The sequence below is a fragment of the Phocoena phocoena genome, chromosome 4 (genome assembly GCF_963924675.1).
Source record: "Phocoena phocoena chromosome 4, mPhoPho1.1, whole genome shotgun sequence".
Classification (NCBI taxonomy): domain Eukaryota; kingdom Metazoa; phylum Chordata; class Mammalia; order Artiodactyla; family Phocoenidae; genus Phocoena; species Phocoena phocoena.
In genome coordinates, this window is record NC_089222.1 from 85,690,470 (window position 1) to 85,762,558 (window position 72,089).

Sequence of the window (72,089 nt, forward strand, 5' to 3'; positions counted from 1 at the left end):
TGTGGTGTAGTTATACTAAAAGAGTATTCATTGGTTATCTGAAATTTAGATTTAATCTGGTGCCATGTATTTTTTTTGCTGTTTGTTTTTTTTTGTTTTTTTTTTTTTGTGGTACATGGCCTCTCACTGTTGTGGCCTCTCCCGCTGTGGGACACAGGTTCCGGACACGCAGGCTCAGCGGCCATGGCTCATGGGCCCAGCCGCTCCGTGGCATGTGAGATCTTCCCGGACTGGGGCACGAACCCGTGTCCCCTGCATCGGCAGGCAGACTCTCAACCACTGCGCCACCAGGGAAGCCCCGTATTTTTTGTTTTTTTTTGTTTTTTTGTGTACACGGGCCTCTCACTGTTGTGGCCTCTCCCGTTGCGGAGCACAGGCTCCGGACGCGCAGGCTCAGCAGCCATGGCTCACTGGCCCAGCCGCTCCGCGACATGCAGGATCCTCCCGGACCGGGGCACGAACCCGTGTCCCCTGCATCGGCAAGCAGACTCTCAACCACTGCGCCACCAGGGAAGCCCTGGTGCCATGTATTTTATCTGGCAGTGCTCTTCAGACAGAACTTTCTTTTAAGACCCAATCTTAGGACTTTTGCTTTAAAATCCATAGATGAATACAGGCATATGTAGTTGCTTAACAAATATTTGTAGAGTGAGTGAATGAATGGTCACTCAGTTTCCAGGAGAAAATATGTGAGCATGCTTTCCAGGAGAATTTAATTCAGGGGACTTATATATAAATGCATTATTTTCTCAGCAAGACTTAGATTTCTTTTTCTTTTATTCTTTTTCTATACACAAAGACTATGTGTTCCCACTTGTGTTTTCTTCACCAACAAATGGTAGACATTTGGGCCTTTTCTGAATCATAGTATCAACAGCCCACCCGATAGTCACTAATGCCCATTAGTGTCCTCTGGACGATTAATTATTTTCTTTGTTACTTTAAGAAGCTCAGCTATTTTGGCCATGAATTTTATATAAGTAGATATAGTGATGATAGTCACATAACAATGTCATCCATATAGTAATAATAGTGAGATCAAGATCGTGATGTGATCCTCCTCATATAGAGCTTGGGCTGTTAATTGTATCAAGCCAGTGAAGTAATGAACAAGTATAAGGTTTGAAGTGAGAAAGCCTTGATTTTACCACTTTCTGACCTAGTGACTTTAGGTAAATTCTGTAGTCAATCTGAGCCTCAGTTTTTTGTCACATAGGTACAGATTTTAATAGTACTTAGTTTACATGGTTGCTCTGAGAATCAAATAGCATAATTTATGTGAAAGCACTTACCTGTAGCACCTTAAAGTTACCCAAGCCATTTAGGAACTTACATGTCGTGTTTTATAGCAGCATCATACATTTTGCAGCATAATCTAGAGAGCAGGAAATTGTTAACTGGAGAAGGAGGGGATATCTGGCTCAGCTGGTGTCATACTCTCAGCTATTACTGACTTGTAGAGGGACCTGCAGGATGTTATTCTACCACTCTAATGGAGAGAACATCTTCTGGGGATGTTAACATCTACCCCCTCATAAACTTGTAAGAAAAGTCAAGTCATGTGGGTGAAGGTCCCTGAGAGCTTTAAAATTTTTAGTTGTTGCTAAAGCCACAGAGGTTCTGTGAATGCAGTGTGTCCCCAGTAGGCAGTCCCCCCTAGACAGCCTCACAGTCCAAGGTGGCACCAGGACTGCATCCCTGGAACTGGAGAGAAAGGCTGGCAGGTGGTCGTGAAGGCCCAGCTCCAACTCGACTTCTCTGGGTGGAGAGCAGACTCTCCAGCCAGTGAAGGCTCTGCATGACCCGAGCTGAGCACCTTCCATTCTTGTCACGGAACCTTTCCCATTTTCTGTTCCAGTCTTGAGTTTCCCCTTTCAGAGGACTTACAATTTCCAGGACCCCTTCTGCTTTCCTTGGCAGTAGCCACCTTCCCCTGCCCCTGCTCGCCCCTTCCTTCCCTGCTGTCTGCCCTCTCACCAAGCACCCAGGCTTGGTTTTCTGACCCCCTCCTCCACCACCACTCTACTCACCTGAAGGAAGGTGTATGCTAGAGCAGATGATGGAGAGGCCGAGAGATTGCGAGAGACAGGTGGGAACCGTGTTTCAAACAAGTGTCCTGGTAACAGCATCCACTGTCCTCTTTGCAGCCTAGAAGAAGCCTGGTTAGAATAAAAAAAGATTCAGCAGAATAAATGGGTTCTTGCTGAGCCCCCAATACAGAGGTCACTATTCAGAATTGGGGTGGCTCAGCCCCAAACTTTGGGCAGACCCTCTGCATCTACTAACCTAACAGTATCTTTCTTCCTCTTTTTTTTTTTTTTCTCACTGTCAGTCATGGTAGAGTGTCAGTGCTGGTCCACAAGAAGGAGCTGAAAAGTTGATGCTTTAGAGAGCAGGCATCCAAAAATGGAGACAAATATATGCATTCACTATTCCCCAACCCATGGGATTGTAAAGGACACTGCCGCCTCTTCTGTTCCTCCACTTGCTGTCTGGTTTTTCAGCCTCCAGAGTTCAGTTGCTGCCTGCTAAGAAATCCTCTGTCTATGCTATTCGCTGACATTTTATTCATGGTGCCACTTCTTTCCGTTAGCATTTGTAGCCGAGACTAGACCCTTAACTCTGAATTGCATACCTGCAGTATAATCACTTGCTTTATTGATTACCTGAAACAACTTTTTCACAATCTTGTGTTGGCTTCCCCATGCCATGGAAGTCATTTTTCAGTTGATTTCATTTATCACCACTTCCTTTGTGCTGAAGGGACCGGTGGAATTTTTCTTGAAATGATCACATACTCTGTGCAAAGTGCTTTATCGCTTTAATTTTCAAAATACCTTCACAAGACAGGTGCTTAATTGTATTATTCTCAAGTTACAGATAAGGAAACTGAGGCTTAAAGAGGTGAAGTAACATGCCCAGGTCATTCAGCCAAGGAAATGGAGTTCATATCTGACTCCTGCATCTGTATGGCCCCAAAATGGATCATTTTAAAGTACAGGGGCTTATACGAGCTTCCCCGTCCTGTGTCTAATTCTACTGTCTGCTTAGCCCTTTGTGTCCCTTTCTAACGAATCAGACTTACCATTCCTGGCCATAGGCTCAGACCTGGAAAGCCATCCACTACCACTCGTCTTAACTTCACTCCTCCATACTGAGAGCAATAATCAACAGACCACATCCATTTCATGTATAATGTTGAAAGTCCTTTGGGGATCACTATAAGTAATATGCAGGAAAATAAAAGGAAAGAATCACTCATTTCTAGTGAGTGATATAGTTTCACATCCATACATAAAGAAATGAGTTGTTCATACCTGACTAATCCGAAAATGCACCCTGTTTAGTAAGACAGTTCCTGGAATGCCTATGCTCCACCAGCACAGCACCTGAATAATTTTAGAGCACTTTCCTTTATGGAGCTCCCAAGTGCTTTGCAAACATTTTTACTCATTAACTATCACACCATTTTTCTGTGGCAGGATACTTTGTCCTATTTAAAATGTGGGACTGCTGATGCATTGAGTGATTTAAGCAAGTTGCCCTCAGGTCATGTGTTGACAAGACCTGGACCAGAGTCCTCTGGGGCATGGCCCATGGTGGGCAGAAGGCCACTAAATCTGCAAAGGGACATGGCAAGTGCTTGGTCCAACTCCTCACTTAGAGAAGGGGAAACAAACCCAGAGAGATGAAAACACTTAGAAAACCCAGGGTCACATGGATAATTAATGGCTGAACCAATACTAGGTACATACAAACAACATATCAAGACATATATATGCTATAGAGGGAAAGATGACGACTGTGAAGTATCAACTTATAGTCAGATTAGAAGGGTGTGAAAGTAAAAAGCCATCCTCACTGACCTTGCCTAGAGGAAAAATACACTATAAGAAGGTGAAAGTTTCAAACAGCAGGAGAATTTTTAACACAAAGTTTTAACTTCCTAGCAGCCAAAATACCATCTGGAATTAAGAAGGCACACTTCCCGTTAGAGGTGACAGGTGAACATATTTTAAAAGATAGTCGGCCGGCCTAGCATATAGCCTCTAGAAAGTGTACTGAAAGCACAAGGATGGTAAAGACCAGCTTGAGTTCCAAGCATGTTTACAGCTGACAGAAATGTTCCAACTAAAAATAACATGCATGACTGTCTCTCTTAGGGAATCTCTCATTTCAAAAAAATGTACCTACATAAACACCATGCAGAGACTGAACTCTTCATTTAGGAATGAGGCTTCCCTAAATTTCCCCATTTTAGTGTAAAAGTGAAACTCTTCTAACTCGTCAATCCTATGGCTCATGCTTTTTCATCAGTGAGGATGAAGGGAAAGGAGACTGGAAGACGGCAGAGGGGAGAGGGAGCTAGGCCAAAACGTTTGTGAATAACTAAAGGAAAAAGTTCAAAGATCAAGGAAATTGGTTTAGAAATTTGTGGAGTCATTCCTGAACCAAATAGCCATTTCTTAGGATTGTGTGCTTCAAAATATATCTTTTTATGTTTATAAACACAATGAAAAAGCTTTCTGTTGAGGTAAAGTTTCATAAAGCAGATCACGAGCCGTGAGCCCGGCACACAGTAAGCACAGAATACGTGGTGGTGGTTTTCATTGCCATCATCCCCATGACACATCAAACCTCTTCTGTTTCATGATGGAAAAAATGGAAACACAGTCAAGGCACATATTTTCAATGGATGTTAACTCAAATTCAAGAACTAGATTTCCTACCCTGATGCCTCGTCCAGAGGTTGAAATATTACCACAGAGAGTTTCAGAGGCTTGGGGCTTTGGGCTGAGTTATGGAAGAGTACATGGACAGCCTTTCCTCTCTGAGGTGGGTGCCTGCATTGGGCAACCAGCGGTGAGTTGGGAAAGATGGAAACACCGTAATGTAGTTCATCTCACCCGCCAAGAGCAGAGCCTAGAACAAACAGCACCAACAAAAACAAGTCTCTCTTCATCCAAAGAGATGTTACAGGCCCGTGGACGTTACTTATAGAAGAATATTTCATGTGGTCATTCGGTGACAATATTCTTACTTACGTTACAGTTTTTAGCAAGCTTGATCATTTGGTCTCTAAGCCCACAGCAAACCAAAGCAGTAAACTGAGGAGATAGAAGGGTTTCAGCCAACACACTGAGAGCAAAGAAAGAGAAAACTATTTTAAAAACTGACCCCAGAGTTCAGAAAAGGCGTATGGAAGCATTTAATGGGGGAAGGGGGCGTTGGTGGATAGTCTTGTAATAAGAACACCAGGCAAGTATTCCCACACCACTCTTGGTGGTCTGCAAAGTGATTTCGTATGTATTTTATGTCAACACCAGCACAGTGAGGTACGCAGAACTGTACACCTCAGAGGCATTTGCAGATTTGTCAGAGTGGCAGGCCATCCGTCGGTGCCTGGATTTGAACAGGACCATTTGACTCTGAGATCACTGTGTTGTCTACCACCTACTCAACCTCCACACCAGACAAGGCCAATCTGCAGCTCAGGGCAGTCCAGACAGAATAGCCAATTAACTCTCTCAAGTTACATTTTAGGAAGATTGCTGTCTAAAATAGATAAAAATCAAAGGTATAGCTCTTCAGAATGACTTATTCCTATCATGGGCAATATTTTCCAGACCTATCATCAAAGCACGAGTGCATTTACTAGACAAAATACCAGAAATGGAGACTGTCCCCAAAGAGCCAAGCTGTGTGACCACCAACCTTAGTTCCCAAAGATTCTAGAGACCCCATGTCTCCAAAGAACTTTTCTCTCTTTCATTTCTTATATTTGTTTGATAATGCAAATGGCAAACACACAGTTAAATCCCCGAATGATGGCACTGAAAATGACCCCTATAAAGTAGCACTCCCTTCTCTCCACAGAATGACCTTGGAAGACTTTTACTGGGGAATGTCGAGTAGCTTTCCAAGAGAGACATTTTCTGGCATGGGGACATGGAAAACTCTAGACTGTCCTGGCAGCACCTTAAAGCAAGTTTTCTCAGAACATGAGAGGCCAGGAAGGACTGGATCTTTCCAATCAGGGGTGATCCGTTAACCAATCAGATTTTTTTTTTTAATGTTTTTGTTTTTGTTTTCTGTTGTCTTGTTTTTCTGTCTCTCATTCTCCCTCCCTCGCTGTGTCTCGCTCTGTCCCACTTGCTGTCTCTTCCCACGTGAACAGGTGAGAAGCCCCACCAATGCAGCATCTGTTGGCGCTCCTTCTCCTTAAAGGATTACCTTATCAAGCACATGGTGACACACACGGGAGTGAGGGCGTACCAGTGTAGTATCTGCAACAAGCGCTTCACCCAGAAGAGTTCCCTCAACGTGCACATGCGCCTCCACCGGGGCGAGAAGTCCTATGAGTGCTACATCTGCAAAAAGAAGTTCTCCCACAAGACCCTCCTGGAGCGACACGTGGCCCTGCACAGTGCCAGCAATGGGACCCCTCCCGCAGGCACACCCCCAGGGGCCCGAGCTGGCCCCCCAGGGGTGGTGGCCTGCACGGAGGGGACCACCTACGTCTGCTCCGTCTGTCCAGCAAAGTTTGACCAAATCGAGCAGTTCAACGACCACATGAGGATGCATGTGTCTGACGGATAAGTAGTATCTTTCTCTCTTTCTTATGAACAAAACAAAACAACAAAAAAGAAACAAACGAAAAAAAGCTATGGCACTAGAATTTAAGAAATGTTTTGGTTTCGTTTTTACTTTCTGTTTTTGTTTTTGTTTCGTTTCATTTTGTACTACATGAAGAACTGTTTTTGCCTGCTGGTACATTACATTTCGGAGGCTCAGGGGAATAATAGTTCTCCCAGTCTCCCTCGGATGGTGGCCTTAAGGCCTGGTAGTGCTTCAGGAGGTCCACTGGTTGGATCTCTAGCTACTGGCCTCTAAATACAACCCTTCTTTACAAAAAAATCTTTAAAAAAAAAAGTAAAAAAAAAAAATTTTCTTTTTTCACTTGTGAAGAGCACTACAAAAATATATAACAAAATCTAAAAGGCCTACTGTCTTTAAGTACACCGCTTGCAGTGTTTCAGTGGACATTTTCACAATTCTGGCCGCTTGGACTTCACAGTAACCAGTTAAAACTGTGGAATATCACTTTCTGGTTGAAAACCCAGAGGGAAAGGCCCTGCTGTTTTCCACCCCCAACGTTGTCTGATTTCATGCAAGGGCTGTGGGTGTGGGAAGGGGAGTGGGTTTGGTGGTGTGGGAAAGGCAGACGGCAGGCTTCTCCCCCAGATTCTGCTCGGTCCACACACCCTGGCCCACCTTCTCCATGCCCCCCCCTTTCAGCAGAAGCCAGGAAGACTTGGACAAGCATCAAGCAACAGTGGCTATCGTATTTATTCAGTGTCTTCGCTGAGCCCCAGACTCAGCACAATCAAGAGGGACTTTCATGAAAGGCAGGAATGCAGATAAAACAAAGATATCAGAGGTTTGCACCTACGTTTCTAGGTACAAGAGAAGGATTATTTCCAACAATCTTTGCAAAAAACAAAAACAAACAAAAAAAAGTGTCAGGATATATTCTTGTGGAAGAGAAAAAGAAAGAGAAATGGAGGGGGGGGGAATAATAAAAAGTTCTTGAGGCTTTTTTAATTCAAAATTTTATAGAGGGGCAAAAGTGACGTTTACCAGATAGAATGCTGATTTTTTTAATATATTTACAACAGTATTTGTGTAAAAAAAAAAACAAAAAAAGTGAGATTGTTAAAAGTAATTTTTTTTTTCATTTTGGTTTTGCATACACTGCCACCAATCCCTTCTCTTTTATTTTATTTCACACACATATATATATTTTTTGGTAAGTCAAGACTGTTAAGGTTAGCGATACTGCTTCCAGATAGAAAGAATAAAAGGCAATTAAAGTTATATTTGAAAGAGAGGAAGGATATTTTCTTCATATTTTTTTAAATTTTTCTTAATTTTTATTATTTTAAGTATTGCCTGGGTTGATGAGGGCCTCTGGCCAGCCCATCCCTGCTGTAATTTGAACTGCTGCTTTGTATTTTGATATGTAGTCTTTCGACTTTTAGCAAGCTTATGTTGCTCCACTGAATATTTTTTTCAACTGATTCATCTAGAATTCTGTTCTTTTTCATGGGAGGGACTTTATCTTTCAGAAACAGATTTCTTGCTTCTCTGAAAGTTCATTGAGATCTTATGATTCTAGAATTTCTATTGACTTTACCTTTTTTTTCTTTGATGAAACACTAGTAGTCTAGAGGTCTTGACAAAAGTGTTCTTTCCTTTTGTGGTCAGCCGGGAGGAGCAGTTCACAAAACTCTACTGTCCCTCCTCACCCTTCACAGCTACAGAGAGCGGCGTTATCAGAAGCCTGTTGCAGGTCAGAATGCCTCGATGCCGAAATTACTTTCTTCCTTTCAAAGATCACCTTCTATTTCCACCATGGTCGAGAGGGCTAAATAAGATGATTATTCTTTAGATGATTTATTAACCCTTGCTTGTTGGTAAGGCTTTAAAGAAACTAACAAAAATCTCCCAGATGCCAACGTCCACCATTCAAAAGGCCACCAATTCACTGCGTCATCTTAGATGCCACTCTCTCTTCCTAGTTTGGATTTCTCTCCTCGGTCCTGATCAAGGTATCAGAATAGAGATTTTTCCATTATAGACAGTGTCCTAAAGGGATTCCAACTCAAATATCGGAATTTTTAAACCTAATGAAAACTCCAAAGGTGATCTCATTGCTGGGCATATTTTAACACACTTAAGGGGAAAGGTAAATCTTTAAACAAAACAGAAACACTAAACTACAGTTTAAAAAGAAAAAAAGAAGGAAAGAAAGTATTTCAGTTTCAAAATCACTTTGCATTTTAATTTAATTTTCCTATCAGCAACTTATTTACAAAAACTGTGTGACAAATGAGGAGAAATCTTCCAAGGAAAGCAACTGTATAATAACTAAAGTGGTTTTACTCATACATTTTAGGATTGGTTAACTTGTATCTTTTCCATAAGTTCTTGGTGATGTTTCGTAGGGTTAGTGCGACTGGACTGGCGTATATGTGAGTTTCATTTGGTCCTGTGGTCCTTCATTCAGTAAATATTTTGCTAGTAGTTTTAATGTAGACTTGGATGATTAATTGACCTTTAAGTATCACCCATCGTGATTTCTAAGAGGAGTCCTACTAAAAACTATCTGTCCAAAATTGACCTGTTTTAAAAGCTAGTGGGAAACAGCTTCAGAAACAAGAAATAGTCCATTTTCTCTTGCTTTTTGAAATAGCTATCTTAAGTAAGACTCCAGTATTTCCACTTACTACCAACAGAGGGAGCATTAGTTAATTAACCATGGCCTAGAATTTTGATATTTTGAAAAACAAGTCATTCAACCCATGATGTAAAACAGAAGAAATTGACATTAAAAAAAATATCTTTTTAATCTAGAGGAAAATGACATGAAATCACTCAGCATATGTTACACATGGAAGAAGGCCAAAAGCCACTTTAAAGTATTTTGAATTATTGGACAGTAGCTCGTTTAAAATAGTGGCCTTACACAAACCTTAGCAAAGTAGACAGATGTTATAGGACCTCCGGAAACGTGATCTTGGGTGGCAGTATGGGCCACATTTAGCTATCTGCTTGTCAAATCTGAGGGAGAGTCATTTGCCTTAGTGCTGATTTGCCATGTAAAAAACTAAGCAATTGGGTTAAAATTTACCTTTTGTTATAGAACACGTGGGGAAAAAAATACCAGATGGGTTTAAACCCTAATATTCATCCTTTCCCTTCAAATGAAGTATCTCTTTTTTTGTAAATGTTAGAGGACTCCCAAAGAATTCCTGGTGAGGTGATGTAATCATTATAACAATATGGACTATCTAAGTCTGCATAGCAGTAGACTTTTTCTTACTGTGTCTGTTCCTCCCAAATATCTCATAGTCCAAAATAGTCGACAGACTGTTCTCTGGAGAAAGGAAGCAGCTAGATTGGAGTGGAAGATCTAAGCTGGGGAGCAGTGAACTTGCTGTGGGACCTTACTCCATGTTCTGGCCTCTGAAAGGGCTGCTTCCAAACTGACCTACATTTTAGGAAATAAACTAGTCCGTGCCTATTTCAAAAGGATAGAGTTGCTTTTAGTTTGTCTATCCTTCTTTTCAAATTAAATAATCACCAACATCTTAGGAAAGGGGAAACATTTTGCTTCAAGAATAGAAGATGAGCATAGATTCTTTTATTCTTTTAGTTTCAAATTCAACAATCTTCTTACATTTGGAACTTTATGCTAGGATGCTATGAGTGCTTAAAAAAAAAAAAAACTTCAGTAGCCAGGAAAAAAAAAAAATAGATGAAATGGAAGCAAGTGTTCCAGATTTAAGACCTCTTAGGATGAGTACAGGGAACAAGAACTGGTATGGAAAAGTACTTTTTTTTTTTTTTTTTTTAGCAATTTATGACTTAAAACTGGATTAGCTGGACAAAGGAAAGGAAAAAGTCAAAGGGGAACGTTTATCTCTAGACAGTTAGATACAGTTTATGAAAAATAAAATTTTCTAGCACTAAAACATCAGTAGCATCTTAGCGGAGTGGGCAAGTTTTCCCCTATTGATATAATAAATGCCAAAATTTGTACCCCCCCCAAAGCCCCAAATGTGTAAAATAGAGCCCAAAAGAAGGAAGGAATTGAGACATATGGATCTGATACAAATCTACACATGGGAAAAGACTGAGAAACAAGCCAGGCCAAAAAAGACTCTGAAACGAAAGTCTCTATATCAAAATATTTCTTATTATACAGTTTGAGTTGTAAACTTTAGCTTCTACTAACAGTTTTATAGACTTTTTCTTCCCCAAATTCCTAACGCTCTGAATCTGTTTGTGCCGTGAGTAAGTGTGGTGAATACTTTCCTGCTGTTGTTCAGGCTGAAGCCCATTCCTTCTTCCTAGGCATCTCGGGGGTCACAGTAGCTCCTGGCCTTAGAAGGAAAGACTTGAATTTGCCGTGTTTAAAAGTCACAGGGATTTTATTTTGTATCAGCTCAACATTCTGTAAGGACCAAGAAAACTTCTTCCAACTCATGAACAGTTAGAATTTGTGCACTGTGATATGAAAAGAGAAAAGGTTTCCTCTGGGCGTGTTAAGTTTCATGTTAGTCCTAAAGCCTTCACCTACCTGTACCCCATCATATAAGCACACCAAGAGTATGTGCCCAGCCCAGGCCTCTAATCAGTGTTATCCCTCAGCACAGAAGTTGAAAGTGAGGTGTGCTTCGTATAAAACCCCTCAGAGCCCCGAGAGAACATAATAAGGGTCACGTCGCATCCTCGGTGTGGCTCCTCCAGAATGTTCCCAATACCTGCTGCCCTGAGGACAGGGGGCAGTGAGGTAGATCTGGCCAGGATTCCCACTAGCTATGCCCATTTTGGAGCCTTCCTCTATTGTTCTAGAAGATGTCATTTAATCAGTCGGGGCTGGGAGCAGAGTATGTGTGACTGCAGCAAAGGTATCAGATAACCACATCAGGTCTGCATCTGCTACAGCCAGTGCGCTGCCACAGCAAAAAAGAGGCAAAACGAAGGCTCAAGGGAGGAGTCGGCACCACCTGAGATGCCCCTGGGATGTAGGAGAAGGGAGAGTGCCCTTTCTGTTGTGACCTGACTCTTAAAAGAAATCTTCTGAAAGAATAATCTAGTCATGAGTTGAAGTCCAGGGTAGTGGGAGCCCTGGCGAAGGGAACAGGACTGCGAAACGTATTCAGCACCAATAATGCGAAGCCAGAAAGCATCCAGTCGCGACACTAGGAGGTTTGGCAAGAGGCATTTAGAGAAAACTCTGGGTTTTTCCGTGGGTAGGGTCGACAGACTTTTCAGTGATTTCTGGCTCTGAGAAACCTCTTTACTAACTATAAAAGAACTTTATTTAAATGGCCAATTTTGTCCCCCAGAGAGAGAAATTTTATAAAGAGAAAAATAGGACACTAAAGACAGAACCATGGGACTTGGTGTCGAACAAAAGGAAGGGTGCACTAGAATTTCAATCGACTCCCTGATTCCACAGAAGTGCCGGGCAACCCAGTGCCCCATGGCGTGCGGTGTGCGAGGAGGGTGCCTGAGCTGAGCCAGGCTCCCCGAGGCTAGACGCGCCCTCACGGTGGTCCGGTAGCAGCTGCTTTCGCTTCTGTGTTCTCGTGAAAAAAGGGGCCGTTCTCTTAGGTGCCCGGGAAATAGATGACATGGGGCAAACTTTCAAAAGCAATCTCTACCCCGGGGCTCAGGCCACATGTGGAGACAGAAAAGGGGCACAGAGGGGCTCTTGCTCCAGAGAGAATATTTTCAGATCCACAACAGCTGTTTGTGTAGGGTTGCCATTTCTAATACTGCTTAAACCTCCCCAAGTAGGAAAGCTGTGGTGACTCAGTGTTCCTGTAAACGCAGAGCCTGGAAATTACTAACCCAAAGCATCATTTCTAACGCTAGGTGCTAAGATGATTAGCCTGACCAAAACACCCCAGAGAACTTGGTAAGTCTCTGAATATTTTTTCTCCTGGGACACCAAATCCATAGTGGTCAGTGGTGCGTGTTAACAGATCCCAGAAAATGGCATGGAACACTAGGGTTCCTCTGGATTCTTTTTAGGGTGAAGAGGTAGAAGATGAGGACTGCAGTGTGCGTTCTTTTTCAGAACTATGTATTTCACTGAACGAGGGGTAGAAATGCCTTGGGTTGAAACAAGAAACATCATTTTCCACACCGCTGACCAAAAATGCTTGGTTTCCGGTGATTCTTCAGGCCCAGCCTGTTGCTCCAAAAATTGAATAATTTCAGACTAAATCTTATCTGAAGCGACCTCAGTTAAGGTATTTTCACAGGAAGCCACTTATAGTAAAGAGTTACTGCCTTAAGTCAGAAAGCCCAGGGAAGAGAACAGAAGATAGATGGGACGGGTGCGAAGACGTGGACACTTCTTGCTTTTTTACGGTTGCATTATTACAAAAATGAGCCCTATTCATGACTGAAGACTATGGAAACAGTGACTTTAGGGGGAGTCACCAAACTTGTCAGGAACTGGCTGCCCTCAGGAAGTGGCTGCTATTTCCTATCCTATTTCAGTGACATAGGTCTGGGCTGGATGTAAAATAGACATCCTATTAGCTAGAGCGAGTCCCATAAGACACGATCACAGGTGCCTAAACTGCGAGGTTGAATCATTTCCTTAACAGGGAGCTTTCTTTTCCTGTACAGTGTGTACCTCTAAACTTTTTTTTTCTCAATTCCAGTGAGCATCTGGGTTATCTGGTGGTTCTTTGTTTAAATGCAAACTCACAACTTTCAAGTCTTCAATGATGCAGATCATAGGGAAAATCTAGCCGCAGTTATTGGAGTCCTGGCTTTTGAGATACCTGATTAGGGTATAAAAAGTCCCTGACTAGCCCGCTTTCAAATTCAGAGGTTTCCTTGATTCAAAATGCTTCAATGGGGTTCTAACCCAAGGAAGGAAAAAAAAAAAAAAAATTAACCCCATAGGAGACATCTGTTCCTACTACCGTTGCAACAGAAGTTTGTTGTTGCCCAGCAGAATCACTGCAATTTATATGTAGATTCTAGTAATGAAAGGGAGTTAACCCATCCAGTATGTCACAGCTGCTGTCCAAAATGTCTGTAAACGAGTCTACATTATGCATGTACACACGCAGTGTGAGGTGCTCTCAGTACGAAACTGTTCCACATTCGTATTCCCTAGTGACAACAAGATAAAGTCTGGAATTTATAGTTAGTCAAAGGTCTCAGATATCTCATGTATCTGCTTCTGCTCTGTTGCCTTAGTTGGGTGCATTAGTGCTGTCCACTATCTGTGATGAGGCTTTAGGGCATTCTGAAGGAGCCCAACCATCAGTAATTTATATGTACCGCTTTCATGAGAAACTTGAATATGCTTGTGTGGAGTAGAGTACACTTAACGAACTGCACTCCTATTGGATTTCCTGACGTGTGTGTGGACATGCGTGTTTGCATGTGTACTTGCTGTGGTCTGGGAGTATGTTTGCATCTCAAACAAAGCACACACAGGCATAGGTCCTGGTGCGTAGATACTGTTGCCTCTTCCCGCCATTGTGCTCAAGACTGGTGGCTCCCTTCCCAGGAAGCAGTCACCTGCCCACTCTGTTGCTTTTTGTAGCATTTCAGAGTTGGGAGACACAAAGGCAGCTTGTTGGATCCACAGCAAACCCACAGTGACAGGCTGCTTTCCTCCAGAAGAAGGTAAAACAGATGGACTCAACTGGCAAGTAGGTAAGACGGAGCAGCAATGTAGGGCACCCCTTCTACCCAGGTTTCCTGTGCAGGAGCGGGCACCAAGGCCAGGCAGGCAAGGCCCATGCAAACTTTTGCCTGAGCCCTTCCATGGCTTAAAAGCCTCCATTCCTTTCCTCTATGCAACCCAGTGTGTGCACACAAACACCCACCCACTTGTAAGTTTGACTCCCAAACTAAAGCTTCCTAATCCTGCCTGCATCTGCATCATCAATCACAAACTGTGTCTCCTGAAACCAATGTGGCCTTTGCTGAAGTCTTTCCAGGAGTGGGTTGTTTACCATGTCTAGCAAACCAATAGACTCTCAGAAGAATCGTTTTTGGTAATCTCTAAGAATTGATGGCTCTTGCCCATCTCAAACATTAAAGTAGAATGCGCTCTAGTGGACTATTCTGAACAAACGGACCTGGCTCTCATAGCTGACTTTGAAGGGTGGCCTGGAAACAGTCGGATTCAGTTTTCTCACTCCCACGCCCTTCTTTTACTAGACGGTTTCTTATTTTTTATGACATGTGGATTATTTCTGCTCACTTACAGAATTCAGAGGATGTTTTCTTTCCTCTTCTATTTTGGTGACTTTTCCCCTCCCCAATTAAGTAAGGCTACTTACAGTTGCAATCTTTTTGTTGTTACTATTGTTTTAAATGTATATTGTCTTTCTATATCCAAAAGAAGTCTGTGACTGTAACCATAGGTATTTCTTTTTACTGGAAAAAAATGAGTTTTTTTTTTTTTTTTTTTTTAGTTAACAGTACTAGCGACTTTGTGGAAGAATATGAGTTACTGTTTAGGTATGCTTACTTAAGTACAGTACACTACATTGCAGTATTTCTGAAAGCTAGAACATACACATTATATATAACAACTCTATATTGAAATATATATTACATTATATTCATTTTAACTTTTGAATCTGCCTATGATCATGAGTTGATTGAAATACTATTTCTTTGCATTTATCACCCATCACCAACCTGCTGCAGTTAATCTGGTGCATTTAATAATAATCATTACTGCTCTAGTTTGCTTTTTATATGATCAGCTTCAGTATTGTCTTTACAGGATTTTAGAATTTTTTTTAAGCTCAGACTTAGCAAATGTAGGAAAGTGAAAACTTCTTTTAAGAAAACATTTTTTTTTTGGTGTGGCCGACACAAAGAGGTTCATAGTCAAAGTGATCTTGTTTAGCTGACCCTCTCAATATCTGAAGAACAAAAGAAGTGCATATGAATGTATCTGTGATTTTCCCCTCTAGGACTGTCACTGTCTATATTTGCTTTTAAAATTATGACCAAGGGGCCTCTTAACCTCCATATGATCTGACCAGCAATTACAGGCTGCATTTCAAAGGGCTGCTCATCTGAGAAGCAGAAAGCAGTTAAAGGCCTAGTTGTCCCAACTGTATTTTCAAATATTGATTTTTAATACTAGTTCTTTACTGACTACTTTCTGTTTTCAGTATGCTTACAGCTGTTTTAACTAGTCTTCAGTGCTTCCCCGGAGACAGCTTAGCAATATAATGTTCATTTTCCTAGGAGAGTCTTTTTCATAAAATCAGAATTTAGGAACTTTTTCACGACAGAGGCTGATCGAACTAGAACCCAGAAAATTATAGTTCATTTTTTAGTCTGCAGAATCCATAAAATAGTGGTTCTTGGGTATCTAGCCCTCAATATCTACATTTGTCTGTTAAGGTGGGAACTTGGTGCCTTTCTTCTCTACCCAGGCCATCACGGAAACGTCAGAAATCAGGCATCCTGTCTTCCTCTCAAGAAATTTTTTCAAATAGTATTTTTAGATAAAGAGCTCCTTCAGCTTCCCTCAGCTACTCAACCCAATGCCTGGAAAACCCCGCTGATGGATAAACTTTACATTCGTCCTGGGTGCCTGAGACCAGTTCTACATTCAGGACAGGATGAAAACAGCTGTTCGTCATAATCAGCGTGAGAACCCTTCCCACACTGAACCACCGTTAAGGCTTCTCAGTGTGAATAACACCAATTCCTTCCTTTCATCTTTTCCAGTCGATTTTTGTTTTCAAATCCCACCCCAGTCTGCTGTGCCCCTCCAACAAGCCCTCCCCCCTCCCCTTATCCAACTCCCCTCATCCAACTCCCCTCCTTGCCCTCTACTTGCGGTACTCATTAAGGAACTACCTGCTCTAATCTGCATGGAAGGGGCTAGTATTGAGTCTAAAAGCAAAAATATCCATCTGTTTCTCCAAAGTTTTCAACTAAATATATTTCTACTAGACCAACACCATAGTGAATTGAGGGTGAGGTGAGCTGTTCCTTTTCCAGTGATCACTTAATACCCAAATTGTATCAACTCCACTATTTTCCTCTTTCCTTCTCCTCACCCATTCTCTTTATTTCTTGTTTCTCTCTAAGACTTTAAATTACCTCTTCCTCTCCTCACTCACTGCCTTAAGAACTCTAATCGTCATGACACCTGAGGGCTCATTTCCCTCTCTTCCCCCAACCCCGTTGTGAATGTCCTTCTTTGAGCTTTATGTGGTGAAAGAGCACTGACAGGAGTGAGTTCATCGGCATGAGACCCGTAGGCAGAGTGAAGCATGTCTTCACTGTACCTTCAGGTTTTAAAAGTTATCAATATTCTTTTGAGAGTGGGAGGACCTGAGTCACAGTTTTAAATGTCAGCCGTACTAGCTGAGGTCACAAATTCTTTTCACCTTTACATTTGGCCAAAGACAAAGGGAAAAATATTTTCTGTTTTTTTTTTTTTTTTCTCTTTTTTAAAATACCACAGTGTTCAAATTCCTGATATGAGTAGACCATTTCTGAGGGAGAAAAAAAATCATCAGTGATGACTCAACTCCTGCTAATATTTAGCCAAATGACACACAGGTACTTGACTTAGAGAAATTTAATGAAAGGAGTAACATTTCAGAATAATTTTCATACCTGCTCAAGCCCCAGTGAGCTCTTCTGAAACAGGTAAATCCACTTCTACTCAAAGGCATCACAGGAGATAATTAGGAAGAATTTTTTTCATGTCATGTTTTTGAAAAAAATTGATTGGTTTAGAACTTTAAGCAGTAATTTACTAAGGGATGAAAAGAGCCATAAAGTTTCTAAAGTGTCTATTTTGCAACCACATATTTTTAAACATAAACTTAATATGTGCTTAAATAAAATAATAATAGGGCAGAACAGATATTTGAAGAGCCCAGTAACTAAGCATTCACCATGTAATTTGGTCATCATGCTAGATCTCACTTCAGTGAGTTACAACTGTCTGGTTGCCAGAGCATTGTCCAAAAGACTCATACATTTCTGGGTCTCCCCCTTTACAGGGTGCTTACGATGCAATCTGAACAACTCTGTAACACAGTCTTTCCTGACTCCCAGTCCAGCACTCTTACTGTGATACTGCTTTGGCTCTCGGCTCTTGGGTGGACCATTCTGTGGCATCTAGAGCACTACCTGATTTTGAGCACACAGGGGTATGCTTTCATTTCTTGCTTTACCCATTGACAAACAGAAGGAACATTAATGTCAGAAATGTAGTCTTAATTTGATTTGAGGCTTGACGCGGGTTTTACCTTAATCAAACCAATTTTTAACATCTCACACCATAGAGAGCAATGAAATAAAGAAGAGGTTCAAAAACCTCCCTGAGTCCCACATCTAGTAGGAAACCAACACTTCTTAAAGTCAGTGTGTATGTTGCTTAGGACTGTCATCTTCACTTAGCATGTTCTCCCCATCATTCTTATCTCCTTCTCTTTCTTTGTCCATTCTGACTCCCTCTTTTTTTTTTTTAAAGTACTCTTCATCTAAAGTATTCTTCTCCTCAGGCATTGACTTCTGAAAGAACAAAAGACTCTCTTTTAAATCCTAAATGCCATCATTTAAAGTATAATGTGGAGGAGGAGTGGATCTGGTTCTGGAAGGTCCCATTTGGTCCAGTTTATCACAAAGATTCCTCCAGGATGCCTTCTTGACCTCGTTCCTTCTAGTGCTCCAAGAAGAGCTCTAACCCTGAGACCCCAGATTTCTCACCACAGCCTCTGCATTAGTCTAGATGAATGTTGAAATCCTGTTTAATATTCTGGAGAGTCCAGGATGTGAATTTCTTGTTACTTTCGAGCCTCCTGCTTTTCTAAGCTAACATCGGTAGCCCTAACGGTAAGTAATGCAGCAATATAACGGTCAGAAACATTGCAGTATACATTTGGGAGGACAGGAAGGGATTTTTTTCTTTGCCTCCATAAAAAGCTTGCTTCCTACCCCGGCCCCACCCCCACAATGCATTTCAGAAGCTCTGCATCTCATTTTACAGATATATAGTTTTAGGATTTGCAGATAGAGCTTAGGAAATATTCTGAGATTGAGGCTGGTAGCAAACCAGTTTATTTTCTGCACTGGACTTTAGGACAAGTGTGCACGGATACAATTCCTTCAAAGAAAGTGAAACTGACATAGTAAAGCAAAGGGATAATACTTTTACACATTAAAACAGTTGTTTGCTATCTGTAAACCTTGATTTAAGCATAATTATTACTTTTTAGAAACCTGAAGCTGGAGGAATGTGTATTTTAGTGAAGTTTGTTTGTTGATTTGTTTGTTTCCCTTTATCTCTTTCTTCTCAAGGCAGTAAAAAATTTTGATTCTTTAATTTGATACTGTCCATGGCCATAGGCCTCAGTCAAATCACTGCCCACCCTTACCTTACTCCTTTCCCTCTTACAATGAAAAGCCTTCCATTCTATCATTAAGGAGTCTATTCTCCATGAAAATCTTATCTTCCTTTTCGAGTAGAATGTGAGAGCTTTGAGGAGAAAGAGTCTCTCTGCACTTTGAGGGTAGAATAGTTAAAATAAAAGCTATTCCTTGAAAAAGAAACCCCATTTACCTAAACTTTACAGGTATGAGGCCTAAGGATGGGAACTGACTGCGGATGAAGTTCATGAAATTTCACACTACAAATCCTTATTGTCTCCTCAAATGTTTGAAATAAGGCTGAGGATAGACTAATGCAATGAAAATCCTCTTTGGATGTTTCTTATTGATATAGGACAGAATCACCAGAAAAGAAAAAGAAAGGTTACTACTAAAATGCCAGAATCAGTTGATCTGTGGATTTCTATAATTGTTCAGATTTCTGTTCTCTGCATTTCAAAACTGCATGTGTTCATGAGGTCTTAAATGGTGAAACACTGCTCCTCCATTGCCTGTCATCTCCCCAACCTGGCACTGGAGGTGACAGTCACAGAGGGAGATTGGCATTGCCAGTACTTCACCCATCCATACTCTCACCACCACAAAAGAAAGAAAAACCAAATTAGAAACTTAAAAAAAAAGAGGAAATTGTAGTGCTTCATTTGAAAGCATACTGTTTTCAACTCCATTCAATTTACAGATAGCCTGACAACCTTTTTATAACCTGTTTTTTATGCTATAATTTGCATTCTTAGCTGAATCTTTAAAATAACTGCAATTTCAATTAAGTGAACAGAGGAAAAGCAAAGAGGGGAAACAGGACAATGTGATGGGACTAAATTTGATACAGTTCTGGATTCCTAAAGCCAGTTCTCAGAGTTAGCAGGGAAAGTCAGCACCACGCGCCCTTTGCCATTTTTGCCCATTCTCACTATTATAGGCCTAAGAATTAGTAAAATAACCTCACTTCTTTGTGATTTAAAACTTCTCTTTTTTTCATTTATTTTTTGGCTATGTTGGGTCTTCATTTCTGTGCGAGGGCTTTCTCTAGTTGTGGCAAGCGGGGGCCACTCTTCATCGTGGTGCGTGGGCCCGTCACTATCGCGGCCTCTCTTGTTGCGGAGCACAGGCTCCAGACGCGCAGGCTCAGTAGTTGTGGCTCACGGGCCTAGTTGCTCCACGGCATGTGGGATCTTCCCGGACCGGGGCTCGAACCCGTGTCCCCTGCATTGGCAGGCAGACCCCCAACCACTGTGCCACCAGGGGAGCCCAAGACTTCTCTTAATGCTATCAAAACCATATAGAGAAATTATAGAAACCCTTGACTGCTCCCATTACTAACCTGTTCTCCGGGGCTTATGCAGAGAGATAACGGACAATAAAATAATGGTTCAAATTTAATACAAGCTTTAGACATAGACTGAAGTGATTAGTGTATGTTCACTTCCAGAGGGTTCTTTGAGAAATAAGGTGAGTTACTCTGCTTCTGCTCTCCTTGGCACAGACTTTGATTTGGAACCATCTATATGTAGATTTGTAAGAGAGGATTATCAAAAGCTTTGTCAGCAATTAAACTCCTTCTTTAGTCCCAGTGATTACGTTTTCCCGAGGGGCCTACTGAGATATAAATTAAGGGTAACTTCATATATCTAAATTTGGTTTTTTGCACTACCGTTAAAAGAACTGTGGTTTTCAGAGTAAATGAAAGCAGAGTCTCTTGGTAATCCTCATCGTGGCAAACAAAGGCAAGAAGTTGATAGAATCAAGAAACTCTGTGATAACGTAGTGTTCCAAAGGAATTTGAGTGTGCTGACCCCACTAATGTTTCTATAATCTATTCTAAACTACATATTGAGACTTCCAGCATGCACGTGGTATGTGCATACAAGCAGATTTACACTTGGAGGGTGGGGACCCAGGCAAACTGGAGAGAATGATTCTGGAGGATGATCAAATGCAAGGCATCTCTCCAAAATCACTCAGTACTGCCATATCCCAAACTAAGTCCAGATTAATCTTAAGCAAAAAGTAAGCTCCATGAGACATCCTGCTATGAATGTTTTTTTCTTACAGAATAATACAAGAAGAGGTACAATGCAGACCCTTAATTTTGGTGTAATAATTCACTTTTATATTTAATAATTGTACTTTTTGTGTGTGTGTCATTGAGCTATTTGTACCAATTTTCAATCTATCATCCTGAGAGGGGCCTTGAGAATTTCTGTGTATGTGTATGTAGATCTGTATTTATGTGTAGTCAGAAAAAATGGATAGGAGAGGAATGAGGCAAGAGAGAAGGTCAATGTGAAAAAGGGCGTGCTCTTAGTGTCCCTCTTTATGTTAGGTAAGGTGGCTGCTGCCCAAAGCCCTCGAGGAATAGCTGATTGCACTATTCAAAACTAAGAACCCAGCACTGTTAAATTTAGGACCGTGTTTTGGGAAACAGGAAAGCTTTATCTTTTTCTGTACCCATTCCCTTTAGCATCAGAGCCATTTGACATGATGAAAAGCATTCAGTAAAAACCACTACTGATCTTTGCATTAAATAGCTATTTTCCTCTTCTAAATACTACCCTTGGTTTCAAGTCAACTCCTTCCCTTTATTTTCTGCCTATTGGCTTAACATTTTACAGAATAATGCCTAGGCGTATGCTAGCTGTTTCCTTCCTTTGAGCTGAACCAAACAGGGACAACGAAAGAGATGACTCACAGAAGTGTGAGGTAAGGACTGAATTTCCCACTTTTGTGGCACTGGTAACTTTTAGTAAGAGCTGTTTAGGGTTGAGCTTGGGGCTGTAATAGGGCTTTTTTTTTTTTTTTTTTTTTTTTGCACTAAATAAATATGACTGCACTGCATTGCACTACTGAAATGTATTTACTTGTGCCGGGAGAGAGTGTGTGAGGTATGGGAAAGAAAGAGGCAAGTTTTGAAACTAGAAGCACCACAAAAATGGAGGGTTATTTCCGTCATGCTTGGTCTTAGCAGAGTTGGTAAAAATCTGTGGAATCTGCCAACTCTTGATCAGGCCTAGAAACTGCCATGCTGATAGGATCTGTTTTCTTATTATAAAGAAGCTGAGTTAGTACTGTAAATTGAAGACGTTTAAGGAGAAGTTTGCCCGATGTTGTCTCCAACTAAGCTTTCAGTAAGAGTTGCGATGGTGAGGAAGCCAACCGAGGTGACCGGAAAGTCTTCGCCTTGGCCCGAGGTAGGGCCTCCTTTCAGAAAAACCTCACCTTGTCCATATTGGAGGTATCCTTTCAGCCTGAGCATGCTTTTTCATCGCTGGGTGAAACCTAGATCAGGCTAACCAAAGAGGAAGGCCATGCATGTGGTAAAATCCTTTAAGATAACAGTAAGGGAACAGTGCAATAAACATTGAAAACCAGTGAGGTGAAAGGTTTATCTGAAACAAGCTAGGCCAACTTTGAAATTGGAGGAAGGGTTGGAGGATTAATCAGAACCTACTTACTAGCTGCTCCATCAGAGACTATCCTTTATAAAGCAGAAGACCTTAACAGTGCCTAAAAGCCTAGTCTTGAAGTTGTTGCTTTTTCTTTCACTTTTTCTTTATTGGATTTATTTTTATTGCCTTTTTAAATCTTAGAAGTAATTAGAATTTGACAGCTCTTTAGTGAGTATTAATAAAAGAATCTTTCACCACAGGAAAAGCAATAGATTGTGTAGGGAATAATAACAGGAGAGTGAATATGCCGAAGGTCTCGTCCAGAATCCAAGGTGACAGCTTTGAAGATTCTGGTTCAGTAAGAAAGGGTCACAACCCGTATCAATGGGTAATATGGAATTTCTCTGATCACTGTCACATGTTGGGGCATCAATTTGGAAAACTCTCGGTTGCGGCCTTTCTTAAGATTACATTGATACCTATCTCTTTCTCTCTCCTCCTTAGCATCCATCCAAGTCTACTTTTCCAAGTTAAAAAATTTGTAAGGAAGCTGTCAGCCTTGCTAGGCAGAAAAACTCCATTTAGAGCTCTCAGAACTAATGTAAGCCGTCCCTTAAGCACTCAAAGTATTATCTCCCTTTCAAATAAGAAACTCTAAATTCAGAGCTCTTTACAGGTACTTAGAGATGTGTATTGGGTAAGCACTGAGAAGATACCGACTGCACCAAACCAAAGTTACAGAAAGAAATAATTGACCTTTTAAAATATCTTCACATTAACTGCCCTAGGATACTTCTCTCGAGGCTTTTGGAAAATAACTTCTTCCTTGAAACTTGCATACCCACTCCAGTTCTGTCACCAAAGATTTTCCTTTCCAGAGCCCCACCTCCTCTCTTGCAGACAAAAGTGATACAATAGGCTCAAGGGATATGCTTTGGTGGTCAAGGGATGATACTTTGGTTTTCATTCTGTTCACAGTGATATTTACAGGAGACTTCTTGTTAAAGGAGCTACTGAATTGTCTTTAAGACTTAGGGTTTGGTTAGAGGTTTAAAAAACTAGGAACAAATAGATAAGCGCTAGTACTTGACACTGTAAACTGTCTTTATAATAGAGTCATGACCTGGAGACTGATGGAGAGAAAGAAACTTCCATGGAAGAGAGTGAGCTAAATCATTTAGAACCAAACAAGGATCACTGGTGAAATGTGGGGCAGCATGGACACAGAGCCGGTCAGTGCTCTGCACGGCCGGGGCCAACAGCAATGGCCAGTGGGAGAGTCAGATAACTGGCCAGTGAGTTCAAGTACTGGAAAAGCCACAGTCTGGGTTTCATTGTAGTTGCTGGAGTGGTTAAAACATCCATGCCCACGGCAAGGAAGATGCTGAGGCTGATCTCTTGTGATAGTGCCTTTCTTGTTGTAGTGAGTACTAGGTTAATAATCTGTTCAGTTAACGCTTTTCTGGATCATTGCCCCCAGTCTTCTGAGGAGGTCTGAAGGGATAGTATTCACCTAGGATGAAGGGATAGTGTATTGCTCCTGGATTGCTGTGATGTGATGATATTTGCACTAGATTCTAAACTTTAAACTGGAGCAACTGAATGAGAGAAAAACCAAGGATAGTTCAAAGAAACCAAAAGCAGTATTTCCTGACTGATGTCATTTCTTTGTCTTCTTCGTCTTCTTTTTTTTTTTCCTGAAAGAAAACTTCACACTTGTTGATTACCAAGCTCAACTTTTACCAATTCTTTTCCTTCTTATTTTTTTTCCCACACTGGACCATCGGTGTGAATTAACCATCAGGCAGGAACGGTTAATGGAAAGGGCCTCTGTCATTACAACTTCACACCCCTTCTCTGCTTCATCAAGGGCATGGGGTGGGGTGTTGGGGGGCAGGGAGCCTCCAGAGCCATCGAGCCCTTAGCAAAGCCAGTAAGCATAGATGTCATGTCAAGAACTGTGTTGACACATATTTGCTCAGAGGACATTGGGGCCCAGAGCGAATCCTAAAGGATGCTCAGAAAGAAGGAAACCAATGTGCTGAAGAAAACAAAGGGAGGTGGCGCCCAAAGTTTGCCTATTTCTCCTCTCTCTTCTCTTTCCCACCTCACCCTCATATCCCCTCTATCGGAATTATATTTCATCTCATATATTATATGGTACCAGAAGAATTATTTGGTTCCTTGGTTTCTCTCTTTATCAGTGGGCTGGAAACTCCTCCAATATTAAAAACAAATACCATCAGTGGCTCCCCTGTGGCCTCCCAGTTTCTCAAATGCTGTCCAGCTGGTCTTGACCAGTCAACTAAGATAACTTGGAAGCTTTGGCTGGCTCATCCACCTGTCCACTTTATTTTCATTTTGTTTCCATTTCCATTTGAATTTTGAGTGATCCTATGGAAAGGTGGAAATCACAGGAAAGGTTTGGAGGCTGTAATTCTAGGGCATAGCTTGTCAGGAGTTTGTATTACCCAAAATATATCTTTTTCCACCTGTTTTCAGTTGAATCTGTTACCCTGATTATAATTTCTATCGTATTTGTGGTTATTTTTATAAGAATAGAGTCCATTTGCAATGTCTCTTTGAGTGCTTTTTTTCTATTTTCCCCACATAGATGCAGTACCAACCTGTTAATGAAATACCTTTTTATTATATTATTAATATGTAATTCTACTGTAGACCAAAAATATAAAAAAATTTTGTTCATTTTAAAGATATAAAGAACTAGTGAGTGAAAGATTAAGAGTTGAAGGAAAAGACAGAAGAGCAGTGGTTAACTATGTTGCGTTAGAAATCTAAGAGTAGCCTTACCTATTTTTTAACCAGTGCTTGCCAATCATACCATAGTTGGGATTATAGTCTTGGCTCCTTCATGCTTATGTTTTATAAGTCTTGTTTGTCTGTTTGTTTTTCTTTGATGTAATTGAGGTTGCACATCATGCTATTTTTGGCAATGCCTGATTTTATTATATTGTACTTTTGTGGGTCATTTCCTTTAGAAGGATGGGGGAAAAGTTTTATTTCTTCTTTTAATTTAAAATTTGTTTAATGCACTGGAAATAAAATTGGACATATTTCACTGTTTAAAAAATCAGAAACAAAACAGAACAAAAACCACAAAGAAAAAACCAGCAACCAAAATAAGCAACAGGGAAAAAAAACTTGGGGAAAAAAAAAATCTGTTTGTACTGGATACACGTACCTAATACATCCCACTCAAAAGAGGAATACCATCAAATAAGAAAAATATATGTTTAAGCTGCAATACTGAAATGGAGAAGATACCTGGGTTCAATGAGGATGGGGAAAACAGGACATTGCTTTGAGATTTGAGATCTCGTTATTGTTCCAATGAGTGCCCAAACTGGTTAAATGTGGGCGTGGTGACTACAGAGGAAATAGCCCCAGCCTTCCGCATACCACTGGAGCTCTCCGTTACCGTTGATCCGACGCTTGAGCTCCACTGTAAGGGGGAAGAAAAATGTGCTATGATGGAGAAACTGGCTTGTATAGAGGTATTTGTACAGTACACACGTGGACACAGTTTAGTCCTCTGCTCATCTTCATGTTTCTTTTCTCCCTGAGGATTTGCAGCAGATAAACCCACAACATGGGAGACTGTAAATGACTCCTCAGAACATCAGCTAATGCTAAAGTACCTCTTGACTCCAAACTGATCTCCCTTCTTGAGCATTCCCAGATACCAACAGAGCCAGTAACCCATACAAAGGCACAGTGGAAGGAGAGAGAGAGATTTTTTCTAGTCAACCAGCTGTATCTTTTGTTTAACGTTTGCTGGGTTTTTCTGGTTTTGTTTTGTTTTAGAGTTGGGGTGGGAGTGGACATAACTTCACAAACCTAATACAGTAATTGTTTTGCATCTTCCATGTTTTATGCAAAAGCAGACATTTAAATCAATAAATAATCGTGCCCTAGACTGAAAGTTAATGTTTAGGAGAGGAAAAAAATTGTTGGAATTTTTTCTACATTTTTTTGTGAAGAATCTTTTTTGGAAAGGAAGGATACATATTTTTGTTGTGTAATATTTTCTATTTTTGAATGCATTTTATTGGTACAAGACTGTTTTTTTGGTGAAGACATTATTTAAAAAAAAAAAAAGAAAAAAACTAATCGAAAAGTTTGCCCTTAAGGATATGCTGCAGTTTTGAGGTTAAAAAAAAAAATAACTGATTCAAGATGCGTGTTAAAAGTTGGGATTATATTGTTGTTTTTTGTAATTGTTACAAGAAGAAGTTTGTACCCACTGCTGTTTATTTTGTTTCAGATGAGTAAGTAAAGGGATTGTTCTTGTTTTATTCTTTTTTTAGAGAAAAAAAAAGCTATTTATGAAATGTCAAAAACACTGGACTGTGAGTTTAAGTGTGGAAGCATTTTACCACCCTGTGTCTTCGACCAATTATGGGAAACCCCTTTTCTCTTCCCCCCACCCCCTGCCTTAGCCTTGCCAAATGAGAAAAAATGTAACAGCTGTCAGATGATCGAAGCCACTGAAGACCTGCTTTAATTTTTATGGTTTGAAAAAGTTGGAAAACCAAAGTTAAATTTCTTTCTGAAATCCCACTGTCCGTAGCCCTTTTTTTTGTATGACACAGCCGGTTGACTCTGCCTCTCTGTCTTGGATCATTGCCTTCTTAAGGACTTGGGGGCCAGCTCTGATGCAACAGAGGCATAAAGGTGGTGAGCCTGAGAGTTGAGGTCTCGTGAAGTCCATGTGAGCGGGGCTTCAACTTCTCAGCGGGCAGCCACGCTTCCCATCCTGAGGGGAGGCTGCCGAGAGAGCAGTGCTGACCTGCTTGAGCAGAGATGCCCCCTCATCGCCTCCATCCTCGGCTTCTAAGACCTCCCTGTTACCATCGCTCTCTAGACTGGCTTTGCTTCTCTCGGCAGCCCACCTTCCATGGATGGGGTCGGGGGAGGAAGGATCCAATTGAAAGAAACGGCTGTGGGTGCTGTGAAGGCACCCCCAGCCCTGGGGAAGGTGGGGCAAGGGACCCTCTAGCACAAGGGAGCTTGCCTGCCTCATCTCTGGCTGTGTGGATTATCCATCCATCTACTCACTGTGAAGATGGAGAGGCAGAGTGCCCTAAGGCTGTTCAATAGCTTTTCCATATTTTTTCAAGATTGAAAAAATAATTTTTAAAACTGTGATTAAAAAAAAAAAATCATTTGGCTGGAGGGAAGGGAAAAGGGAAACACCAAAAGCTGTAACATGATTAACTGGAGATATTTAACTGGGGGCACTTTCTAGACCAAGACAAATGAATTCCGTTCTGGACCCTAAAGCAGCCAAATCTTGAGACTGTCTATGACAGAAAGCTGAAGAGAGGCCTCAATTTCCTCCTCTCTCCTTTCTTCTCTCTGTCTGGAAATTCTCTCTTGTTCTCCTTTTCCAGCTTCCCTTGGACGACTGCCCCAATGGCCCTTGGTCTCCCATCTCACTTGTGTGTGCACGTACACACACACACACACACACACACACGCACGCACACACTTGCACAACACCATTTTTCTTGAGGATTGTGGGACCGAATAAAATCTTGTGCCTTCATTTTTTTCCTTTTATAGTTAGATGAACCTCTTCCTTTTTTACAATGTTTAAAAAATAGGGGAGGTTGAAGTGTTAGTGGAGGACTTGGGTGTCGTTTAGGAAGTAATTTTTGTTCAGCACGTTCCCCCAAACAGTAACACAAACACTTCCACCCCTTCATCGTACTCTCTGGACGTTTAGAGCATCAAGTAACCAGGTACATGACAGCCAAAGCCCATTTAATCTTAGAACAATTCCTGAAAATTTTATTTCGTACACTCCTTTGATCTTTATCAAAAATGAGGTGAGAAATGGCACGCAGCCTTGTTCTCCCACTTTGGTGCTTTTGCGTGTGGCGTGGGGTGGGCGTGGGAGTGGGGAGAGTGGGTGTGTTTTGACAGAGGGTGCATCCCTAAAGATCTCTGGTGCTGAAGGGCCTCCAGTTCCTTTCAGAGACTGCATATGACACACTTTACACACGAATGATATCACATGCAATACTTTAATGGAGCAATGGGAGAGGCTCTTTGAAACGGGGTTTTGCATCTTTTTGTAACATTTTGATTTCTCTGGTGCCTTATTCCTACTGGACGCTGGCACTCATCCCCACGGGGAGCTGACCCAGAAGTCAGCCTCGGGAGCGGGGACGCCTGGGCGACGCTGGAGCGTGCAGGGCGTGAGGCGGCTGGTGTCGGTTGGTGGGGAGGGGACTAGATGGCATCTCTGAGCCGAAGCCAAGCAGGAACTGCACAAATCCACACAAAGTTAACGCTTCCGACTCAGAACACACCGCAAACTCATCCTTCCTCATCTGAGCTTTCCTTCCTCCTTCCTCTTCTATCTCTGCCTTCTCATAAGGCGCTGCTGCTGCTGAGGTGCCCAGAGTTCAGAACGCTCGGTAATCACTCAGGCACAAGCCTGGCACTGCCACGTCAGCCCCTGGCTTCTCTTGCTGGGGGCTGCAAACCGTCAGATTTTTTCTCATCAAAAATGTTTTCCAAGGAATCAGTGGAGTACAGTTATTCTGCATTAAAAGTGCACTTTAAAAATAAATAAATAAAAGCTCCAGACTGTTTAAAATGTACAGAGGGGGCAGGGGACAGATAAACATGTGCTAGTGTCTGAACCCAGTTCAGTTTATCTCCAGTTGAAACGATATACACTATATTATGTATAAATGTATACACACTTCCTATATATATCCCTATATATATATAGTGTATATATTATACATGTATAGGCGTGTATATGTGCATATATACACACATGCACATAACAAATCCAGATGCTTTCATTACAAAACCAGATGCTACACAAACAGCAGCAGAGGAAACAAGGTTGGACTCTTGCAACAGATCACAAAAAATAAAAACAGCCACTTGCAGTGACTTTGGTCATTTCTGTATGTTCACAAGGAATGGATTGTAACAAAGAAAAAAAGGAACAGTGTTAGTGGAAGAGGAAAAATGGGCGAAACCATCTTGATCCAATGGGAATGCAGTAATGTTCTATACCATTTCACCTATTTCTTTTAGCCATGTTGATTTGATTTCAGTTTTTGGCTATTAAATTTTTTAAAACTCAACTGACCCACAACAAACTGAACAAAACGACTACAGCGAAAGCCCTTTTCAGTGGAAGATGTCAGAAATCTCAAAACCCTTGGCCTGACTCAGACCTACCATGTGCAAATCAGTACTCTCTTAATGTTTGAAATAAAACTGAAAAAAAAAAAAACTTTTTTGAAGCACCTTAATGTGGCCATCCATTCAAGGAATGGGTGCCACTTTTTTCTTTGAGCACCTTATTGACGTGTTTTGCTATCTGCTGTCTTTCTGTTATCTGTTGGCTGAATGGCTAGCTGTTAACACACACATGCGCACAGACCAGAGAGCTGGGCATGCGTGTTCTCAATGAAGTTTACTGTGGTGACTGCTGAAAGGTGAACCCGTTTCCTGATCTTCCCGCCACAGTGTTGTGATAAGATTCGAAGAAGCCCTATTCCCTGCACAGAAATGTTTCTTATCACATTGTATCTTAGTATGGAAAGGAATATGGTCCCTTTTTTGCAATTGCTACTGTACACACACACACACACACACACACACACACACACACACACACCACACACACATGCACAAACATATTCATTCGTCCAAGTGGTATTTTCAGTGTCTGTGTGGGTGTCACTGTTTAGGCAGTTTCTATTTCCCAGTGAATTTTAAGTGGAGGGCAACTTTTCTAACCAGATTGTCTTTTCAGACTGAAGACCTGGGTATTGGGGAAGAGTTTGGAAAGAGGGAGAGGCAAGGAAAAAGAGAGCTTTAAATTGAAAGAATAATTTCCCATGAGGAATCTGAGCTCGATGACTGCAGAGACTGTAACCTCCAACCTTTGCAGGTGGGCAAGGGACACTGCTTGTATCAGTCTGTGTACCGTACAAACCCATGGAGACATGAACACACACCCATCCACCATCAATATATACACGTGGTTTGGGATGAGCAGGTCAATAGTTTTGAGAGGGAGTTTGTTCCTTTTTTTTTCTCATTATACTCTTAAATTGTTGTCAGTTATCAAACAAACAAACAAAAAAATTGTTTTGAAAAACCTTGCATACGCCTTTTCTATCAAGTGCTTTAAAATATAGACTAAATACACACATCCTGCCAGTTTTTTCTTACAGTGACAGTATCCTTACCTGCCATTTAATATTAGCCTCGTATTTTTCTCACGTATATTTACCTGTGACTTGTATTTGTTATTTAAACAGGAAAAAAACATTCAAAAAAAGAAAAATTAACTGTAGCGCTTCATTATACTATATTATTATTATTGTGACATTTTGGAATACTGTGAAGTTTTATCTCTTGCATATACTTTATACGGAAGTATTACGCCTTAAAAATACGAAAATAAATTTTACAAGGTTTCTGTTTTGTGTGGAAGAGTAATTGATGTTGCTAAGAATGATGTTTGTTTTTTTGGGGTTTTTGTTGTTTTTTTTTTAAATGTTACCAGCACTTTTTTTGTAAGTTTCACTTTCCGAGGTATTGTACAAGTTCACACTGTTTGTGAAGTTTGAATATGAAGGAATAATTAAAAAAAAAAACAAAACTCTTTTCTCCTGGTTTCCTGTTGTGTCTTCTTTACATTGTGGCAATGTTTCTACACATTCATACATTGTGGCCTAGGCCTAGTCTGAGATTATCCAAATTGAGAATTATAGCTAAAAGGCCAGGAAAATTCTCAACATGTCAATCCTCATGCTACAAGAAGTGAGAATTCCAGGATGGGTGATACTGAAATCACTTTGGGGAAACTTAAGGCCAGTTGGGGCATTTTCCTTCTCCTGTCCACACCTCATAAATGGCACATGGCTCATTTACTGTTATCTGAATTGGTTCACCTTTTTTCCCCTTTCTCCATGTGCAAATCATTATCTCTCTGCCTACTGTGGAAATAACCAATCCCATATGACACTATGCCCATCTATCCCTGTATCTTTGTATCCAAAGAAAGTTCATGGTTCAAAATACGTCCCCATCTGATGACTGTGGGCACTCCTGAAGGACTCCTGTTTGCTCCATAGGCCCTTTCTCATACGCGACCCTACCCATAAGGGCTCTCTAACCTCATCGTTCTCACAGAAATTGCTGGTGTGATGGAGAAGATGTACATCTTGTTTGTCCCGGGTGACGTCAACCCAACTGAATTAGATTTGCTCTCTTCAGTAAGCATCTACATTTCACTCAAAACTGAGCAGTGAAAAAAAACAAAACAAAAAAACTGAGCAGTGTATGCAAGAAATGGAGGAAGTTTTTTCAGCTCTTGGTGAGCTTTCAAATCTAACAACTAGAAATATATATAAATAAAGATTCATATACATCAAGAGTTAGATTGTACCATTCAGATTCTCAGTGCCATGGGAGTTTATAAACTAACCAAAAGAGACATGGGCAGGTCCATCAAGGAAGTGTCCAAGGAATAAACAGTCTCGTCTGGGGACTCCCAAGAACATGCAGGCTTTGGGTTGGAGGAGGTGAGTGTGGATGGACATTCCCACCAGTGTGAGGAACACAAAGCTACCCAGGCATGGGCTTGGGATGGGGAGAACCTGGGCTGAAAGGTGACCTCTATGAATTTAGATACTGACTTCTTGCAACTCAATCACTGAGCCCCTAAGTTCACCTGATATTCTAGGAAGTACAAAATAAAGGGAAGAAAACATTTTCCTGATGTGTGATCTTCCCCTATTTGATTTCTGTGACTCTTAGCAACATCGTAATGATGCCAGCCAGCTTCACCCAGAGTCCTTGATCTCTCTGTGTGTCATCATCTCTCCTGAAGCCTCTTTCCTGCCTGTTGAAAATGTGGTGGTGTGGTTTATACATGGACTATGGCAATAGTAAATGGCACACGGACTACTCATATAGCACTTAACAGTTTACAAAGTTTCTCCTTCACACACTTTATCCATCCCTATAATTACCTTGTGAAACATTATTACAATAACTTACAGAAACAGAAGTTCAGAAATATGTCTTTCCCAATATAAAACAATTAATAAACTAGTGCCTAAAGTCAAATTTTTGAAATCCAATGATATATATACCACACCAGTGTTTCTCAAACTTGAGTAATGTGTATATACTTACAAAGGAAGAAAGTACTTCTCACAGACCCCTCCCCACGGGAAGACTCTGTGATTATTTTTATTATAATTCCTATTAATACATTAATTAATAATTAATAGAATGTATTTTTATTAAACGCTTTCTGAAATATGCTCAAACATAAAACCAGGTAAACCTATTATGCTTATACCTCTTACAGAATTATAACACTAAAATATGAACTTATTTACAAAACATAGACCCACAGACGTAAAAAACAAAGTTATGGTTATCAAAGGGGAAGTGGGGGAGGGATAAATTAGGAGTTTGGGATTAACATATACACACTACTACATATAAAATAGATAACCAACAAGGACCTACCGTACTGCACAGGGGACTATACTCAATATTTTGTAATAACCTATAAGGGAAAGGAATCCGAAAAAGAGTGTATATATATATACACACACACACACACATATATATGTATATGTTGTATAACTGAATCAGTTTGCTGTATACCTGAAACTAACACAACATTGTAAATCAACTATACTTCAGTTTTTAAAAAAACTAAAATAAAAATAAGTACAGGTAAACGAAACAAATTTAATATATTGGATGAGGCTTTGCTGACTTGAAGTCACTGCTCACAAAGGGAGGTGCACTGCCTGCCCCGGGTCCTGTTGCCGTGGCCCTACATGACAGGGTACAAAGTAAGAACAACTCTCCCATCACTTTCCTAGTATTTCAACTACTGCAAACTCTTCCACCTCTCCACCTTCCTGGAGCAAATGAATCTTTTATGAATTAAGCTTCCCTGTCTTGAGACCAACTTAATTAGAAACACAAATATGAAGACTGAAGACAATGACGAAGAAGGTCATCAATATCCAAGACACGTTTGACTTTTCTAAAGACTATCATCACACTTAACACAGAGAAGTTTTAAATACTTACCGAGAGCTTGCAGACCTCAAGGATATATCTGCAATGTCTTAGCCTTCCTTAAATCCCAACAAGATTTGATGCCCCCCAGGGACCTCTGTGGCACCATAAGCAGTGCCAGGCACAATAATAACATTAATTCAGCATTTTACAGCTTGCAAACACTCAACCACATTATCTTATTTCATCTCCCCAAGAGCCTTATAAAGTAGATATTATTATTACCATTTTACAAATAAGGAAACATTTGTAATGAGGATCAAGAGGTTAAGTGGCTCATCCAATGTCATGAGGATAACTAGCAGCGCTCAGCACTTGGACAAGTATTCTGATTCCCAATCCACGACACCACAGCTACTGCTCTTTTGACCTCTATAAAATCAACTAGACTTTTAGTGGCAGAGGCAATGTTCTTAACAACCTTCTGACATGAAGTCAGGATGACTGTTGGCCAAGGCAAGTCTTGTGATGCAAGTCTATTCCTGCGTAACACCTGTGAGTTGCAAACTTCTTGTCAGCTCTTGCCTTGTTTATATGAACCACTTAGCTACCACAGATACCTTTGGGGAAGAGTCTGAAATAAGTAAATGCACAGCTTGCTTTTTGTGTCATGCTTGTCTCGATCAAAGGAGGACAGAAGAGAACAGAAGAACACCTCCATGTTTCTTCCTGGTGGTAGCCCTTTCAAATGCATAACATCTAGCAGATCCATCCAATGGCTTACAGACACTCATCTCTGTGTTTTCTCCACATGCAAGGCGATTACCAGAATCGTGATACCTAATATACTAGCCACCAGTCACATGTTGCTATTTACATTACTTTTAAGTTAATCAAAATTAAATAAAATTTAAAGTTCCTTAGTCACATTAGCCACATGTCAAGCGCCAATAGTCACGTGTGGCTAGGGGCTGCCATGTTGGAGAGCACAGGTATAGAGGATTTCCATCATCAGAGAAAGTTCTATCGGATAGTATTGTCCTAGACTCTAACTTATGCAACAACAACAACAACAACAAAATTCTGTCAAGCATCAAAGTATATAATTCTGACTTCCAGAAAACTCAGGCTCTTACACGCATAAGGCTCTCCTGGGCCTCTGGGCAGGTGTGCTTGGAGTGGATGTGGGGGATTACTGCAGTTTTGCAGGACTAGAAAGAACCAGAAGATGGAACAGAACACTCACACTTCACAGCTGGCAGCTATAGCCATGCTGCTGACCCCCTCCTTTGGTGGGGTTTGGTGAGGCCACCAGAACGCTGCCATTCATGTGCGGCACACAGAGCCACCCTGCCTGTCCAGCCCAGCACTGATGGGACCTGTATAAACCTGAGTCCGTGATGGTTCGTTTCCAGGGGCCCGCAGGCTGAGAAGCAACAAGTCATGAAATAAAATTGCATGGGAAGGTTCTAGCCACTCATGAAGATCATCTACCTCAAAGCTCCGTGACTCATAATTCCTCTTATTTGTTCAGTATAATTCTTTGGGTTACAGATCAGACTGTATATGCCCAGGCTTAGAATGTGGAGTAATAAGGGGTAGGGAGTCAGTAAATGTATTTTGCTTCGAACTCACATTTATTGAATCATTTATTCTCCCTTCCCCCATCATGGAATCTAAGAGGGGATCCAGGAGAGTTTAGGAGCTCTTCCTGTCTACACTTAGTGACCTCCCACCTCAATCTCTCCTGTCATCCTTCCTTATACTTCTCAAAAGACATAATAAGAGGGAAAAGACTCCTCAAGCCCTGTGTTGAATGAGAGAGAGACAGAGCCCACCAGTCAGTGATAGACACCCTCCCCCGGTACCACCTTGGCTGGGGTTTAGAGTCTACAGCTGTGTGGTCTAACACAAATACAATGGGAGCCACATAGGCAATTTTAGATTTTCCAGTAGCCACATTAAGAAAGTAAAAAGAAACAGGTGAAATTAATTTTAATAATATATTTTATTTTACACAATATATACAAAATATAATTTCAACATGTAATCAATATTTTTTCAATTACACATGTGACAGTTCACATTCTTATTATTCACACTAAGTCTTCAAAATCTGGCATGTATTTTCTACTTCTAGCACAGCTCATCTCAATAGGACTAACCACATCCCACGTGAGAGCCACATGTGGAAAGTGGCTGCCGTACCAGACAGGCATGTCTCCAGGAATCTGGCTTTTAGAGGATTGTCTTCTCAGGTCTCCAAGGAAACTCTGGTTCAATGAATTTCACTTTCAAATTTATTTTCCATCTAATTCAATCTCATTTTAGTAACCTGTCCCATTTACATCATCTATGGGCTCCTTTGTATTTTTAGCACCATCCAAATGGCATCTGTAAATGTTTCCCTGTTACCATAATCATGCTAAATAACACCCAACTGTCAGTCCAGCCTCAGCCCAATGTCCACCTTTTCCAAATCAAACCACCACTCCCTTTTTGTCATTATATGTTAGCTCATTTGTGAACTGTGAATTGTCTTCTACTCCCAACCAATCTGCACTAGTTTTGCAATAAAAATGCTGTGAACTGCCATGGCAAATAACAGCATTTTTACAGGTATCTATCTTTCTTCCAAAGGACTTGGCACTCTGGACAGATTTCAGCTCATGGCTCCTGACTACATACTTGTTGGTAGAGAACTGAGAAAAATCAAAATCAAAATGCAAGGAGGAGTAGCAGTTGAATTGTGTCCTCACTCAACCAGCCTAATTCTGAGGGAGCAGGGCAACGTTCCATTTTAACCATTGGTAAAGGACAGTCTCGCTTCACATTTTCTCTCAGTTCCTGTGCCCAGGAAAGAATATCAGTCTCCTATAAACCCAACCTCCCTCATTCTTCTAAGAGAGGTGGTGGGAGGATAAAGCCTGAATGCCCGCTAAACAGAAATGAGCAGCTCAGATGCCACTCTAACCCCAGCACAAAGAGCTCAGGGTGTGAATTTAAGGGTTCCAGGCAGCTAGTTTGAGGTGCTCATTTTTTAAAACTTCCATCACCCTCCTTTGTTTTCCTGTGAAGAGTCCCTATTTTAAAATCCAGATTTTCCTTTCGGTGGGAAACAGATTCTTTCTTCAAAGGCTCAATGGCAGATTGATAGAGAAGAGGTGGATCTCGGCCCAAGGGCTGAACTACAGCTCCTGCAGCAGACACACACCATTTCTGTGGGCTTCCCCAAAGCACGTGACTGGAAGAGCCTAGAATCCTCTATAACAGGTCATCACTAGCTTCTGCGTACATCAAGCAAAAGGAGATTTGAAAGTCTGCCCAGAGAATAGAATCTGAAGTCTTGCTGGCTCCCTTGATGCCAGGGTCTTCCATGTGGGACTTTCAGCTCCCAACTTTAGAATCTATGAATTCCCTGGACAAAAATCCTGCTCTCCCAGCCCAGCCTCACTGTTCCCTACATCCTCTCAGGCCATTTCCCCACAGATGAGCTCATGCTGACCATCTCACCCTGAACTGACATGTCTTCCCTAAGGCCTGTGTCTCCGACCCTTATCTCCTCACTACTTTTTAATGTAAATGTTGTCTCCCCACTGAACTGTAAGTTCTCAAAGGGCTGGGACCCAAATCAATGGTTTAGTCATTCTCCAATCTCCGCATACAAGCTGGTAGCATGCCTTAGTCCTAAAACGCCTTGGGTGTGTGAACGTTGACGCAGACGACAGTGGCAAATGAGATGAGGTGCCTCTGCAGTCACCCCATCCCCGAAATCCACCACAGAATCCTGTAGCCCTGAACCCTGCCCAATGCTTTTAGGGGGAATGCAGATCTCAGCCACAGGATCTGTTCCAACTGTCAGATTCGAAACCAGGTCAAGTGTTTGTCTGGTTTTCTAACTTTGCATTGGTAATCAAGATACAGGCTCCTCCCCGGGATCTGCCAAGACGGTACAGAAGGGAAGGGTAAAGGGAATGCAGACACAGAGGAGGATGACATACATTCACTCAACCGAACACACCCGCACACACACGTGTGCAGACGTCCACATGCATACACACGCCTATACACACACACACACACACACACACACACACACACAGCCGTGACGGGCAGACGCCAATACGTCCATCTGTGATAGCACAGGCAGGACTGTGTCTCCCAGAGAATGCCCCCGGGAGCTAGCCCTCCTCGGCGGGGACGCTGAAGCTCGCGAGGCTTCTGTAACTCAAGACGTTGAAGTAGTCGTGCGGCTCGGGCTCTGCGCGGTCCTCTCCCGGCTGCTCCCTGCAGAGGCCGGCGTCCGCACGCACACAGCTGCCCGGGGAGGACAGGACGCCGGGCCTCCACTCCTCCTGTTCAGACAGCCTCCTCCCGAGGCCACCTTCCGCAGAACGGATTCTGAGAGATTTCTTCCAAAAACAAAAAAACTACAAAGTGAGTATGTGGGGATGTCTTTTAGAAGTTACTCCCCAAAATGATACATAGTTATAATGATCTCTTCCTTTCTTACACACACACACACACACACACACACACACAAGTTGTGTTCTTATCCACAGCAGTTCCTTAACCCTTAATTTCTCAGCCTCTTCACCGTAGACGTCAGCACTAACCGCGCCCCGGAAAGGCTCCGGGCTACACGCGCACGGCGGCCCACGCGCTCCTGCCTGTTCGCTGAGCCTGGGCGGGCGGCTTCCAGTCCCAGCTCTCTCTTACTCCTTCTCGCTGCCTCTGACGCCGCTGACTGCTTCCTCTTTGAGATGTTCTCCTTCCCTGGGCCCCATGGCATCACTCTCTCCGCTTCTCCTCCTCCGCGGCTAGGCCTGCTCTTCTTGCCGCCGACACTTCAGCTCCCCAGGTAAAGAAGTTCCTCGGGGTTTCGGTCTCCGCTTTCTCGCGCCCGGGACTCTCTAGTCCGCTGTGCACTCGACACTTCATCCGTATGTACATCTGCAACCACCCTCTTCCCTCTAGGGATCCCCAAATCCCTGTCCAAACCAGCCCAGGCTTCCGCCCTGAGCGCCAGACCCGCCCTGTGACTCCACCCACGGCAAGCCCATACACCACATGTATAGTTTCGCTTTACGCCCCACAGCAGACTGTGTGTGATGCCCCCCCAAAATGCCTTTTGCGATTTGGCCACACTCACTTTTCCAGCTTCATCTGCTGCAGTGCTTCCCCAACCAACAGCCCAACTCCCGGTATAGGGCCTGGATGCCAGAGAGGCACCGTTGATTGAGAATCTGCTATGAGCACCAAGTGGACTAGCTTCTTTATGTCATCTCAGCACAACCCTATCGACGTTTCTACTTGTGAGTGAGCCGATAGGTTCAGACAGGTGAAGTCCCAGTTCTGACTTGGGTTTGTGGGATTCCAGACGATGCGCTTCTCAGCCAAGCTGCCTCTCATCTTGCAGTGTCTCGAATGCCATGCACTCTTTCCTGCCTCTCCTCCCACGGTCCATTCACCACAGTTCCCTGCAAAGCTGTCTGCTCACTCCTCCAGACCCGGCTCTACAGCACGTTGTCCAAGAAGACGCCTCTGATCTTCCGGGAGAGTAACATCCTTCCTGTGTGTTCCACTACGGTCCCGGGGGGGTTCTCTGTTGTAACATTCATTGCTGCCTGGAATTTGTTTACCCTTCTGTCTCTTCAGGCCCCAAACTGTGAGCTCCCCTGAGGGGAGGGTCTGTGCTGTATTCCTCTTGGTAACCTCGGAGTTCACAACAGATGCTCAGTATAGGTCTTAGAGGACTGAAATGCACACAAAAACACACAAACTCACTCTCTCTCTCTCTCTTTCCTTGCTCGCTCCCCCCCACCTGGCCCCAAATCTAAATAAACGGGATTTTCCAAATCAAAATATGGACTCATGGTCGGACAAGTACATTTACACTTATGAGACAAGAGGATAGACCGTGAAACCTGTCTGAGAAAATCAAGGATGTGAAATCAGCCATCACGTCCATATGACAGCATCACAGGTGAGGGTTGTGCTTTACAGGCAAGAAAATCAGAGCAGCAGGCACAGGCGGGATGGCAGGAGAAATGTCTAATAGCGTACAATGCAAAGGTGACATCCTCTTGGCCTTCGTGGGTACTGCTCTAAAGCTGGTCACCTAGCCCCACTGGAGGTCCAAATGACAGAATCACAAAGAGCCACCACACACAGGCTTGGAAAATAACAAGAAACACAAACCAAATTGCATTCTGCCCACCCCACTGCTTCCAGGATAGGAAACAGCACCATCCTCATTGGCTAGGGTCAAGCTCTGCAGGACATAAATAGACGCAGAGAGGCGGAGCGGGAGGGTGGGCAGCATGGATGGGCGCCTTGAACACATATCGGAAGTTACAGATGCGGCCTCACTGCGGGCCCTGAGGAGCTGGGGCCCACGGACTGTTTCATTCATTGCTTTTCAGTAGAAGTGGCTGCGCCTTACTGTAGGTGTGAAAGAAAGGGTTGTTATCGTAGGTCAAGCTGATTCTTTGCTTCAAAGAAGTCCTACATCCCTTGATGCAACCCTGTCCATTTAAAAAATACAGATACCCGATTCTTTCTCAGAGACCCGATTGTGGCTTTTTGTGTTGGTGTGTTCTTGTTCCCATTCTTAGACTGCCTACCCTTGCCTTTGAATCTCAGGACTATTTTGTCTTCCAAAAATCCTCTGGGAAATGTAAATATGCCTGAGCTGGGTCTCTCAGCTGTTCTGTTTTCATTCCATCCTGCATAGGGAACCCTGTCATTGTAATCAGTGTAAAAAACAAGTCTGGGATTAAGGCATTGATGTTGTTCTAAAAGACCAAACGAAGCTACGACGATAGCAACTATGGAGATTTGCAGGACAAATGTTACCCTCTTGGAGAACGTGAGAACAGACAGTTGGCAGTCACTGTCCTGCAGCTGGACACACCCATCTCTCCTTGCCCTCACAGAAGGTCCCCTGGGTGCACTTTTCTCAATAGTCGCTTAGCAAATGACATCCATTCATTTAGTCAAATCAATCTATGCAACATAACTAATTTATTGAGCACCAGGTATCATGAGATGCTACAGTAAATAAATCTTATAATAATTATAAGAACTTAAGAAATAATGGTTATTCATACATGCCAGGAAAAATGCCAGGGGCCTTATGTGAATTACATGACTCGAGTTTTTCTACAGCCCTAACAGGGCAATACCATAATTGTTCCCATTTTACAGATGAAGAAGGTGAGGGTCAGCAAAGTTAGGTGACCCAGCTACTCAAGTGGTAGAGTCAGGATCCAAACCCTAGGTCTGTCTGATTCCAAACGCCAAACTCCTAAATAATTCAACCTACTGGCTCTCAGGGTCTGTAGGGAATACTCTTGGTGCCCTGCTCAGATCACCTCACCGCCTGACCAGTGCCTCCTTTCCCCAGACACTGGGAATCTAGGCTATGAGTGGCTCACAGCTGCCCCTTCTCTGGAGGATTGCTCTTGGACCTTTCCTGGTGAGCAGCCAACAGTCAACAGCTGGCTGAGGCGGGTTTTCAAAAGGCTGGCCCCCTCCTCAAGGTGTGACCAAATCTGCTTCAACCACATCTCCCCCCGAAACCACATTCCTTAGCCCTACCTTGCTTCCTTCACCACTCTTCATCTGAGAGCCCAGCCCAATAAGTCACTCTCACCGGAATTCCCATGCCAGGCTGCATGTCTGGGAACAAATCTAAAGAAGGCAGACTCTAGGATGCGATTGTGGAGGGGAATCCCTCACCAGCTGAATGGGAAGACAGACCCCACCACTGGTGGTGAAATGGGAAGAGACACAAAGGGAAGGGGGTTATGAACTGGTGCAACAGCTCTGACATTTGAGAAGTAGAGAGCAGATAGTGCTTGTTAGGACTGTGGGATTGGGTGGCTTTTACTAAATTCTGCTGTTGGACTGAGACGAGAACATGACAGATCTACCAGCAACTGAAAGCAAAGTGTGAGAATCAAAGCTCCTCTTCCTTGGCAACATTTAAAGAAACGCTCACCTCCAACACTGAAGAGCAGGCAGAGGACCTACTATAAGGGCGACAGAACTTCAAAGATGGCTGAATTCTAAGCCTGGGCAAGACTCCACCAAAATCAGGGTCTGGGCGGGAATGGAGGCGTTTCTGTGCATTGGGAGGAGGATCTCTTGGTAGATGCACTTGGGAGCCTTTAACCACCAGCTTCTCTTGCATCATCTGGAGCTGCAGAGGTGACCCCCTTCCCCGGGATGGAAGATGGGTCCTGTCAGGACCTCCCTCCCCTCCCCTATTGGCCATTGGACCATAATTAGCAAAAATCTCAACCTACACTAACTGAGGGAATCCTGGGCATGCTGAGGGAGGAGAGAGGTTGTGACAAAAGGAGCTAACACATAACTGGTGGAACTGGGAGAGTATGTTTGGGAGTGAATCCTGAGGGGAGTGGATCAGGGCTGGGTGAATAGAACTTAAGACTGGATGAGGGACACATCATTTGTCAATATTAGGACACATCCCATGGCTCAAGATCTAACACCCTCACAAGGCCCCGGGACACAGCTGTCAACAGAGATGCCAACAGTGCTTTGGAAAACTAGGGAAGAAAGAAACAAAATGCTCAGAGAATTGGAGTTGTTATCATAGACCCATGTGGAATAGTAAGCATATATTTGTCTCTACCCCCAGTTCCTGCTAATATTTGGTCTCTATTAACCCCAGTTCCTGACACAGAGCTCCCTAAACTCCTAAAATATCCTGAGTGGTAGGAATGTCATACACAGGGCTCTTAAATCCCTTGGAATATCCTGGGTGACAGGGGTGTCTTTTGTTCCAATGAGGTGACTTTCGCTGGGCTCCAGAATGGAGGCTGGTTACCAGAACGACCAAGCCATGATGAGAAGCTTGGAACCTCCAGCCCTACTCCCTATTCTCCAGAGGGTGGAGGGGGCAGGAAACCGAGTTAATAACCAATCATGCCCGTGTGATGAAGTCTCCATAAAAATCCCAGAAGTATGAGATTTGGAGTTGATGAATATATCTACATGCTGGCAGGGCGGCACACCCAGCACCTTGGGGAGAGAAGCACCTGTGCTCAGGACCCTTCGAGACCTCACCCTATGTATTTCCTTCATCTGGGTATTCATCTGTATCCTTTATCAAATTCTTTATTATATAATAAGCAGGTACATGTAAGTAAGTGTTCCCCTGAGTTTTGTGAGATGTCTTAGCAAATTATCGAATCCGAGGAGAGGGTTGTAGGAACCTCAATATACAGCCAGTCAGTCAGTCAGTCAGTCAAAGGTACAGGTGACAACCTGGGACTTGCAATTGGCATCTGAAGGAGGGCAGTCTTGGAGGACTGAGCCCCTAACCTGATGTTAAGTCCAAGCAGATAGTGTCAGAACTGGATTGACTGTAGGACACTCAGGGGGTGTAGGAGAATTGGTCAGTGTGGCAATAAACCCACACATCTGGTGTCAGAAGTGTTCTGTGCAGTGCTAAGAGTAGAGAAGAGGAAAAGACAGACAAACAGAGTTTTTCCCAATACAGTCTACTAAATCAGGGATTGGGAAACTAAGGCCCATGGGTCAAATCTGGGGTACCACAGACCTTTGTACTGCTCACGAGCTAAAAATGGATTTTATATTTTTAAGTGATTGAAAAAAAATTCAAGAGAACAGTATTTTATTAAACATGAAAATTATATGAAATTCAAATTTCAGTGTTTATAAATAAAGACTTATTGAAACACAGCCGCACTCACTCATTTACATATTGTCTGTGCTGCTTTCACAGTGCAATGGCAGAGCTGAATTTTTGCAACAGAGACCGTAAGGCCCACAAAAGCTAAAAGATCCTGGCCCTTTACAAAGAAACTTCGCCAATTCCTGTACTAAGTAATTTTTTAAATCCAACAGCTGATTATGTTTCTTGGGAAGATCCAGAAGACACCCTTTTGCTGAGGTGGAAAGGAATGTGCTAGTTAGGGGAGAACCAGCGTCATTGAGGGGCTCAGAGATGTCTCTCCTCTATAGGCTGGAGCTGAAGTAGGCAATGCTTTTATAGAACTGGATCCCCAGTAGAAAGAGGGATGAGGAGATGCCAAAATAATATAGGGACAGATGGCAGCACTTAAGAAACAAGGTGGATGTAACTACTGCAATGGCAGCCAAGGAAGCCTGGCCCACAGGGATAGTAAGATGGCTAATAAAGCCCAGTGTGTTCCTAGGAGAAATATAGATGGACAGCCAACAAGGATATTGCTTAAATGTATAATCAAAAGATCAAGGATACATGAGCGTAGACGGAAGCATGGAAAGCCAAGATTTCTTGCCCATTTCCAGGTCTATAATAGTACTGGCTTGGATCCTGTCTGTTCACCCCTCAACGTCACTCTCCAACCTTCTGCACCCTCTTGTGTGCCCAGAGAAGACTGAACTACGCGTACTGAATCAGTGAGTTCCCTTGTCCTCTGGCTTGAGTTTGGGTTCAGCCAATGCAAAGCAACAGTAGGAGAATGGAGGGAAAGAGTGTGAGGTGAGGGTATATATTCTCCTGGCATTCTCTCTGCAGGGTGGACTTGGACTGGCTGTGGCCTTCAGTCAAAGATTACATTACTTCTCAAAGTGGTCCCTCCACACAACTGTCTCTTTCCAGGTCCTAGTCGTCATCCTCCCTCCCAGGTTCCAGTAATCATCCTCTCTCCTTTCCCCTAAAGAACTAGGGTTGGTAACAACACACTCCTACACTCCTGCTTATGGTTTCCTTATATGCTTCCCAATCCTTTGTAAATCTCCTTATTAAACTATCCTCAAACTACTCGTGTTGTGAATACTATGTGTTCCCTGATGGACCTTGAATAATACAGGTATAAAATGCATTTGAGCAAAGAGAGAGAGAAGACTGGAAACTATAGCCAAAGCATATGAAAAAACAGAGAGGAACTAATTTAGACAGGAAGCAGTGGACATGTCAAAGAGGGGGCTGATGAGTAAAACATTTTAGAAGGGGAGCCACAGAGCTTGATAGCTACTGGACTCTCTCTTTTCACCTTTTCCCCTTTCCCTTATACAAAGATGACCAAAGTTGGTCTAGGATACTGACCTGGAAATGAACCAGTCTTAATCCTTAACAGGAAAATGTGTTCTGCTGCTTCTAAAGAGCTTTCCATATGTCCATGCCAGAGCTGCAGAGCTCTGGTGACAGCAGAGGACACTTGTTCACCAACCACCGTAACAGCTCCCTGCCCAGATCAGAGATCAATCATCATTCTCTTCACCTCTCCCCTCTAGTCAATCACTTCTCTTTCCCTCATCTTCCCCTAGAGGTTTCATTTATTAAACCTGTCTACTGTGATAGCCAAGACATAAATGAAAATACTATAAGTCATTGACTTCCTCGATAGCACTAGCCACATCTCAGCCACTGCTGGATCCCCAGTACTCTGTTCCATGATGTCTGTTGAATGACAAGGAATAAATGGCCACATCTCTATGAACCAGGTAGGTCAGCAATCTCAGTGTTCGTTTCATAAACCTGGAAGTGAGGGTTTGAACCATAGGACAATAGATTTTTGTAGGCAAGTTGGTGGACCAGGCAGTCATCTTCTGGTATTAGATTTTATGTAACTTTCACCTATCACATGAGCTTTCCTACCATTTGGAGAATCTCTTTCACTTCCTCTAGACCAAATTAACAAGGTCCAACAGGTGCCTGGAGCACTGTTAGACCAGTGACTGGGGGAGACCTGGCCAATTTGTAACTCAGAGGAGAATAAGACTTTAGTTTTGCTACCAAAATACCTTTTCCCATCCTCACTCCAATCTGTTCTCGGTAAAATAAGGTTAGAGTGAGTGTCCCTGGGCTCTCTTCATTTGTAGATCTGACTGAAGACAGAACATGTGTCAAATGGAACATGTTATTTTTACATCAGTACCCTAGTTATTGATGGTAGGTTACAGAAAGCAAACTGAGTTTATCTACACAGAAAACTAAGAGAATTTAAGATGTAAGATATTAGACTAAGTGTTCAAGATGAGTCACTGGTAATAGACATGCGTGTGCACAGAAGTGTAACTCCGTAAGCAGAATTAACACTAGGAAAATATATACAATTTTTTATCCTAGGCAGGGATATAGAATTAAGGCTGTTTAAAATGCAAAATACCATGAGGTCTAAGTGGAGGAACGTTACAATAGCACTTTCTTATTAAGCAATTCTAGTTTGTGCAATTCATCTCAACTCTGAGGCCTGGAGAGGGAAGTAGCTCTTGGTCTTCAAAGGAGTGACAAGAGTAAAATAGTAAAATAGATGTTAAGTAAAAAAGAAGAGAAAGTCAAAGGATGGTCCATTTCTGAGAGAGGGAGAAAAGGAAAAAGAGGACAAGAGCTCACAATAAGCAAGCAAGATGGAACCAGAGCCTAAGAACACACATCTGTCCACATCCCTCCCTCTCTGGGACTGGCAGTGACCTGGCCACATTCAGGCTAAATAGCTGTTCAGGAATCAGGTACAGAGGGGCTAGAACTCGAGTTGGGGGCCTTGACCCAATATAGCCAAAGGTACAGAGTGGGTGGACTGGGTAAATATGTTCTGCTTGTAAAAGTCAGCCTTTGAGTGCAGATATGAAATACAACATCAGAAATAGGAGTTCTGCTTCTGGTAGAACAATGATTGCCTCTGTTGCTTTGAACCAACCTTTCCAGGGAGAATAGCTAGAAAAACTGAACAAAATATTATAAACATCTATCTGTATTAATCAGAAATCTATCCAATCAGTGAGAAATTTGTGGTCTGGGGAGCAAGATCCAGGAGTAGGAAGACCAGAGAGATGAGATGAGCATTGTGGGGTTGGGAAGGGTATGGATTTTCTCCTAGAGAAATTGCCTGAGAGACAAATTAGCTACACAGAATTTCTAGCTGGAGGGACAAAATTTAGAGTTCAGAGTCCACCAAGGAAGGGAGACTCTGGCAAACACTACAGGCTTTGAGTTGGGACCCCAAAGGACTACACTCTACAAGTAAGGAAGTAGCAGAAATTAAATCCAGCTTTAAATCCTCTCACTACTGATTTAATTAAGGTGATGGGAATGCTACTGCCTGAAGATTAGTTACCGGATGGAAGCAAAAAGGAATCTTCTTTAGAGGAAGATGATATTGTCTACAGCCTCAAATTATGGCCACAGGTTTTCATGTAGAAATACAGCATTCAATGAAAAGTAAACAGTCAAAAAGATAAGATAGGTCCAAAAAACAAGCAAAAAGAGAGAATATTAAAAGACCCATAGAGAACCCAATTAATAGGAGTATCAGGCACAGATTTCAGAATAACTATGATTAACATTTTCAAAGAATTAAAAACAAGATTGGGAATTTTGGCAGACTTTAAACTATCCAAACAAAGAACAAAATAGAAATCCTGGATCTGAAAAATATGATAATGTAAATTAAGAACTTAAGGGATGAGTTTAACAGAAGAGTAGATCCATCAAAGAAGAGACTTAGTAAACTGGAAGGCATGTCCAAAGAAAACATTTGATGAGACAAGTAGATGGAAAATACAAAAAAGAGGGTAAGAGATGTTGGAAAAAGTGAAAATGTTGAAAATACCACATGATTAGAATTCCATAAGGAGAGGAAAACAAGGACAACGAAGTAATACATGAAGAAATAATAGCCAAGAATGATATAAAACTGACAAAAGATATCAAGCTACAAACTCAAAAAGCACTCCAAACCCCAAAGAGAATAAATACAAAGATGACTATATCCAATTATATCACCATATAATTGCTGAAAACCAAAGAGAGAGAAAATTTCTAAAGAACCAGAAAAAAAAAAAAAAATTATCTTCCAAGGAGCAAAAATAAGATTCTCATATAATTTCTGAACAGAAATATGAGAATCCAGAGACAATGGGGCAATACTTTCCACATGTTGAAAGAAAATAGCTGCCAACATAGAATTCTATACCCAGCAAAACAAATATATCACTTTTAAATTAAGGAAAAATTAAGATATTTTCAGATGAACAAAAAGCAAGATAATTCATCACTAGCATCCCTGCCCACAAGGAAATGCTAAGGATATCCTTTGAGCAGAAGGAAAACTATCCTAGTTATAAGATAGAACATGCAGGAAGAAGTGAAGAGCAACAGAAAGGGTAAATCTAAATGAATATTGGCTCATAAGACAATAAATCATTTTCTTGGGGTTTAAAATAGAGAACTAAAATCCATGACAATAATAGCAGTAAGTTGGGGAAGTAGGTAAAGAGTTAATGTGTTCTAAGGTTCTTGCAAAATCCAAGAAATGATGAAAGTACTAATACATATTAGACTTTAATAAATCAGGGATCTATTTTGTAATCTCTAGTGTAACCACTAAAAGAAAAGAAAAATGCATAATTACTAAATAGATCTTTTTAATAATAAAAAGTACTTAATTCAAAAGGCAGCAAGAAAGATTGGGGAAAAAAACAGGCAAAGCAAATATGAAGAAAATAAAGTGGTAACTGTAAACCCACATGTATCAGGAATAACAGCACCAGGTACCAGTCCAGAGAGAGCAAAGCAAGGCTGCAGAGTTGAGGTGTTAACGGAGGGGAACCAGAGTTGGAGGGAAAGTGAGTCAGGCACTAGGGAAGAGGATCTGAAACAAGGTGGAAAACAGTGCTGGGAATCACAGGCCTGTGTTCCCCGAAGTGTTTGTTTAGTAACTTAAGGCAACCTGGGATGGCTTAAAAGACCCAACAGGGCAGACAAAACAGGAGTGGGAATTCTTGCTTATTCTAATCACTAACTACCAGTTACAACACAAGGATGTGGATATATTTCTTCATTGTTTACAAAGCTTTCACGTGCAATATGCCACCTGTTCATCACAACCCCGTGATACAGAGCGAGCAGAATCATAATCCCCATTTTATATATGAAGAAACAGAGACTTGGAAAATGAAACAGCAACCCTGTCATCACACACTCAATGCTGAGATTAGAAACTTCCAGTTCCCCGTCCAATGCTCTTTCAGCCACGTGACCCCTTAAGCAAGAGTAACAGAGGATTTACAGCCTACTCGTCTTGCCATGTACCTTTTACTCCTAAATTTTTGGAGTGTTGATTTCTCATTCTGCGGAAGTGCTAGATAGCCCAGCACTACTGAAAGGTTGTTAAAATTAAAGGAGCTAATGTTCAAAAACCGCTGGCACAGAGTAGATGCCCAAGACGCATCAAAATCACAGTGGCTAAATCAGACTCTCAGAGGAGTGGCTTAAGGGACAAGCAGGAGCCAGGAATTGTAGGCCACAGCAAGATGGGGAGGATACGGATCCAACCTTTCAGGAGCTCCCAGACAAGGGAAGGGACAGCAAAAGAGCGTAAACAATGCCACTGAAAGGCAGAGCAAGGACTGTGAAGAAGGCACAATGAACAGTGGGAGAGATCACTTCCAGACAGAAAGGCGACATGAAAGGACCAGGATGGCAGAGACGGGATGCCCAGGACTGAGATATGCAGCCAGAGTCATTACCTTTCTGGCCAGTGTGAGCACCACAATGACTGCTGTGCCGATGACTGCCAGCACTGTGGCCATGGCTCCAAGCAGTGGGATCTGGAACCCAGCGCTGTGCTCAGCCACTAGAAGGAGGACAAAACAAAGGTGAGTGGGCAGAGGCCAGAAGCAAAGGGCAACCATTACAAGGGAAGCCTCAGCGTCAGGGCACGGGCATGGGAATTGGCCAGGCCTTTCTCTAACCACAGGACTGGCGTCTTCAGGTCCATCTCTTCGGACAGCAGAAAATCTGCCAGGCCCGTCATGAAATCAATGCCTGATCTCCCAAGGGGTGTACCCCACATACTTGACACCAGCACAGACCATTTTAACACTCCTTTCTCTTTTTGACAAAATCAATTTCAGTCATAATCTTGAAGTGAAACAAATAACATCCAGAAAAAAACCAGAAGGTGATTATTTTCTTTATTAAACTTCATATTTATAATCATACTAGTATAAAAAAAGTTTAATTAAAAATTTAAAGAACAGGGACTTCCCTGGTGGTCCAGTGGGTAAGACTCTGCACTCCTAATGCAGAGGTCCTGGGTTTGACCCCTGGTCGGAAAACTAGATCCCACATACATGCTGCAACTAAGAGTCTGCATGCTGCAACTAAGAAGCCCACGTGCCGCAACTAAGACCAGGCACAGCCAAAATAAATAAATAAATACATATGAAAAAAAAATTGAAAGAACGTTAAAGTACAAAGAAGTAAAAAAGCATATAACCTTTCACCTTAAGCCTGTAACACTTACTCCAACTCGGCTGTGAGACCCTGGAGGGAGTAAGGTTCTGGAGCTTTATCCTTTGCTGTTTTGCCAGCACCAGGCACCTAACAGGTGCTTAATAAATACTCATGACATGAATTAAAGCATGAATAAGTGAAGTTCTATGAAGATGTAAAATGTAAATGCAAGGAGGAAAAGCTAAGAAGAGAGTTTTGAAAAGATGAGTGATGCTTGACCCAAGGAGAGTGTGAGGGAAACAGGACTATTGTCAGGATGTGTGCTGGACTATAAGTGGAAGGGTTTCCAGGCTGCCTCATCCCATCCCCACCTCCTTCCCAGGAACTTGGGCAGAACCTGGGTGTCCAGGGCATTCCTGAAAGGAGAAGGGTGTAGCAGAGGCCGGGCCGCTCTTCCTTCTAACAAAGGGCTTAGATTGCCAGGAGGATGGCTAAAGCATGTAATCACTTAGGGCAAGGGCAGCACCCCCAGTACCCACAAGGTACCAGTAGCTGGGGGGGGAGCCCAAATTCCCCCGAATGTATTCTTCCTGCTCTGAGGACTCAGTCTCCTGCCTTGGCCACAGGTAGGGAAAGAGGACTGATGGAGACCGAAGTTGGAGAGGGTCAGAGGGGCTGCAGAGGGCTCTCCATAGAACCAGAAAAGGATGGAGGCTCTTCGCCACACGCTGCATTGGCCTATGCCAGGGGCCCTCCCTCTCTGGGACTGGCAGTGACCTGGCAGAAACTTTAAAATAACCTTTTATCTTCTCAGTTTACACATATTTCGCTAACTCAAACAATCTCCAACACCACTGATGTCAGCAAATAGCAGTTCCGAGAGTGTAGTTGAGTGGAACCAGAACACCTGTGTTAAAATCAGCTGTACCGCTCTGAGCAACAGCCAAGCCTCAGCCTCCACCTCCACCCAACAGTCAGATGGGAATCGGGGGATCGTATTCATACTTATGTTCATGCTTACTTACATACTTAGTTCATGCTTGTCATGTTCCAGGGACTGTTCTAAGGGCATTTTTTTTTAGTAAGTAATTCAATCCTACGTTAGCTCCTCAGGAGGTCTTACATCTTCTCCTCATTCCACAGACGGGAAAAACAAGGCACAGAGAAGCCCAATAATCTTGTCTGAGGTCAACAGCAACACCAGGATTTGGACCCAGGCTGCCTGAGTCCATCATGACTCTGCTATCCTGTCCCTCAGCCATGATAACAACACTTTCCCACCCTCCAGAGAACTGGTTTAAGTGTCCAGGTGGATAATGAAAGTGAAAGCATTTTGGAAACTATGAAGTACCACAGAAATGTAAATTATTGTACATTTACACTTAGCACTGAGCTCTAATCCTTTATAAACTTGGTGGCTAATTCTAATTTGCATGATCAATGCTAAACTAATTAATGAGATCCTTTCTCACAAGACCTGAACAACTGGTCTTCCTAACAAATATACATAAGAGGTGCTTTTACCCAAACAGTAGTTCTCAGTCCTGGCTGCCCATTCAAATCATCGGGGTGCTTTTAGAACCTAGCACAACCTGCTCTGCCCCTCTGACTGAACTGGTCCGGGATGGGGTGCCAGCATCAGTACCATTCAAAAGCTCCCAGGTGATTTGAACGTGAACCAGGGTTGGAAGGCCCCGCTCTGCAGTATTAGGCAGGAATGCATTTTCTACCCTAGAGGATGACGGTCACCAGCCACCCTGCCCCAGAGAGCATACCTGAGCTTTGTAGGACTTCCAGAAAGACTGTCCCTTTGTAAATGCCATCAGGGTAGGTGTGATAGATGCAGACGTACTCTCCTGTGTCGTTCCTGGTCAGTGACTGGAGGGTGAGGCCCAGGTTGGGGCCTGGGACCATTCGCTCCGTGAAGGCTGGGTCGATGTGCCACCCCAGGCTGGCATGATGAATGGCCAAAACTTGGTCCTGCTGTTTCCAGTTGACCTGGGTCACTTTGGCAGTAGTGGAGGAGAGGTGACATTGTAAGGTGACAGAGCCACCTTCCTCTGCAGAAATGTTCCCCGTTGTTACTATTCTGCCTGTCACAGCTCCTAGGGAAGGGGGAAAAAAGCAAGCACTTTTAGCAGCTGTCTTTGAAACTTCCCGTAGAAATTCCAAGGCGGCTTTAGGCCAGAATTGATTTTTGCAATGACAGTCTCTCCAGTCTGCCCTGTCATTCCCCCATACAGACTGTAATTACTACACAACATAGCACTTCACCCTCTTAGGATATTCTGTGGGAATATACCTTCCTGATGAACTCATTGATTATTTCCACACACTTATCTTGTCTCCCTACCTAGAATATAAGCCCTTGTCAGCCATCGCTTCTGCTTGATTGTATCTTCCAGCAGCCAGTTCTGTGCCGGACACATTATCCTTTGAAACAAAACCTGGCTCTTTTGGTTGACAACCATTTGGGGTGCCCGGAAAATGTTTCAGGAAAGCCACGACTTCCAAAGGAAAGGAGGCTTGGAGAGTAACTCTGCTTCTCCAGGCAAAGCCACCATCCTCGACACTGACCTCCACCCCGGCTCCAGACGGTTCAGAAAGCAACAGGGAAACAAAATTATACTATGGTTTTTAAATATTTCTGCCCCCTTCAGAAATATTTGCTTATGTTATTTAATATAGAAGGAAATCGATTTAACATAAATTAAATCTCTAACAGTAGGATCTCTGGAATCTGTGACGAAGACATTTTTTAATCCACAGGAAACATGTTGGGTTGGCCAAAAAGTTCGTGCGGGTTTTTCCATTACGGAAATACAATGTTTTTCTAGAAGTTTCCGCAAGGACAGAAGAAAGGAGGATGGCGCAGGAGTGAACTTCTCTCAGCAAACTCATCGTCCCTCCTCCTTAGTCCCTTTCTGTCCTCCTGCTTCCTTCCTTAGTTCAGCCATTCTGGCACCCCCCATCCCCAAGTCCTTCAACTGCCGCCTAGTACAGAACTGTATCTCCTTCTCAGAGACAGCCGTTTCTCAACGAGGGGACACAGGGCTCTGAAAGCTGTGTTTCCTTCCCTCAGATGGATAAGACCATGGCTCCAGCCTCCCCCTTCCTCCGCCCGCTCTCCCTCCCCTTCCAGTCCCAGACTAGACTTCAGTACCTGAGGCAGGGAGGAGAGCCTGCCTCAGCCCCTGGGCCCAGAGCAGTAGGAGACACCACTGCATGCTTCTGCCCAGGGGGCCGACAGGAAGGAGCTGCGGCCTCTTCTGCCAGTGAAACTGGCCGACTGCTGATGGCAGGGTGAAACTGAGCCTCTGAGGAAGAGAAGGTTTCGGAAAAACCAACTTCAGCAAAAACAACGTCGAAGGTAAAACTCACGACAAGTGCACAAACTGCACAGGGTGAGCCACAAGAAAGACCATGAAGGAAACACATTTAAAAATAAACAAAAATGTGGTTAGAGGTACACTGGTCTTCGGATTACTATTAGTCAACCTATTGTTTTTAAGTTCGGTCTCAATGCACTTTTTGTTTAAATTAGCCTTTATCTAATGAGCTCAAGCACATCTGTGTAATGCCCAAGATTCTGGAGAACCTGTTCCTGACAGGGTTCACTGGGCTGCCCCGACTGCAATGACAAGAGAAACTTAAGTTTGTGCACTTAAAGGCCAGGAACTGCACTTGAAGTCTAATGATCGAGGGAACAAAAGACATTTATTCAGAAACAAGACATGAGTGGGACAAAAGTCTTGGTCAAACAGAGCAACTTTCCCCTGAATGAGGGAAAGAACTAAGATCCTGTCTCCTTCAATCTAATTTCTTCTGTCTTGTTTATTTGGACTGAGACACTGTCGAATTCGGGCTCAGTCTCTCTGACCCAGTAGAGTCAGAGGAGACGAGAAGAGTGAGTTTTCTCCCGTACTGTGACCCCGTGACAATCCGGGATGCAAAGAAGGGCGAGCCCCAGTTGCCTGACCCTGGATCGGGATTGGCCGACACTTTTCTGGAGCTTCCAGCTCATCGTCAAGTCCTGCTGTTGACCCACCCTTCCTTCCTGCTTCTCACCTTCCCTCTCTCAGTTCATGCCTTTGAAAGTCCCTGAGTGCCTGAGAAGCGCTGGACTCGAGACTAGGCTCTGGAGATATGAGAGTAGATAATCACCGCCCCTGCTGTCAAAGTCAAAGCTTGCTCTGGTGAAGCGACACCCTGGGGAGAGGAGGTGGAAGGTACACATTCACCTGCCCTGGGCATGGCCCGTGGTGTTATGTCCTGAAAGTCTGCTGCTCCAACAGGGGACCATCTGAAGCCTGGCGCTCTGCCTCTCATTCCAGCCCAGCACCCTGAGCATTCCACACTTTCTGGGCTCCTGTCCTCCTCCTCTTCTGCAGGACGCTCCATCTCAAACCAGTTTCCTCCCCTCCCTGGGTACTACCTATTCCCAACCCTACGCTACGACCTATGTACACCCCTACACCCCACCCCCAGTCCCTTAGACAACTTATGCCTCACCAACTTCTTTCTGCCCACCCCAATTCGACCTGTCCTTCAAGGCTCACGTCAAGACATGTCTCCTCTACCGCCTCTCCACAGTCACAGAGCCTGCAGCTGAAGAAGCTATGAGACCTAACGCGTGTCTACCTAATGTGGCCGCAGAGGTTGAACCAGAGGGGTGTTTTCAAAACTGGTTGCCAAGGCAGAGGGGCGAGGGGTGGGAGAGCCGAGAGCAGCTCTGGGGAATAGAGCACAAAGGCGGACTCTGGCGTTCGGACTATAAAAAACTCAGAGACTGTGTTTCTATAGTGGGGGTTGGCAGAAGCCACAGAGGCAGGACCAGCTGGCCTTCTGTACCCATGGGTTCTGCATCTGTGGATTCAACCAACCACAGATTGAAAATATTTTTTTAAAAAATTCCAGAAAGTTCCAAAGAGCAAAACTTGAACTTGCCATGCACTGGCAACTATTTACATAGCATTTACATTGTATTTATAACTATTCACATAGCATTTACATGCTATTAGGTATTATAAGTAATCTAGAAATGATATAATTGTATCATATAACCTAGGAGGATTTGCCTAGGTTATATGAAAATACTAGGCCATTTTATGTAAGGGACTTGAACGTCTACACGGTTCTCAGTACCAATCCCCACAGATACTGAAGGATGACTGTATAATTAGAAATCCAAAGAAACTTAGAGTGGGTTAAAGAATTGTTCTATTTGTTTCTAAGCAGTCAGTCCAAAGAAGAGCACGGTCAAGTCCATTTTGATCGGTGGTGCTCTCCAGAGACATGTGAAGGTGGTGACTAACACCCTATGGAAGGAAAAAGACCTGGGTCCAAATTCATCCTGGTTTGATGACCTCGGGAAATTACTCAACCTCCTTAAGCCTCGGTTTCCTCATCTGTAAATAAAAACAATAGTACCCACTCCTCACTCCCCTCATAGCGTCCTTGTGAGGATTCAGTGAACTAATGTCCGGTAATGTGTTTAGCACAGTGCCTGGAACACAGGAAGGGTTCAATACATCAATGATAGTATTGATAATAACATTAACTAAGGAAGTGAAAGGAAAATCAGAGGAGAATATCCCTGTCTGTGTAATGTATTTTGACAGGAGTAAACCCCTGGTCTCTGGACTCCAAGGCCAGAGTCCTACAAACCTCTTCATTCTGGCTTAGGCATCTGATATCAAATATGAGAATAAAATATTACTGTGGAAAAGTAGGCACTGTACCAGCCAAACCCTGAGGACGGAGGAAGGTGAATGACAGAAGAGTCTCCCCAGAGAACCTCCCAAATCCCTCTGGGAGCCTCCTATTGGGACTCCTGGAACGGTCGCTGGCAGCAGCCGGAGCAAAGCAGCACAACCGTGAGAAGCAGGTCTGGAGCAAGAGCTTCCCGGGCCACCCTGAGCCTTTGGGGCCCCCCTTGGCAGCCCCTGCAGCAAAGCGTGAACCCCTGTGGTTAGTTGGGTGCCAACTCACGTTTCCATTTCAAGTTCTAAAAGGAGCCACTGTTTCTTCCCTGACTTCTGGGGTTGTGGGCTGTACAGGGATGGTTAGCCTTGAGGCAGTGGGGTGGGTGTAGGTGTTGGGGAAGGGACTCTATTTGCACGTAAAGGGACTCTATTTGCATGTAAAGGTGTTGGGGGATGGGACTCTATTTGCACGTAAAGGGACTCTATTTGCACGTAGAATGTAAAACACTCACCAGGCCCCTCAAGTCCTTTCACAGCCCAGACTTCCCCTCTCCCTGTAAGCCCCCCTTGAGCCCACAGCTGGCTCCCCAGCTCCACTTGGAAGCCCATGGCTCGGCAGGGCGGGTCACAAGCACTGGGCCCGGGGGTGGGGGGGTGGGGGGTGTGGCTGAGGGTGGTCACACTTTCCACAAGGCCCATGACTCATATAGGCGAAATACAACCTAGTGTTCTCTCAGGGCACAGACCAATCTCTCAGCGGTGTCTTTGGACTTCAGAGTCTCCAGAGTTTTCCCTCTGGCTCATAAGGGGTGCAGGAGCCTAAGGGATATCACAACTGTCTTCTCCGCCCTCTTCCCAACTGCAACACCAACAGCTGCATGGGCGGTGACCTTCCCAGCCAAGCGCTCCCTCTCTCTGCCCCGCAGACCAGCGCCTCCTGGTGTGAGCCGTATTGTGGCCGAGGGGTCCGAAGAGGTCTGTGGGAGCAGGGAGACCGGAAACCGGGGAGAGAAGGGGACACGGCCAGCCGCCCAGAGTACCCGGAAGAGCCTGCCCTGCGTCTCCCTCAGCCCCATCCGCCCTTTGCCATAGCAAAGTCACTTCACAGCAGAGCCATCCAGGCAGTGGGTGGTGGTCCCAAAGCCCCTTGTGGAGAGAGGAAATCAAAGACTCAACATGAAAGGAGTATCTCTGACCTGAGGCTCTTTTATAAGTCTGTGATCCAGGAGGTTTGTTGGCTGCAACTGGCTCAGAGCGAATGCCAATGGGGAGAATTTGGGGGTGGGATTGCCATTGTTTGTTCAAGCTCCCTTGGGTGAGGTGACCCTGAGGAACCCACCCCCGCCCCACAATAAACGCTGCCAAGGAGTTTTGAGAATTATGGTAAATTTCCTTTGCCTTCTCAGCTGTGAAAATAGGACAGAGACTCCCAGGAGAGGCGGGAATGCAATCAGAAGAAGTCTTTGGGAGGAAGCAGCTCATCTTCTGTCTTCAGCTGAGGCCTTTTCTGCAGCCTCTCTTCAGAGCCCTCCCACCCACCAACGTCGCTTCCCTTACACCCCCATCCTAGATGTGATTATACTATCAGTCACCCCCTAGCTCCATCTGCCGTGGGAAAGATATCCTCTACCCCTGGAAACTTACTTCCTGCTTCCTACTGCCTGCATCCTTCAACATCCAGGACAACTAGAACTGGGATAGAGATACATGCGAACATATCATTCAAAGAGTGTCTCAATCATCAAGCATCCTCCTTCCACCAACAAAAAGAGTGCCAGACCAAGATGGTTTCACAGGGGCATATAACAGACCTGTAAAGAGCAGATGATTTCAATGTCACTTAAAATATACAGACAGAGAACATAAAGGAACACTTCCAAATTTGTTTTATGAAGTGAATTTCAAACTGTTGTAAAAATTATTAAGATTTCACACAATAAAAGAAAATCATATCCTAATCTCTTACAAATACTGAGGGAAAAATTCTAAATAAAATATCGTCACACAGATGCCAACAGCAAATTAGGCAAAATACATAATGACCAGGTAGAGTTTATTCCAGGATTACAAGGATGATTCAATATTAGGAAATCATTTAATATTAAATACAAGATCTATATAGAAAAATTATACAGTCATTTCCTGATACTGAAAAGAAAATTCAATCCCTATGACTGACAGAAAAAAGAAAAAACCACTCAGTAAAATAAAAATTAATTCTTTCTTAACATAATTACACACACACACACACACACACACACACACACACACCAGCCCCGAAGCCAACATCCCTTTTGATGGGAAAACACTAGAGGTGTTCCCACTAGGGTCGGGAATAAGACAAGAATGATGGGGGCTTCCCTGGTGGAGCAGTGGTTAAGAATCCTCCTGTCAATACAGGGGACACGGGTTCAAGCCCTGGTCCAGGAAGATCCCACATGCTGTGGAGCAACTAAGCCCATGAGCCACAACTACTGAGCCCACGTGCCACAACTACTGAAGCCCTTATGCCTATAGCCCGTGCTCCACAACAAGGGAAGCCACCGCATCTGTGCACTGCAATGAAGAGTAGCCCACGCTCGTCTCAACTAGAGAAAGCCTGCACAGCAACGAAGACCCAATGCAGCCAAAAATAAATTATTAAAAAAAAAAAAGAAGAAGGATCACTATTGCCACAACTAGTTAACAACTTATCAGAAGTATTAGCCAATTCAATTAAGAAGCAGTTAGAGGAGTAAAAATTAGAAATAAGGTTATAAAACTATCTCTAATTACCATGCTTATATACATAGGAAACACAAGAGAATCAATGGGAAAGATATCATAAACAATAGAATTCTGTAAAATTGGCAGGATATAAAATTAATATAAATAAACAGTCTTCCTACATACAATTATTAACCAGTTAGAAAATATTTTGGAAGAGAACTCCCATTTACACCAACAGCAAAAAATAAAATAAAATAAAATATTTAGAAATAAATTTAACAAGAAATTTGCAAAAGCCATATTAAGAAAACTTTACTCCAATGAATCACCTATCCAAATATACTTTTAAATGAAACCTACAAATACTGAAAGAAAACATGGGTGAATTCCTTTAAGCCCTGAGAGCTGAGAAAACCTTTTAAACTGTGACTCAAAATCTGGAATCAATAAATACAATTGGTGAGGAATTTGACTACATAAAGCTTTTTTTTTTTTGTTAAAAAAAGGCTTTTGCATTTCAAAAATCATAAAGGTCAAAAGATAAATGACAAACTAGGAAAGAATATTGGAACTTACTTCACAACCAAATGATTCATTTCCTTAACATAAAGCATATCTAGAAATCAATATGAAAAAGACCAAAATTCATGAACTGAAAGTTCATAGAAAAAGAAATACAAATGTCCCTTAAACATTTGAAAAGTTCACTCCAGTCATAAAGAGAGAGAGGGATACATTAAGACTATACTGTGATACAATTTCTCCCCCACCAAATTGGCAAAAATCAAAATTTTAACAATATATTCTAATGGTAAGGCTGTGGGGAAACAAGTGTCATATATTGTTGTTAGGAATAAAAAATGATACAACTCCTTTGCAGGAAAATTGGTCAATATCTATCACAATCACAGCTGTGCTTACCCTTTGGCCCAGGAATCCCACTTCTAGAAATATATTCTAAGGACACAACTGTACAAATAGAAAATGACATGTGCACAAAGTTATTCATTGAGACATCAGTCACTAGCAAAAACAAAAACAGGAAACAATCCAAATGTCTATCAATAGGTTCCTGGCTGTATAAACTATGATACTCAGCCCCTTACTGAATAAACTATGGTACCTCCATATAATGGAGAACTGGGCAACCATAAAAAGAATGAGAACAATTCCAATGTATTGATATGGAGTGATCTCCAGGAGACATTGTTAATGAAAAATCATGGAGCCAAACAGTGTATACAGTATGCAACCTTTGTAGAAAGGGACAAAAGGGAGTAAGAATATGAGTACAAATTTGCCCATATTTGTAATAAGAAACACTGTAAGGGGGCTTCCCTGGTGGCGCAGTGGTTGAGAGTCCGCCTGCCGATGCAGGGGACACAGGTTCGTGCTCTGGTCTGGGAAGATCTCACATGCCGCGGAGTGGCTGGGCACGTGAGCCATGGCTGCTGAGCCTGCACGTCCGGAGCCTGTGCTCCGCAACGGGAGAGGCCACAGCAGTGAAAGGCCCACGTGACGCAAACAAAAAAAAAAGAAAGAAAGAAACACTGTAAGAATTGATCAGAATTAATTTTAAAATTTGGTTACTGTTAGGTGGTGGGAGAAGTTGGGGGGAATTGGGATGGAAGAGGAACTTCTTGGAATATAGCTTTTAACTTCTAAGGCACATGACTGTTTTACATATTCAAATGACATGTATTATATAAAAATGGTAAAGAAAAACCACCCCTAAAAATCAAAGGCAAAAAGAAAAATTAATCCAATCACCTTTAAAGTTAATAACACAATCACACAGAGAAAATAATCAACTGAGTTTAAAACTTAGCACTTTGTACTTACTTAGTGGGATATGTTCTAGGATAAAAAACATATATTCCAGGCATTCCATTGTATTATAATTCTGAAATGATACAGAAACAAAGTTATTACATTAATGATGTTAGAAGCCAAGCTTTTCAGTATAAGAGAAAATAGATAGAAGTATAAATTCAATTAATTAAGTAAAACACTGTAATGTTAAATTTGAATTTGATCAATACAATGCCATGAATTAAAAGAATATATATATTGTCTAGTGTGGTCCATTGAAAGAGACCCAAAACAACAATATTCCAGTAGCAATGAGTATCACTAGAGACAGAATGCTTTCTAAAAACATTCTGCATTTGAGGGACCAGGGCTTCTGAGAGAAATGATTGACTCCAGGTTTGGATCAAGGAATACACAAGGTAAGCCTGGGACATCTCATTCTTTCAAAGATTCATGGGGTCATGTCAAAAAGACCAGACCAATTTGCAGGGGCCACAAATGGCCAAAGTTGGGTCAAATAGAGTGTGAAAAAGAAAAAAAGCTGTAAGGATATATTAAAGGCCACAGATCTATAAATGACACTCCAGAAACAGAAAATTCTAAACAAAACAAGCCTTATTTGTCACTATTGGAAGCAATTACTACACCAACTTCTTGTTCTAAAAATTAGTAATTAAAGTTAAAAGGATTTATCCTGTCTTTCCATTTGAAACTGCATTTAAGGATAGCTAAATAGCCCCACTTGGTAAAGGAAAGCACTTCTTTACAGAATAATTCCAGCTAATAAATAGAGAATAAATTTTGTCAACCCTAATGAAATAACTGATTTAGTTAAGGATCACCAATGGAAACAAAAACCATTAGGTGAAATGTGATGGCAACGTGGATGTTCCATTGTGCTAAGGCAGCCTCACAGATTGCTTTCTGGTCACAAGGGGGAAAATATAACTGCTCAAGGGAGGGATCAATCTGTCCCCACTTTATCCCAGTGACTAATCTAAATGCCACTTAAATTTGAACAGCCAGACATACTGTGCCACGTAATTGGACCCAATATTAAGTGTATATATCATCCATGAAATATTCATTCCCAAAATGTTTAACCTGAATCTAATCAGGGTTTCAGGCCTAACTTCTAGCTTATGGGAAACCCAGTATGACATATAGGTGAACAAGTTAAATTACCCCCAACTACAGAGCAGAGAAAAATGCAAAATGTGGGGCAATTACTTCAATAAGACAATGTCATGGGAAAAAAGAGGGGAAGAGGACTATTGTAGATTAAAATAAATTTAGGAGACATAACAGCTGAATGCAAATCATGGCCCTTGATTGACCCTTATTTTGAACAAAGACATTTGGGGGACAATTGTAAGAAATCAAATATGGATTGTACATTAATTATATTAATAAACTACTGTTAGTTTTGTTAAGTGTGTTTTATGACCTGAATTGTGTCCCCCCCTTCGCCAGATTCTTATGTTGAAGTCCTAATCTCCAGCACCACAGAATGTAACTGTATTTGGAGATAAGGTCTTTAAAGAGCTAATTTAGTTAAAATGAAGTCTTTAGGGTGGGCCCTTATCCAATATGAATGTTGTTTTTATAAAAAGAAGAAATTTGGACAGAGAGACAGAGATACAGACAGAGAGACAACCAAGTGAGGGCACAGTGAGACGGTGGCCATGTGCAGGCCAAGGAGAGAGGCTTCAGAAGAAATCAAACCTGCTGACAGAGGCTTCAGAAGAAATCAAACCTGCTGACACCTTAATTTTGGACTTCCAGCCCCCAGAGCTGTGAGAAAATAAATTTCTGTTGTTTTAGACACCCAGTCTGTGGTATTTTGTAACAGTAATCCTGATAAACTAACACAGTATAACAATGACATTGTGGTTATGTAGGAAAATTTTTTTAGAGATTTCTGCTGAAATTTTTAAGCATGAAATGTATTAATGTCTGTAACTTTTAAATCCTTAAATAATGAAGAAAGGGTGGCAAAATGTTCATTGTCAAATTTAGGCAATGGGAATTAATTTTTATCTTTCTACTTCTCCATAAATTAAAAATTCATAGCAAAAAGTCAAAATTAAATGCAAGGAAATGTTCAAGTGTAGCTGGGAGAAACAGGGCACCAGGCAGGATATGCAGGCAGTTTGGGGGAACATGAGGATGAAAAGCCCAGGGGCAAGACCCCTTTACAAGGAGACCCCTGCCTGTTATGGGAGTGAACTCAGGGCCTCTGTGTTTTAATCCATCTGCCCATGAGATAGGGTGGTTAGAATTCAAGTGAATATTGCATCAGAGAAATTGTCAATAGTAAGGCTGTGAGAAAAGAACAATTAAAAATGAATGTGGTTTAGCTGTAAAACATTACTAATTTCAGTCGCTTACATGAACTACCAAACATTTAAGTATAAATACTGTTCAGCATAATAATAATTATGCGTACAACTGAAAAAATACAGTTGGAAATATATAATTATTTTTAAGTGGCATAATAATTAAAGGAGCTTTTCAGAATTTAGCCAAATTCCTCATATTGGATAGGCAGCTCCTGGTCTGAGCTGAGGCTGCTTGATTCTCTGTCACAATAAACCTAACAGCCCCGACACATTTCTTCATGTCAATCAATCAACAGATATTGAGCACTTACATTGCAAAACTGCTGTGCTAGACATTATGGTTGATAGGAAGAAGAAAAAGTTTACTCAAGGAGTTTACAACCCAGTAACGAAGTTTTATACCCAAGCAAAAATAATTTAAAATATAAGGTAGGTAATAATTGCAAATGACTCATACATAGGAACAAAGGTGGGTTTATAGAATAGTTATTTGTATCAGGTAAAAGGTGAAAGCGGTAGCTGTGTGGATGAAGCAAGGATGTCTCATCTCAGAGCAAGGGGATATATCGAAATAATATAAAAGTAGATGCAGAAGCAGTAACAACCATTGGCATGCAGCCAATACCTGGTCAGAGTTGCAATGACACTGTTAGTCCACGTACCCAGATTTGTGTGCTCCTAGGCAACACCTCAGAGATGTGGTGGGACACCATGCATGCTTACAAACATATATTATGAAAAACAAAACGTTATGGAAGTGGATGTTGTCGTGGCTCAAGGGAAGTTATGATAGAAATCTCAGGAAAAGAGGGACCTATTGATTCCTAAGTCCCTGTCTGGTCTCACCGGGTCGATGCCCCTAGCCTGCTCCCTTGGTCCAACAGGTCAAGTGTAAACACAAATACCTGATGCTCCTATAACAGTGGTGAGGGGAAGCGTGACTCCAGTGGGGCCAGAGGGCGAGTGGGAGGGTCAGACTGTGGCCCCATAATCATCCTCACTCAAAAGAGACATAAGTTCTCTTTGCCTTTTGGAATGGAGGTTACCCTTCCAGAGTGTCCAAGAAAAAACTTCAGAAAAAGAGGTGAGACATGATCCAAGGAACGAATAACCAAGAGCATGTAGAATTCTGCCTGTAGGACAAAGAAGGGTCAAAAGTGAGGTGTGCCCTTCCTAGCTCTATCTGGCTCTCAGTAAGACCTCACCCCACCTTCCAACAAGCCAACTCACCTCCCGATTCACCATTACAATCTGCCCCAAAGACCACTGCCAACGAGGAGGTTTTATGTAGGGCTAAGCCCAGCATGACTTGTAATCTTGCTTGTGTTAACCAGTATCAGAAGTCCAAGCCTCCTAGGTCAATGCTCATCACCTGGATTCTCTTCCTTTAAGGCTCTAATCTGACCTGATTTCCCACCCTTCTGGCCTCACCCACCCCAAAGTCTCCCATTCTGTTCTCTGGGTCTCACAGACTGTCATCAGCATACCCCCTTCATCCTTAAACTCTCCTTTAAATCACTGGTTTCCAAAGTGTGAGTCTGGCCAAGCAGTGTCACATCACTTAAAAACTTGGAAGAATGAAAATCCCCAGTTTCCATCCCAAACCTACTGAATCCCAATCCCAGGGGTGGGAGTTTGGGGGTAGCTGTCTCTGCTGTAACAAGCCTCCAGCTGACTCAGCATTTGTGACGTCCACTTCCAAGTACTCTCCTTCTAGATCTTGGAGGAAAAACCCATCTCACCACTTTGATCACTGCACAGACCAACCTTCCTTCTTGCATATTAATTCAATACCTCACCCTAAAACAGCACTGAGGCCACCCTTTCCACCTTTTATTTTCACTCCTAACTTCTAACACCACCCCTCCCAACACACACACAAACACTGCTCCTGAATCACCATGTCTGAATTTCTTAGAACTAATTCCCTTTTCTTTTACCCTAAAACCATGGTCTCCACGTTTTCCTTTTTTATTCTGCACAACATCAGTCTTTTTTTAATTTAAGGAGTGACCTCCCAGATGTGTATATTCACATAAAGTATGTACACATATGGCTGTAGTAATATATTTTATATGTTATACAACAAAAATTGAGAATAGAAAAAAAAGTAGCTATGCAGTAAAAATATTTAAATAACGAATTTGAGATCTTCTTTATGCACTCCAGTGATTCATGTTGTGCAAATTACTTTGGAGACATCAGCTTTGAAGGAATCAAGACTGAGCTTCCACTACAAGTTTCTAGGCCCAGAGGCACACAGGCTTCTGACTGGGAGCACAAGTTAGATTTCTGCAGTTGCATGACAGTAAATGATTAACAACAGATTGCCAATAAAAAAGTCCCAGGTCTGTAGACTCAGTCAATGTCAGTGGCGTAAATACTCCCACTGTGGTGATTTCAAGCTACCAAGAACCTGTGGCAGAATGTGAAGTCTGGATAAACAAAATTGATAAACCCTTAGCCAGACTCATCAAGATAAAAAGGGGGAGGATGCATATGAATAAAATTAGAAATAAAGAAGGAGAAATCACAACTGACACTACAAAAATACAAAGGATTATAAGAGACTACTATAAACAACTATATGCCAATAAAATGGACAACCATGAAGAAATGGACAAATTCTTGGAAAGGTACAATTTTACAAGACTGAACCAGGAAGAATTAGAAAATATAAACAGACCTATCACAAGTAATGAAATTGAAACCATAATTAAAAATCTTCCCTCAAACAAAAGTCCAGGACTAGATGGCTTCACAGGCGAATTCTATCAAACATTTAGAGAAGAGTAACACCAATATTTCTCAAATTCTTCCAAAAAATTGCAGAGGGAAAAGCAATTCCAAATTCATTCTATGAAGCCACCATCACCCTGATACCAAAACCAGAAAAAGACATCACAAAAAAAGAAAATTACAGGCCAATATCACTTATGAACATAGGCGCAAAAATCCTGAACAAAATACCAGCAAACAGAATCCAACAACACATTAAAAGGATCATACACCATGATCAAATGGGATTTACCCCAGGGATGTAAGGATTCTTCAATAGACACAAATCAATCAATGTGATACACCACATTAACAAATTAAGGAATAAAAACCATATGATCATCTCAGTAGATGCAGAAAAAGCTTTTGACAAAATTCAACACCGATTTATGATAAAAACTCTCCAGAAAGTGGGCATAGAAGGAACCTACCTCAACATAATAAAGGCCATATATGACAAACCCACAGCAGACATCATTCTCAATGGTGAAAAACTGAAAGCATTTCCTCTAAGATCAGGAACAATATAAGGATGTCCACTCTCACCACTACTATTCAACATAGTTTTGGAAGTCCTAGCCACGGCAATCAGAGAAGAAAACGAAATAAAAGGAATCCAAATTGGAAAAGAAGAAGTAAAGCTGTCCCTCTTTGCAGATGACATGATACTATACATAGAGAATCCTAAAAATGCCACCAGAAAACTACTAGACCTAATCAATTAATTTGGTAAAGTTGCAGGATACAAAATTAATGCACAGAAATCTCTTGCATTCCTATACACTAACAATGAAATATCAGAAGGAGAAATTAGGGAAACAATCCCATTCACCACTGCAATAAAAAGAATAAAATACCTAGGAATAAACCTACCTAAGGAGGTAAAAGACCTGTACACAGAAAACTATAAGACACTGATGAAAGAAATCAAACATGGCACAAACGGATGGAGAGATATACCATGTTCTTGCATTGGAAGAATCAATACTGTGAAAATATCTATACTACCCAAAGCAATCTACAGATTCAATGCAATCCCTATCAAATTACGAGTGGCATTTTTTACAGAACTAGAAAAAAAATCTTAAAATTTGTATGGAGACCCTGAATAGCCAAGCAGTCTTCAGGGAAAAAAACGGAGCTGGAGGAATAAGACTCCCTGACATGAGACTATACTACAAAGCTACAGTAATCAAGACAATATGGTACTGGCACAAAAACAGAAATATAGATCAATGGAACAGGATAGAAAGCCCAGAGATAAACCCACGCACCTACAGTCAATTAGTCTATGACAAAGGAGGCAAGGATACACAATGGAGAAAAGACAGTCTCTTCAATAAGTGGTGCTGGGAAAACTGAACAGCTACATGTAAACGAATGAAATTAGAACACTCCCTAACACCATAGACAAAAATAAACTCAAAGCGAATTAGAGACCTAAATGTAAGACCAGACACTATAAAACTCTTGGAGGAAAACATAGGAAGAACATTCTTTGACATAAATCACAGCAAGATCTTTTTTGATCCACCTCCTAGAGTAATGGAAATAAACACAAAAATAAACAAAAGGGACCTAATGAAACTTAAAAGCTTTTGCAAACAAAGGAAACTACAAACAAGACAAAAAGACAACCCTCAGAATGGGAGAAAATATTTGCAAATGAATCAACAGACAAAGATTAATCTCCAAAATATACAAACAGCTCATGCAGCTCAATATCAAAAAAACAAACAACCCAATCAAAAAGTGGGTGGAAGACCTAAATAGACATTTCTCCAAAGAAGATGTACAGGTGGCCAAGAGGCACATGAAAGGATTCTCAACATCACTAATTATTAGAAAAACGCAAATCAAAACTGTAATGCGGTATCACCTCATGCTGGTCAGAACGGCCATTATCAAAAAATCTAGAAACAATAAATGTTGGAAAGGGTGTGGTGAAAAGGGAACCCTCCTGCACTGTTGGTGGGAATGTAAATTGATACAGCCACTATGGAAAACAGTATGGAGTTTCCTTAAAAAGCTAAAAATAGAGCTACCATATAACCCAGCAATCCCACTACTGGACATATACCTTGAGAAAATCATAATTCAAAAAGAGTCACGTACCACAATATTCATTGTAGCTCTGTTTACAATAGCCAGGACATGGAAGCAACCTAAGTGTCCATCGACAGATGAATGGGTAAAGAAGAGGTGGCACATATATACAATGGAATATTACTCAGCCATAAAAAGAAATGAAATTGAGTTATTTGTAGTGAGGTGGATGGACCTAGAGTCTGTCATACAGAGTGAAGTAAGTCAGAAAGAGAAAAACAAATACCATATGCTAATGCATATATATGGAATCTAAAAAAAAATGGTACTGATGAACCTAGTTGCAGGGCAGGAATAAAGACATAGACATAGAGAACGGACTTGAAGACACGGGGTGGGAGGGGGAAGCTGGGGTGAAGTTAGAGTAGCATCAACATATATACACTACCGAATGTAAAATAGCTAGTGGGAAGCAGCTGCATAGCACAGGGAGATCAACTCGATGCCTTGTGCCGACTTAGAGGGGTGGGATAGGGAGGATGGGAGGGAGGCTCAAGAAGGACGGGATATGGGGACATATGTATGCATATGGCTGATTCCTTGTGGTGTACAACAGAAATTAACACAGTATTGTGAAGCAATTATACTCCAATAAAGATCTATCTTAAAGAGAAAAAAAAAAAAAGGTTTGGGAAGTGCCCAATCGTCTCAAACAAGCCAACTCCAGCACTGGATTTTTGTGCCCAAAGCTTCTTGATGAAGGTCTATTTTTCATTTAATTCCCTTTCTTCTAGGGAACTGGTTTCCTAATTAAGCATTTTCTTGCTCCCTCTTAATTTCTCAAAGCCTCTGCCATGGCTGAGGAAGATCTTTAGTCCTTCTGTCTTTGGTGGTGGCCTCCAGTCTAGTACAGAAGGCTGATGGTCCCCTGGGATTTTCCACTTGCGAGTGAGAGTAGGGGGAGAAAGAAGCAGGGACAGCCCTGCCTTAGCAATCCTTGCCCCAGGGCCCTATGTCACAGATGGGGGTGTATGCAAACTCACCGCCCCTCCACAAATGGAAGCTGGGTTTCAGATCTCTCCAGAACCCATGCCCCTTAACTCCAATAGCTTCTGCTCCCTGTTCCTCTCCCCACGCGCAAACCCCAAACCTGACAGTAGTGAGTAGTAGGGAGCTCTTGAACTTTTAGGGCCAAATGAAAGGAGAAAAAGAAAGTTTATTAATGTGAATATTTACAGTGTGAATGGAGCATTTACTAGGTGACAGGCACAGTCCCAACTGCTTTATAAAGTTGTTACTATTAGTATTGCCATTTTGCAGATGAAGAAACAGGTTTGGAGAGGTTCGACAATTTGCCCAAGGTCACGTGGCTAATAAGAAGTAAAATTTGGATTTGAACCCAACCAGGTGGACCTCAGAGCCCATGCTTACAGTGACACATGTTCTACCACCTAGCCCTGCTCTCTGATATGTTTTGGGACACTGAAGAGGGCTCTGCCTGGTGTAGAAAAATCCAGAGATGTGCACCCCTGTCCTCAAGATGTTTTCCTAAAACTTACAGGCTCCTTGGGAAAGCAAGACTAACATAAGTGAAGTAATTAGAAAATCTTAGCAGACAGCCTGTAATTAGCTGTAATGTGATATCTCCCACGGCTAAGAAAAGTGCTTCCTGGTAGAGGCCATGAGACCTCACCCCTGCCTCCAGAGCTATAATCATTCTTTTAAAAAATCAGAATGTAGGTCAGGTGGGGCCCTCAGCTTGCAATCTGGTACTGTAATTTTCTCTCCCAAGGAATCCCACCTGACCAAATGACATACCCCTAACATGGCTCTATAAAGCTGCAAATGTATGTACAGTTTTTTGGGGGTTTTTTTAACACTTTTCTCAGACTAATGAGAAAATATTTTTAAACCTCTGTTTAAAAGTTTCTGGTTTTCAAGTGCCACCAAATCCTGGAGTCTGGGTTCTGGCCTTTACTCCATCCTCTCCCTCTCTCTGGTGGTATCAATTCTTCAAGTTTGCCCAACGCGGTCTGTCCTAAATTGACAATGTGACTAGAAAACGAGATATCCTTAGAAGAAGAGTCACTTTAGAAGTCCAAGCTTGTCCCCATTCCTATTGCTGTAGAACAAACTACGCCAAAACTTAGTGACTTGAAACAGTGCCATGTCGTTATCTTTCACAGTTTCTGTGACAAATTCTTAGTTGGGTGAATATATTAGTTTGCAAGGCCAGAGATTAATTTTCGCACAGTTCTGGAGGCTAGAAGTCCAAGACCAAGGTGTTGATTTCTTCTGAGGCTTATCAAAGTGACCAGACTAGGTCCAAGATGGAATCACTGATGGTAAGCCCCACATTTGCAAACCAAAATTTAACCACGTCTCTACCCTCAGCTCTCCCAGAAAAAGAAGAACGAGGTCAGCTGATGAGGGCTTGCCTGCTCAGCACAAGTTACCTGACCCAGCTCCAGGACTTCCCTTCGCTCCATGTAAGGAAGGTAACCCTGCTTTAACCAATCAGCAAACACCCAGTGTAACTGCCTTATTCCTGCTCACTTTGGTATTTAAAATCCCTCTTGCTTTGTACAACTCTTTGGAGCTCCTTTCTATCTGCTAGATTGGATGTTGCCAAATGAAGCCTGCTAGATCAGTAAGTTGTCTGTGGAGAATTTTCTTTTTTTTTTTCTCTAGCCCTACCACACAGCATGCGGGATCTTAATTCCCCTACCAGGGATTGAACCTGTGCCCCCTGCTTTGGAAGCATGGAGTCTTAACCACTGGACCACCAGGGAAGACCCAGAATTTTCTTTTAACAGACCTCTCTCCTTGGCTTGTAGATGGCTACCTTATCCATACGTCTTCACATGGTCTTTTCTTCTGTGTGTGTCTGTGTCCTAACTTCTTCTTATAAGGGCACCAGTCACGTTGGATTACAGCCTGCTCACATAACCTCAGTTTTACCTCAATCACCTCTCTAAAGGCCCTATGTCCAAATCCAGTCACATTCTGAGATAGTAGGTGGGGGATAGGATTTCAAAATAAGAGCTTTGAGGGGAATACAATTCAGGCCATACAGTAGGGTTTTTTTTGCTCCTTGTGCATTCACTGATGTCACTCAGTCGGACTTAGTTATCAGATGGGATGGTCTGGAGGATCCATAATGGCCTCAATCACCTGTCTGGTGCCTAGGTGTGGATGGCTGGGAGGCTGAGCTCAGCTGTGCCCATTGACTGGAGAGCCTTCACATGGCATCTCCATCCTGGCCACCTTGGAGCAGTCAGACATTTTACGTGGAGGCCGGTGCCTGCCTCCAGAGAACCAGGCATGACCTTTTATGACCTAGCCTCAAAAATCACATAGCACACCTCCGCCATGTTTTATTTGTCAAAACAGTTACAAACCCACCCAGATTCAAGAGAAGGGGACATGGACACTACCTCTCAGGGAAAGGAGTCTCACAGAATTTGGGAACATTTTTTTAAAACTGCTGCAAGCTGTTTACAGTTCAGCCATTATCACCCACAACGTTTCCTACCACTCAGTCATCCAGACCCAGGTGAAAGGAGCTTGATTAACCCTACAGTTATTCTCAGCTCTCTGGGTTTCTCTCTGCTTCTTGAGCGCTCTTGGAGGTAGTAGTGCAGGTTTATAAGAATCAAATGGTCCCTTTCAGTCCATCCGACCTCATCAATCCTTCAGATCCTTTCCTAGGGGTTCAAACATGCCAACTCTGTCATTGTGGGTCCTTCTTCACTAACTTGGCTGCTGTGCTTTTGTCATAGGAAGTCCAGACTTCCCCTAGTCTCTATCTCCACCTTATCTCTTCATCCTGTTTGGAAGACATTTTGGGTTACCCTCTGTTTTCCTTTTTGAGCTATTTTACTCAAAATGTGGGGGACCCCTCAGTCCCCCATCTCAGAGCTACCATTTTGTATCTTGCATGCTACTTGCCTTGCTCCTATCTCGGCCCCTTCTTTCTACCATAAGAATTGGAATTTGCATACGTCTGACCCAGATGGGGCAGGCCTGTCAGGAACCTATTTGCTGGAGAGACTGACTGGAAAGCACAGGAGACAGAAGACAGTGTGAGGCACTGACGGTCTGACTTAGGAAAAATCCTCAGCTCTCAGAATTGCTGTGATTGTCAGATCCTGAATGGCATGTGTCACTTGGACCTATCCTAGCTCCCAACCCTTCGACACAGTTTGGATCCTGGATTGAGGCACAAGCCTTTAAAAGAAAAACTGAAAGAGCTGTTCCTATCCCTACTTTAAGGCCTCCTTGTAACTGAGTTTATCACTAAGGAAGGGGGGTGTTCTTCCACTTTTCCATGGAGGGAGATTCCCAGAATATCCTGTGATGATGCCTGTTTTCACTGGTGTAGAGTCCACGTGAATCCCCTCCCCAGGAAGGGGCTTCCAAGAAATCACTAGGGAAGAATGTTCCGGGGCGGGAAGCCTATACCAACAGGAAAAAAGGGAATGAGACTTGAATTATTAAGCTAATCACCCCCATTCCTGTTTACAGAGGAGGCCTGGGAAACTCAGGAAAAGAGAAAAAGATCACTGCTTTGTTCCTTCCCCTTGCTTTGCTCTCCTTTTCCACACCCTGGGTGGGCAAGGCCACTTCTGGCTCAGTGGTATTTCCTTGCATGCTACCAGCAAGCCATTTCCACGATTCCTAGTCAAGGAAGTGTTAAGTTCTTGCCCAGACCCTGTCACTCTTAAGTCTCGTCACCTCATGCACTAGGAATTCGCTGAACTAAGTTTCTTCATCCACAAATTGTGAGTTATACCACTCATTAACCACAAAGGGCTGTTTCAAGAACCAAAAAGTATAAATGATTTAAAATGAAGAGAATCACTACATAAATATAAGTATTCTAACAATTCTAAATGATGCCTTTGAATATCTCCTTTGTGACTTCTAAGGGCATGGAACGATTTTAACAGCATCTTCTAGACTTCACTTCCACCTGTGTACATCTCTCTCTCGCACCACACTGTAGACCTTTTGAATGTAGGGACAGTGTCTTCTGCATCCTCAT

At 42.4% G+C, this 72,089-nt stretch overlaps 2 protein-coding genes across 12 annotated transcripts in view; one reads left to right on the forward strand and one right to left on the reverse strand.

Moving 5' to 3' along the window:
* The window catches only part of ZBTB20 (zinc finger and BTB domain containing 20), a 798,335-nt gene extending 791,402 nt beyond the window's left edge, over window positions 1-6,933 (forward strand). For all 11 annotated transcript variants that reach the window (XM_065875980.1, XM_065875981.1, XM_065875978.1 and 8 more), the window contains one exon: window positions 6,179-6,933. In XM_065875980.1, the coding sequence (XP_065732052.1) occupies window positions 6,179-6,600 (422 nt within the window). In that variant the 3' untranslated portion in view covers window positions 6,601-6,933. The remainder of the gene's footprint in view (window positions 1-6,178) is intronic.
* A 30,679-nt stretch (window positions 6,934-37,612) lies between these two features.
* TIGIT (T cell immunoreceptor with Ig and ITIM domains) lies at window positions 37,613-52,877 on the reverse strand. The gene is made up of 4 exons (XM_065875859.1): window positions 52,814-52,877; window positions 51,426-51,755; window positions 48,942-49,048; window positions 37,613-37,861 (listed from the first exon to the last, which is right to left on the reverse strand). The coding sequence occupies exons 1-4, from the start codon at window positions 52,875-52,877 to the stop codon at window positions 37,613-37,615; spliced, it is 750 nt and encodes a 249-aa protein (XP_065731931.1).
* Between the last annotated feature and the right edge of the window lie 19,212 nt (window positions 52,878-72,089).

Coding starts and splice junctions, on each gene's coding strand:
- TIGIT (XM_065875859.1), bottom strand. CDS start 52,877: ATGCAGTGGTGTCTCCTACTGCTCTGGGCCCAGGGGCTGAGGCAGGCT. Junction 51,756..52,813: donor GGCTCTCCTCCCTGCCTCAG/GTACTGAAGTCT, acceptor CCCCTTCCCTAG/GAGCTGTGACAGGCAGAATA. Junction 37,862..48,941: donor TGCTCACACTGGCCAGAAAG/GTAATGACTCTG, acceptor CTCACTTTGTAG/TTTTTTTGTTTTTGGAAGAA.